This window comes from Lactuca virosa, chromosome 2 (assembly GCF_052849685.1).
Source record: "Lactuca virosa cultivar CGN04683 chromosome 2, Lactuca_virosa_CGN04683_v6, whole genome shotgun sequence".
In the NCBI taxonomy this organism is placed as follows: domain Eukaryota; kingdom Viridiplantae; phylum Streptophyta; class Magnoliopsida; order Asterales; family Asteraceae; genus Lactuca; species Lactuca virosa.
The window spans coordinates 213,646,696-213,718,784 of record NC_136427.1 but is presented as its reverse complement, the minus strand read 5'-3'; the positions used below and the strand labels follow the sequence as shown (position 1 = coordinate 213,718,784).

Below are 72,089 nucleotides of genomic sequence, written 5' to 3'. Positions count from 1 at the left end.
ACTACTCAATAAGTTTTGCATCTCTTTTTTCCTACCTAATATTTCGTGACCCAACGCATTTGCCATAATTTAATAGTGTTTTACTCCATCAAGCAATAAACCACCATTAGTTTCCATCCTAATAAAACTTAAAGCTTGTGTTGTATTATGTTTTTTATTCACAAAAGTACGAGAAAACGATGATGACCCACCCCTAGATTTTAATTTTAGCCAAGAGTGGCCTCTACTCATTCCACCATAAACATCTATAGTCTTTACACTAGATCGAGGAGGTTTGGAGACAGTGACGGAGCTTGAGCAAATGAGTTGGGGGCCGAAAGTAATATATATAAGTTGAAGAACAGGGGGGCCATAGTCAATTTTTTTTTGTTTTGGGTCTAATATGTAAAGTTTTTATGTAACACCCCGAATTCAGAAGACCTAGAAACAAAAGGAAAAAACTCTAATCGGAAGGAAAGTCGTCGAGTAGGTGGGATGATTCGACGAGTAGGAGCATATTTTGAGTCGCGGGTTAAGTGACCTACTCGACGAGTTGGGGGGCCAACTCGGCGAGTTGGTCAGGGTTTGGGAAACCCTAAATTCGGGACTTGGTACCCTATTTAAGCATCTTATTCTCCTCCTCTTGGTTCCATTCCCAGCCCCCATTGTCCAGAACTTAACCCACGAAACCCTAGAGCCTTTTGAGAGTGTGTGAGCCATCTTAGAGTGTTTTATGTGTTCTTGGAGGCTAGAAGAAGAAGAAGGGGTTTGAAGGTTCAAGAAGAAGTTTGTAGATCCATCAACACCATCTCATTTCCATCATTTTCTGGTAATCAAGTCTTCATCTTGGCCTATAGTTTCTTAGATCTCTTTCTGTCCATTTTATAAGAGTTTTGGTCCATGGAGCTTGATCTATGGGACAAGGACGTCCCAAGCAAAGATCCTTTCAGATATGGAATCCCTAAGAGTGGTTAAGGCATAAAGGTGCAAGCTTTATGCCATTAGAAATCCCCATGCAAGATTTCAGGAGTTGTTATGGTCTTTTAAGCCTCAAAAGGCCATGCATAGATGAAAAGGCGGAGACTTTACGTGGTTATTGGGAGACTAGGGCCTAGATCTTGGTTCCCCTGCTTTGAATTGGAGAAATAAGGGTTTTGGGACATATATTTATGTCTTAAGGAGCTAGGGTTTTAGCTAAACCCATTAAGAAGGATTAGGAGTGGGTAAAGTTGGAAACTTTACCCTCATGGGATCATTTCCAGCACTAGCTGAGTACGGGCGAGGTCCTGTATCTCACCACTAGCTGAGTATGGATGGGGTTCCGTATCTCATTATTAGCAGAGCAGGGGCAGGTCCCGGGACAGGAGAGAGGTGAGTGTGGGCAGGGGCCCATATCTCACCATTAGCAGGAGTATGGACGGGGTTCTATGAATCTTCAGTTGCAGGACAGGGGCGGGGCCCAAGATAGGCGAGGCCTTAGAACAGGAATACAGTGGAGTATGTTTTCTTATTGTGCTAGTCTGTTTATGTGATTGTATATGTATAGCGGGCGGGGCCCGGAGACATGCGAGGCCTAAGAGAAGCAGATTTGTATACCGAGCGGGGCCTGATGCAGGGCGGGGCCCGATGCCGGAGCGAGTCTGATGTCGGGCGAGTCCCGATGCAGCGGGAGAGGCCCAGTATGTGGTTATGTGTATGGTATGTGGTAGGTTGGGGAACTCACTAAGCTTCGTGCTTACGACTTTCAGTTTTGGTTTCAGGTACTTCCGGTAGCGGAGGGAAGAGCTCGGGATAACTGCATCGCACACACCATGATGTTTAGCCTGGGATGTTTTACTCTTATTTTTGATATGGAACTCTGATGACAATGTTTCGATGAAATGTTTTGATAACTTATGGTTTTATTAATTAATAAAAATAAAATTTTTGGTCTTAATTTTTGGGATGTTACAAGTTGGTATCGGAGCCTTGGTTTGAGGGATTCGGGCACACTTTTGGGTGTGTCTGAACTCAAACTGAGGACTTGGTATGAAAATTTTCGAAAGGAAATCATTTTATAAAAAGAATCTAGAAAAGAGAAAAGAATTTGAAAAGACAAAGGAACTTTGAAAAAGAAATGGGTGTGGTGCATGCAATCGGCCGAGCTCAAGTAAGTTCTCCCAAATTACCCATACATGTTTGTTTAGATACGATATGCTTATGAGAACTGCATGCTAGATTAACGCTAAGGATCTAGGAGGATGCCTTATGTGCCTGTTATATGTGTATGAGATTAGAATCGCATGCTAGTACAGATTCCTGATATGTGGACAAAATTGCTTGATTATGTTTCTGGTTAGTTTTATGTTGGTATGAATGTTGCTTGCTTTGTGCTTTGTGGGACTTTGAGTGATGGGAGTTAACTACAAGGTGAATACGTTAAGTTACATGTGACCAGGGTTGAATAATCTCATAGTATTGGATTTGACCCTATTGCGTAGCTCTTGTTTGAGTCCAACCATTGTAGGGATGAGTCCTTTACTCGAAGGATTATCCGAGCCTCGTTACATGTGATGGTATTCACATAGTGGTTAATTGGCATTACGAAGAGCCCTTCAACAGCTGAGGACTGGGTTGGGTTATAGATTACCCTAGGGCAAGCCTAGGATGAGATTAGTGTTGGGAGCAATAGTAGTAGTGCAAGGGATTTGGCGGAGTCAAGGCAATCTTTGAGGAAAGTACGGATAGATGTGGAAGGTAGTAGGGGCCCATACTACTGAAAGCAGAGGATCTGTACTCAAATCAAAGAGGGATGAGATAAAATCAGGGAACTTGTAGTGCGTGTGTGATCCCTCAGTAATGATGAGTATTCCGATGGTTATTATGATATGTTGCAGAATGGTGACGCTACGAAGTAGACCAATTGGCGATTCAGGCGCTGGTGAGGGATCAGGCTCGGGCTCAGGAGCCGAGCAGCTCGGGAGCAGATGAGAAAGTTCATTTCAGCAGAGATTACGCGCAGTATTTTAGACCAGACTCCCTTGATTTTCGGTACGGTCAAGGAGGGCATACTAGAGATTTTGGATGAGAAGTTAGGAGCTCTCCGTACTGAGATGATAGCCATGATGGGAGCGCGTACCCTGACTGTAACGACCCAATTTTCACGCCCAAAAATTTCATTTAAAATAAGTGGTTTGCGAAACATTTGTAGTAAAACATCATCTGATCATATCATTTCATAAAAACATATCTCGTGTCTGAAAACCAAATCATAAAAATAATAATAATGTCAGAGTACAATCCCAGAACATCTCATAATGCGGAAAAACCAATGCGTGTGTGTATGATATGCCGCTACCGCGCCATCTCCTTCCCCTTCGCTGAAGAGGTACCTGAAACAAAACTGTAAACTGTAAGCACAAAGCTTAGTGAGTTCCCCCCATCGTCCACATACCATACAATCATATAGCATACATACTGCCAGGCATTTCTGGGGTGCCCGACCTACCCGGTACGGCCATTCTGGGGTGCCGACCTGCCCGTACGGCCATTCTGGGGTGCCGACCTACCCGTGCGGCTATTCTGGGGTGTCGTCCTACCCGTGTCAAGCCATTCTGGGGTGCTGACTACCCTTCGGTCCTACAACCGAACCTCAGGGACTATTTCACCCCCTACTACTACTACTGTCACATATATCATAGCAATATCTACTGTCAAACATATCTGGGGTGCCGACCTACCCTTCGGTCCTAACAACCGAATCTCGGGGACCATCCCCCCCTCTACTACCTCTATCTCGTATAACATATCATGCTAGCAGCTAAACATATCATAACATACTGTTAGGCATATCTGGGGTGCCTAACCTACCCTTCGGTCCTAACAACCGAATCTCTATCACTATCACATATCATATCACGCTAGCATATAACATATCAGGTAGTAGCAACACAGATGAATATCACAAAGACAAACATCTATCATACGATCCCTACTGGTGGGCCGGCATTGTGGCCGTAGACCCACCGCTACTGGAAGGTAACTCACCTCGTAGTAGCTGTTGATCTGTGCGGGAACTCTCTATCTGCTGCTGCTGCTCCGGAAATCCTCCGGCTATAAATCCCACAAAACACACAATCAGAATTTGATATCTACTCTTTGGGTAAAATGACCATTTTACCCTGATCAAGTCAAGTCAAAGTCAAAGTCAACTTCCAGTTGACCTGACTCGCCGAGTTGGCTAGCCAACTCGCCGAGTCCCTAACCTTCCATTTGTCCTTATCCACGACTCTACTCGTCGAGTTGGGCCGTCAACTCGACGAGCTCTTCTCTCATATGAACGTCACATGAAAACTCATCCGAATCGCCGAGTTGATGAACAACTCGTCGAGTCCACCTTCATCTGATGAACAAGATCTGTCCTCGACTCGCCGAGTTGATGAACAACTCGTCGAGTTCTAAGGAGATTGCCTTGGACTCGCCGAGTCCAAGAACGGACTCGCCGAGTCCAGTCTTGACCAATTCCATACAGTTGATTTAAATGGGATCTAGCACACCAAAACCATAGATCTGGCCTCCTAATGTCCACTTTATACGTAAAGTTCCAAACTTGATGCACATGCATGGGGTTTGTAGCTCAAAAATCCACATAAAGTGTCCTACAATGCACATGGGGCTCTCATGGCCCTAAAGTTGGCACCTTTATGCCATGAAACCCCTCTTAAGGCCCAGATCTGAAGTCAAAACCCACTCCACACTTCCAGTACCAAAACATGACTTAGCAATCCAAAGAAATCCCAAGTTAAAGATGAATAACACATAGATGAGTCAAGACAGGGGCATTATACCTTGAAGCTGCTGAAAATGAAGTAAAATCTCTGGATCTACTGTCCCCAACTCAGGTTCCAAGCTCCTTTCTTCCTTCCAAGCTTTACAACCACACAAGAACACCAAAAATGGCCTCAACAATGCACAAACGGCTAGGGTTTCAATGAGAAGTGTTTTGGGAGCATAAGGGACAATATGGCTGTCATATCATTGCTCAAATAGGGTGCAAACCCTCGGATTAGGGTTTTTGGTCTGAACAGCACCTACTCGCCGAGTCCGGAACCCGACTCGCCGAGTTTATCACTTAAGTCCCGCGTCCCTTCTCGCTTCTACTCGGCAAGTTGGTCCTTCAACTCGCCGAGTCCAAGGCTAAAATGCAAAATATTTAAAGAATTAATAAAAAGAATACGTACCAAGAACCAGGTGCTACAAATCTCCCCCACTTATTTTAGACTTCGTCCTCGAAGTCTGCTGCTCGTTCCTGAAACAGCTCGGGGTAATGCTCCATCATCTCGTCCACCGGCTCCCAAGTCCACTCCGACCCCTTCCGGTGCTGCCATTGCACCTTCACGAGTTCCACTCTCTTGTTCCTCAAATCCTTCGACTTCCGGTCGAGAATCGCCACGGGCCGCTCAATGTAGTTCAGGCTGTCATCAACCTGAATATCCTCTAGGGGCACCACTGCTGAGTCGTCCACCAGGCACTTCCGCAGCTGGGAGACGTGGAAAGTGCTGTGGATCTGACTGAGTTCGGCTGGCAGATCCAGCCTGTACGCCACCTTGCCCACTAGGGCTACAACCCTGAACGGTCGAATGTACCTTGGGCCCAACTTGCCTCGCTTCCTGAATCGGATGACGCCTTTCCAAGGCGACACCTTCAGGAGAACCATATCCCCGACCTGGAACTCCAGTCCGAACGACGCTTGTCGGCATAACTTTTATGCCGACTCTGAGTAGTCTGAAGCCTACTCCAGACCTGCTGAATCCTCTCCGTCGTCTTGAGCACCACTTCGGTGCTCCCCATGACTCTCTGGCCAACCTCGCCCCAACATATCAGGGTCCTGCATCTCCTCCCATACAGCATCTCGAAGGGAGGACGGTCGATGCTCGCGTGGTAACTATTGTTGTAGGAGAACTCTGCCAATGGAAGGTAGGTATCCCAACTACCTCCGAAGTCTAAAACACATGCCCGCAGCATATCCTCCAGAGTCTGGATGGTCCGCTCGCTCTAGCCATCCGTCTGCGGGTGAAAGGCGGTGCTGAAATGCAGACGAGTACCCAACTCGTCGTGGAATTTCTTCCAAAACCTGGAAGTGAACCGCACATCTGTAACATCCGGATTTCTAGGTACTGTATTTATCTAATTATTTTTGAGTTTTGGAGAGGGACTCGGCGAGTAGGCGCTTAGACTCGCCGAGTAGAGTCGCGCATTGTTAGATTGGATTAATGACTGGACTCGGCGAGTCCATACGTGGACTCGGTGAGTCCATGCTGTTTAATAAAACCCTAATTTCTTGGGTTTGGGACCTATTTAAAGGCCCTTAGGGCCGTCACTTGCGGCTACCAAACCCCAGAGAGAAACCCTAAAAGAGCTAGAGCGTTTGTGAGAGGAAAGGAGCCATTTCTTGATCTTTGTGATTGATTCTTACAAGAAGGAGGTGATTCCAGCTTGGAGGGGACCAAGGAGGTTGTGCATCTGGGGATTTCGAGCAAAAGACTTCATCTGTGAGGTATTATGTCGCCCCTTTATCTGTTTTGTTGAAGGAATCCATAGATGTAGAGTTTTTATGTCTTTTATTGGAAGGAGTTGTGAGAATATGGCCCCTATTCACTTTGAGACTTCGGATCTGGACCCATAGTGGTCTAAAGAGCTTATTCCAGCTTGCTTTATGTTGAGCTATGGAGGCAATGAGCTCAGGTTGTTGTTTTTGGGGCTAAATCACCAAGTAAAGCCTCCTAGGCGTCACATGAGTGTCAAGATCCAAGCTTTACGTGATTATCAGGCTTGGGAAGGTCAGATCTATGGTTCTAAGGAACAGATCTGACCTCAGGAGGTCAACTGAGTTTGTGCATGACATGAACTCGCCGAGTCCAAGGGCAGACTCGGCGAGTAGGGTTAGGGTTTCCCGTGAATCACACTGTGAGTGACTTGCCGAATTGGGGGAATGACTCAGTGAGTCAGAAGGGGGATAGAGGACTCGAGTTCACGACTGAACTCGCCGAGTCACATTTGTGCACTCGGCGAGTCTGGTCAAGGGTTGACCGTTGACTTTTGTTGACTTTTTGGGTTTGGTCAACAATGGAACTTGTGGACTGTTTGAAGGGTAAAATAGTCGTTTAGCCTTCTTAGAGGACATGTGAGAGTCTAGTCTAGCCTAGAGAGTCGTGGTTGATTGAGATGATTATGTTATGTGTATAGGCAGAGGCTAGATCAGTATATACACGGGCGGGATATTATCCGAGACATCCGAGGTGAGTCTTCTCACTATACATTACCTAGAGTGGTATTTATGTGTAGACCAGAGGGTCTTGTATGCTATGTGTATGTATGAGATTATGTGCATTGTGTTATATGTATGCTATGTTTTGTATAGACCGGACCGGAGGGTCCAACGATATAGATCGAACCGAAGGGTCCAACGATATAGACCGGACCGAAGGGTCCAACGATATAGACCGGACCGAAGGGTCCAACGATACAAACCGGACCGAAGGGTCCAACGATACAGACCAGACCAAAGGGTCCAACGAGCTATGACCGGACCGAAGGGTCCAACGAGCTACGGGACTGGAGGGTCCCGCTGAGACACATCGGACCGGAGGGTCGTATTGTAGCCTCGAGTGGCGTATGTGTTGTATGTGGTATATTGGGGAACTCACTAAGCTTTTATGCTTACAGTTGTTGTGTGATGTGTTTTAGGTACTAGTGAGGATCGCGGGAAGGCGCCGGCATGATTCGTACACACGAGAGAGGATTTATTTATATGAGATCTTGGGACATGTTTTGTGATGATACAGAGATTTATTATGATTTTGTGATTTTTATGTGGTGGAAAGTATGTTTTGAAATGAAAAATTGTTTTGAAAAATTGGGTGTTACAAGTTGGTATCAGAGCCTTGGTTTGAGGGATTCGGGTGCATCTTCGGATGAATCCGAACTCAAACTGAGGAGATGAGAAAGTTTTCATAAAATAAACAATTTTTCTAAAAGAATAAAAGATTTTGAGAGTGGCAGAAGGAAGCAGTGTGTACGATCAGCCAGCGCCCGAACGGTGATTTCCCAAAATACCCTTACCTTATGTGTTATGAGATATTATGAGGTATTATGCATGCTAGAGTAGGCTAGGTGATCATATTAGGACTAGAGAGGCCTGATCTGTGATGCCTTAGCCTAGGAATGATTTTGCTGCTATATGATGCTTGAGAGCGAATAGGTAGCAGTGAGGAGCTGTTGGGAGGCCTACCGAAGGGTAGCCTATGCCAGTAAGATGTAGTGTACTTGTGATCTGGAATCCAAGGAGGAGGACTTAGAGTGAATGCTGATGCGGTGTGGACGGTAGTATAGGGCCCGTACTACTAAAGACACCGGAGCAGTGTGCACCCTAAGTAAGAATCCATTGGGTACTAAGGAGCAAGTAGGGTTGAGTTATCGAGTGCGAGTATACTCGAGTGAGTCTCTGATATCTTCTGTTGTATTTCAGAGAGACATCATGGTTGGGACGCGCCACCGGCCAGGGACTAGCGAGGGGGTTGTGAGCGATGAGGAGCTCCGCCAGATGATTCATGATGAGGTGGCTGATGCCATCCGCGCTGAGATTCCAGAGATGTTCGGGTCTATCAAGACCACGATGATGGAGGCTTTTGATGAGCGGTACGCCGCTCTTACTGATGCAGCTGTTGCTGTGGCCACCGCAGCCGTTGCTGCTGCCAGACCGCAGGGGGGTGACTCGTTGCTGTACAGAGAGTTCAGCAACACGAAGCCACCAGAGTTTGATGGGACGCAGGATCTGATTGCTGCTATGAGATGGATTACCGATGTTGAGGGTTGTTTCTATACCTGCTCGTGTCCAGAGCATCTGAGGGTTCGGTTTGCGCTGAACCAGCTTCGCTTGGGAGCAAAGGACTGGTGGAAGTTTGTGACGGCAGACTTCACTACTGCAGAGCTGACTGCGGTGACCTGGGAGAGGTTCACCACGATGTTTTGAGATGAGTATGTTCCTCCGGTGGAGAGGGAGCGTTTGGCTCAGGAGTTCTTGACCCTCAAACAGGGTACTGATTCGGTTACTGTGGTTACCCGGAAGTTTCATGAGAGGGCGATGTTCTGCCCTGAGTAGGTGTCTACTGAGCAGGCACGTATGAGCCGGTACTTGGGTGTTTTGAGGAGGGATATACGGGAGTTCGTGTCGAACTCGACTTATCGGACATTTGCTAAGCTCCAGGCAAATGCCCGGAAGAGGGAGATTGAGCTGGAGATGCAGGCCAGGGAGGAGGCTGAGTCTTAGAGGGTGGATCGGCGACCGGCACAGTCTCAGCCGGCAGCCAAGCGGGCAAAGCCCGCTGATTCGAGATCTGGGGGTCCGAAGGGCCGCACTTGTGGAAAGTGCGGCAAGAGCCACGAGGGGACATGCAGAGCTGGGGTGTGTTATAAGTGTGGGAAGGAGGGGCATTATGCGAGGGACTGCCCCAAGGGATTCACGGTTTGCTTTCATTGCAACCAGACCGGCCATCGGAAGGCCGAGTGCCCACAGCTACTGCAGAGATCAGCGCAGGGATCTGCGCCTGCTGTTCGAGCTACAGAGAGTCGGCCGGCGAAGGCCGAGGCGCCGAAGGCTCGCGGGAGAGCCTTCCAGTTGACAGCGGAGGAGGTCCGCGCAGCACCCGATGTGGTAGCTGGTATGTATTCTTTCCTCGGTTTATATTGAGTTTGTGATATTATGCTTATTTTGAGGTATGCATAGGTACATTTCTTGTGTGTTCTGTACCTGCTTTGGTGTTGTTTGACTCGGGTGCGAGTCGGTCATTTGTGTCGATAGCGTTTAGTCGACACATCAGTGTTCAGCGAGAGGCGTTGAGTCGACCTCTACGAGTTTCTATAGCCGACAAGCGAGCAGTGTATGCTACTGATGTGATTTGAGGATGTGTACTCGAGATCTTCAGTGTCGAGTTCCCGATAGATCTGGTCCCGATTGCTATGGGGGACGTATGTGTCATAGTAGGCATGGATTGGTTGAGCCGATTTGGGGCTGTGATAGACTGCGAGCGACAGTTGGTGACGATACGAGACCCAAGTGGGGGAGTACTTACGGTGTACGGCGAGGGTACCCGTTCTGGCTCAGCATTTTGTTCGGCCGCTAGAGCGAGGCAGAGTCTACAACAGGGCTGTAGTGGGTTTGTGGCTTATGTGGTGGATACGAGAGTAGATGCAGAGAGACCGAGGTCGGTCGATGAGGTTCCGATAGTGCATGAGTTCCCGGATGTTTTCCCCGAGGAGTTGCCGGGTGTACCTCCCGAGAGGCAGGTAGAGTTCCGTATTGACTTGGTTCCGGGGGCAGCGCCTATCGCCAAGGTGCCCTATCGCCTTGCGCCACCAGAGATGCAGGAGTTATCCTCGCAGCTTCAGGAGCTGCTGGGGAAGGGGTTTATACGGCCGAGTAGCTCGCCGTGGGGAGCGCCGATCCTTTTTGTCAAGAAAAAGGATGGTTCACACCGGATGTGCATTGATTACCGGGAACTGAACAAACTGACGGTCAAAAACCGTTACCCCTTACCGAGGATCGACGATTTATTCGATCAGTTGCAGGGAGCGTCTTGGTTTTCCAAGATCGACTTGAGGTCTAGATATCATCAGATGAGAGTACGAGATGAGGATATCCAGAAGACAGCATTCAGGACTCGTTACGGGCATTACGAGTTCGTGGTGATGCCTTTCGGGCTCACCAATGCACCAGCGGCATTCATGGATCTCATGAACAGAGTATGCAGACCGATGTTGGATCGTTCGGTGATCGTGTTCATCAATGACATATTGGTGTATTCGAGATCCAGAGAGCAGCATGAGGAGCATTTGAGAGAGTTACTTGGAGTTTTGAGATCGGAGAGGCTTTATGCCAAATTCTCCAAGTGTGATTTCTGGTTACGAGAGGTCCGGTTCCTAGGGCACCTCGTTAACCAGAATGGGATTTTGGTCGATCCGGCCAAGATTGAGGCAGTGATGAGTTGGGAGGTGCCGAGATCCCCCACCGAGATCAGGAGTTTCCTCGGGTTGGCCGGCTATTATAGGAGATTTATCAGGGATTTCTCCAAGATCGTCGTGCCACTCACCAGATTGACCCGGAAGGGTGTTGCTTTTTCATGGGGCCCAGAGCAGCAGGCCTCCTTCGAGACACTTCGCCAGAGACTGTGCGAAGCCCCGGTGTTAGCCCTTCCGGAGGGAATGGAGGACTTTGTGGTGTATTGTGACGCATCGATATCGGGGCTGGGAGCGGTGCTAATGCAGAGAGGGCATGTGATAGCATACGCATCGAGACAGCTGAAGCCTCACGAGGCGAGGTATCCCACCCACGATCTGGAGCTGGGGGCAGTAGTGTTCGCCCTCAAGATCTGGCGTCACTACATGTACGGGGTTCGGTGTACCATATACACGGACCATAAGAGCTTGAAGTATTTGATGGATCAGCCCAACCTGAACATGCGTCAGAGGAGATGGTTGGATGTGGTGAAGGACTATGATTGCGAGATCCTGTACCACCCCGGCAAAGCTAATGTTGTAGCTGATGCCCTGAGTCGCAGGGCGGAGAGTGCCCCGATACGAGATGTTTGTATGAGATTGACAGTGATGACTCCGGTGTTGGACACCATTCGAGGGGCGCAGGCTGAGGCCATTAGGCCGGAGAACCGGAAGAGAGAGCGGGTTATCAGACAGGTATCGGAGTTCGTTACCGATGGTCGAGGACTTATGACCTTTCAGGGTCGAATTTGGGTACCGTTCGTGGGTGGAACGCGTACCATCTTGATGGAGGAGGCGCATAGATCGAGGTTCTCGATCCATCCCGGGGCCACTAAGATGTATTTGGACCTGAAGAGAAAGTATTGGTGGCCCTGTATGAAGAGGGATGTTGCATGGTTCGTAGAGAGGTGCTTGACATGTCGCAGAGTTAAGGCCGAGCACCAGAGACCGCATGGTAAATTGCAGCCGTTGGAGGTTCCCGAATGGAAATGGGAACAGATTACCATGGATTTTATCACCAAATTGCCGAGGACTGCTAGGGGCGTCGATGCAATTTGGGTGATTGTGGACAGGTTGACGAAGAGCGCTCACTTCCTTGCTATCAGTGAGAGCTTTTCTGCTGAGAGGTTGGCAGAGTTGTACGTGAGGGAGGTGGTATCACGGCATGGAGTGCCGATCTCGATCGTCTCAGATCGAGATGTGCGTTTCACTTCCAGATTCTGGAAGAAGTTTCATGAGGAGTTGGGTACGAGGCTGCATTTTAGTACCGCATACCACCCACAGACAGACGGGCAGAGTGAGCGGACGATTCAGACGCTCGAGGACATGCTTCGGGCATGTGTATTGGACTTTGGAGGGAGTTGGGACACATATTTACCCTTGGCAGAGTTTTCCTACAACAACAGCCATCATTCGAGCATCGGTATGCCACCCTTTGAGCTGTTGTATGGGAGGAGGTGTCGGACTCCCATTTGCTGGGGTGAGGTCGGGCAACGTGTGATGGGTAGTATGGAGATTGTGCTTCAGACGACCGAGCAGATTCAGCAGGTCAGGCAGAGGTTACTGACGGCCCAGAGCCGTCAGAAGAGTTATGCGGATAGACGACGGTCCGAGCTCGAATTTCAGGTTGGTGACTTCGTCCTCCCGAAGGTATCTCCTTGGAAAGGAGTGATCCGATTCAGGAAGAGAGGCAAGTTGGGGCCTCGGTATATTGGTCCTTTCAGGGTGATCGCCAGGGTGGGCAGAGTAGCGTATCGTTTGGAACTACCTGCGGAGTTGAGTCAGATTCATGATACCTTCCACGTATCTCAGTTGAGGAAGTGTATCGCCGATGAGTCGGCAGTGGTTCCCCTTGAGGACATTCAGGTGGATGCGAGCCTGAACTATGTTGAGAGGCCGATTGCGATTCAGGATAGGAGGATCAAGGTTTTGAGGAACAAGGAGGTGTCATTGGTTCAGGTCCAGTGGCAACATCGGAAGGGGTCCGAGCTGACTTGGGAGCCGGAGTTAGAGATGCGTGAACAGTACCCAGAGTTATTTGCTGAGAGAGACTTCGAGGGCGAAGTCTGATTCTAGTGGGGGAGAATTGTAACATCCAGATTTCTAGGTACTGTATTTATCTAATTATTTTTGAGTTTTGGAGAGGGACTCGGCGAGTAGGCGCTTAGAATCGCCGAGTAGAGCCGCGCATTGTTGGACTGGATTAATGACTGGACTCGGCGAGTCCATACGTGGACTCAGCGAGTCCACGCTGTTTAATGAAACCCTAATTTCTTGGGTTTGGGACCTATTTAAAGGCCCTTAGGGCCGTCACTTGCGGCTACCAAACCCCAGAGAGAAACCCTAAAAGAGCTAGAGCGTTTGTGAGAGGAAAGGAGCCATTTCTTGATCTTTGTGATTGATTCTTACAAGAAGGAGGTGATTCCAGCTTGGAGGGGACCAAGGAGGTTGTGCATCTGGGGATTTCGAGCAAAAGACTTCATCTTTGAGGTATTATGTCGCCCCTTTATCTGTTTTGTTGAAGGAATCCATAGATGTAGAGTTTTTATGTCTTTTATTGGAAGGAGTTGTGAGAATATGGCCCCTATTCACTTTGAGACTTCGGATCTGGACCCATAGTGGTCTAAAGAGCTTATTCCAGCTTGCTTTATGTTGAGCTATGGAGGCAATGAGCTCAGGTTGTTGTTTTTGGGGCTAAATCACCAAGTAAAGCCTCCTAGGCGTCACATGAGTGTCAAGATCCAAGCTTTACGTGATTATCAGGCTTGGGAAGGTCAGATCTATGGTTCTAAGGAATAGATCTGACCTCAGGAGGTCAATTGAGTTTTTGCATGACATGAACTCGCCGAGTCCAAGGGCAGACTCGGCGAGTAGGGTTAGGGTTTCCCGTGAATCACACTGTGAGTGACTTGCCGAATTGGGGGAATGACTCAGTGAGTCAGAAGGGGGATAGAGGACTCGAGTTCACGACTGAACTCGTCGAGTCACATTTGTGCACTCGGCGAGTCTGGTCAAGGGTTGACCGTTGACTTTTGTTGACTTTTTGGGTTTGGTCAACAATGGAACTTGTGGACTGTTTGAAGGGTAAAATAGCCGTTTAGCCTTCTTAGAGGACATGTGAGAGTCTAGTCTAGCCTAGAGAGTCGTGATTGATTGAGATGATTATGTTATGTGTATAGGCAGAGGCTAGATCAGTATATACACGGGCGGGATATTATCCGAGACATCCGAGGTGAGTCTTCTCACTATACATTACCTAGAGTGGTATTTATGTGTAGACCAGAGGGTCTTGTATGCTATGTGTATGTATGAGATTATGTGCATTGTGTTATATGTATGCTATGTTTTGTATAGACCGGACCAGAGGGTCCAACGATATAGATCGAACCGAAGGGTCCAACGATATAGACCGGACCGAAGGGTCCAACGATATAGACCGGACCGAAGGGTCCAACGATACAGACCGGACCGAAGGGTCCAACGAGCTATGACCGGACCAGAGGGTCCAACGAGCTACGGGACTGGAGGGTCCCGCTGAGACACATCGGACCGGAGGGTCGTATTGTAGCCTCGAGTGGCGTATGTGTTGTATGTGGTATATTGGGGAACTCACTAAGCTTTTATGCTTACAGTTGTTGTGTGATGTGTATCTGTACTAGTGAGGATCGCGGGAAGGCGCCGACATGATTCGTACACACGAGAGAGGATTTATTTATATGAGATCTTGGGACATGTTTTGTGATGATACAGAGATTTATTATGATTTTGTGATTTTTATGTGGTGGAAAGTATGTTTTGAAATGAAAAATTGTTTTGAAAAATTGGGTGTTACAACATCCCTATCCGAAATCACCGAAACTGGCACTCCATGCCGCGCCACCACCTCTCTGATATAGATATCGGCCAATTTCTCGGCCGAGATGCTCTCGTGTATTGGGATAAAGTGGGCGCTCTTGGTCAATCGATCGACGATGACCCAAATCGAATCCACTCCCCGCGCGGTCCTGGGAAGCTTGGTGATAAAATCCATCGTAATATCCAACGGCTGCATCTTGACGTGTGGTCTCTGATGCTCGGCCTTGACCTTCCTGCAGGTAAAGCACCGCTCCACATACCATGCCACATCCCGCTTCATGCAGGGCCACCAATAGTCAAGACGAAGATCACTATACATCTTCGTCGCCCCGGGATGAATGGAGAATCGGGATTTGTGCGCCTCCTCCATCAAAACCTGGCGCACGCCTCCGTGGTATGGAACCCACACCATGCGGTGTAGCGTCAATAATCCCCTGCTGTCATAGTCGAAGGAGGAAACCTGACCCACTATACGCTCACTCTTCCGATGTTCCTCCTTCATAGCCTCCTGCTGGGCCTCTCGGATCTGCTCCAATAACGGGGTCACTACTGTCATCCGCATGCAGATATCTCTGATCGGTGCCGCCTTGCGGCTAAGCGCATCGGCCACCACATTGGCCTTCCCCGGATGGTAAAGGATCTCACAATCGTAATCCTTCACCATGTCCAACCACCGACGTTGCCTCATGTTTAGATTCGGCTGATCCATGAGGTACCTCAAGCTCTTGTGGTCCGTGTAAATCGTACAACGAACCCCATAGAGGTAATGACGCCAAATCTTGAGGGCGAACACAACAGCCCCCAGCTCCAAATCATGCGGCGGGTAGTTCGCCTCGTGAGGCTTCAGCTGCCTCGAAGCGTAAGCGATAACATGCCCTCTCTGCATCAATATTGCGCCCAAGCCTGAGATGGACGCATCACAGTACACGACGAGATCCTCCATGCCCTCTGGCAGGGCTATGATTGGCGCCTCGCACAATCTCTGTCTCAGTGTCTCGAATGCAGCCTGCTGCTCAGGCCCCCAACGAAAGACCACAGCCTTCCTCGTTAGCCTGGTCAGGGGTAAGGCTATCTTGGAGAAATCCTGGATGAATCTCCGATAGTAGCCAGCTAATCCTAGGAAACTCCGAATCTCAGATGGAGACTTCGGAACCTCCCATCTCATCACGGCCTCCACCTTGGCCGGATCTACCGAAATCCCGTTCTGGTTGACAAGGTGCTCAAGAAACTGTACCTCGCGCAACCAGAACTCACACTTGGAGAAATTGGCATACAAGTTCTCCCTCCTCAAAGTCTCTAGAACCTCTAGCAGATGCTCCTCCTGCGTCTTGGAGCAAACCAAGATATCATCAATAAACACTATCACAGACCGGTCTAACATCGGTCTACACACGCGGTTCATGAGGTCCATGAACGCGGCAGGAGCATTGGTGAGCCCGAAAGGCATCACCACAAACTCATAGTGGCCATAACGCGTCCGAAACGCCGTATTCTGTACATCCTCCTCTCTGACCCTCATCTGATGATACCCTGAACGCAAATCAATCTTGGAGAACCAAGATGCCCCCTGTAGCTGGTCAAAGAGGTCGTCAATCCTCGGGAGTGGGTAACGGTTCTTCACCGTTACCTTATTCAGCTCCCTATAGTCTATACACATACAATGTGACCCGTCCTTCTTCTTCACAAACAGAATCGGGGCTCCCCAAGGCGAACTACTCGGCCTGATGAATCCCTTGTCTAGCAGCTCCTGCAGCTGCGTAGACAACTCCTGCATCTCGGGAGGAGCCAACGGATATGGTGCCTTGGCTATCGGAGCCGCACCAGGAACTAGGTCGATCCTGAACTCTACCTGTCGCTCCGGAGGTATCCCTGGCAACTCCTCGGGGAATACATCCGCGAACTCTCGTACTACGGGTACATCGCCCACCGTCGCCCTACCTGCCTCCCGGGTATCCATAACATACGCGACATAACCTGCGCAACCCTGCTGAAGGTAACGCCTAGCTCTCGCTGCTGAACACAAAGCTGGTCTTCGCTATGGCCTTTCGCCCTGAATCACTAACTCTCCCCCACTTGGGGTCCTGACTCGCACTAGCTGCTGTGTGCAATCTATCACCGCCCCGTTGGGGCTTAGCCAATCCATACCGATAATCACCTTGTTCCCCCGTAAAGGTATGGGAACCAGATCCACCAGGTAGCGCTCCTCAAATAATCTCAGCACACAATCTCGGAAGACCTCAGATGCTCGCACTGATCGGTCATCCGCAATCTCGACCTCTAGAGGGCAATCCAACATGCCCGAAGACTCAGAAAACTTCTTGCTAAGCGCAAGAGAAACAAACGATCGGGTAGCACCCGAATCAAACAATACCTGAACTGGGATACCGTTCACATGGAACGATCCTAAACAGAGCACATATCAATATCATAAACATCATATAAATAAATCAGAGGGAAAGAATCATACCCGTCACCACATCGGGTGCGGCGCGTGCCTCCTCGGTAGTCAGCTGAAATGCCCGACTCCTCACCACCGGAGCCTCTGCCTTGCCCTGCCGGCCATCTGTAATCCGCAGGGTCGCTGGAGCTGGCGCCTTCACTGGCGCTGCTGCTGCTGTCAACTGGGGGCAGTTGGCCTTCTTGTGGCCCCTCTGGTTGCAGTGGAAACACAGCAACTCAGACGTCTGAATAATAGGTGCAGGGGCGGTACAATCCCTGCTGAAGTGCCCCGTCTTGCCGCACTTATAGCAGCCCGACGACCCCAATCTACATGCCCCCTCATGTGGCCTGCCGCATTTCCTGCAGCGGCCCGGTCCTGACTGGCCTTTCGGCCTACCATCTGATCCCTTGGGCTTCTTTCCCGAAGCCCCTATCGTCTGTCCCTCCTCTGCCTTCCTCTTCCGGATGTGCTCCAGATCTATCTCCCTCTCCCTTGCCCTGGCAATCATAGAATCCAGGGTAGGGCAAGCTGAAACACTGACATGCTCCCGAATGTCGGCTCGCAACATGTCATGGTAGCGGGTCCTCCTCATATCCTCATCACCCGCATACTGGGGCACCAGTAACGCCCTCTCCCGGAACTTGGCGGTGATCTCCGCCATAGTCTCCGTCGTCTGCCTCATATCCAAAAACTCCCTGGCCAGCTGTTGAAGCTCTACAGCTGGCGCAAACTCTGCTCTGAACCGGGTCACAAAGTCCGGCCATGTCATTGCCTCAACAGCCGAGGCTCCCAATGAGTCACCAACAGACTCCCACCAATCTCTAGCTCTGTCTCTCAAACACCTTGTTGCATATCTCACCTTCGACCCCTCGGGGCAGAAGCTGGTCAGCTGCGCAGACTCAATGTATGCAATCCATCGTCTGGCCACAATGGGGTCCTTCGCCCCGTGGAAGTCCGTCGCACCACTGCTCCTGAAGTCCTTAAAGGACAGTGTGCAAGATCCTGACTGGCCAGATGCCATGTCACTCCTGAACGCCCTGAGGCGGTCCTCCATCAGCTCAACTATCCCTTCCTTGATCGACCCGAAAATGATGGGGGTCGACTCAAGGATGCCTCTGGTGATCTCTGACGCGATGAACTCGCGTAGCCTCTCATCCACTGGTTCGGAACCTGAACCTGAACCCGAACCCGATCCCTCTCCCGAACTGCCAACTGCTGGCCTCGAACGTAGTACCACCATTCTGCAATACATAACGACAACTGTCAGTGGTACTGATACATCTTAGAGGGATCACATCTACTGCAAGGTTCCTGGTCTCGCCTCAGCCTTCCTCAATTCAAGTACGGATCCTCTGCTTCCAGTAGTACGGGCTCATACTACCCTCCACATCTATCCGTACTTTCCTCAAGAACTGCCTCGACTCCACCAAGTCCCTTCTACTACTACTGCTGATCTCATGCTACTCTCATCCTAGGCTTGCCCTAGGTAACCACCAACCCACTCTCCGTCATCAGCTGCATAAGAAGTCCCTGCTTTCTTCCCCTAACCAGCTCGCGAATACTATTACATATTACTCAAACTAGATAATTCTTCGAATGAGAGATCCTACCCTACAACGGTTGGACTCAAACAAGAGCTGCGAAATAGGGCTAGACCCAACCTTCTGGAATTATTTAGTCCTTGCAATATGTAACTTAACGTATTCGTTTACTAGTTAGTGAAAGACAGCTAGAACTCCTAAAAGCACAAAGCAAGCAGCATTCAAACAAAGGAAACTACTCAAGCAAATCTATTTTCATAACAAGAAACTGTACTAGCATATAATGCTAAGCTCATACTATCAGGCATAACCTAAACATGCTATCCTACTGCTGTCTACTCAATACTAGCATGCAATTCTCATAAAGCTGAAGCACATAAAGCAGGCACATAAGGCATCATTCCTAGATCCTTAGTCCTATTCTAGCATGCAGTTCTAGTGAAACTGGTAAATCATAACATGAACTTGTATGGGTACTCTGGGGAAAACTTACTTGAGCTCGTCCGGTCGCGCACATCACACACCTTGTTCTTTCTCAAAACTCTTTTACTTAGCCTTTAGAAAATCATTTCTTTATAAATATCTTTTAATCCCTCGATTTGAGTCCAGACACCCCCGAAGGTGTGTCCGAATCCCTCAAACCAGGGCTCTGATACCAACTTGTAACGACCCAATTTTCACGCCCAAAAATTTCATTTAAAATAAGTGGTTTGCGAAACATTTGTAGTAAAACATCATCTGATCATATCATTTCATAAAAACATATCTCGTGTCTGAAAACCAAATCATAAAAATAATAATAATGTTAGAGTACAATCCCAGAACATCTCATAATGCGGAAAAACCAATGCGTGTGTGTATGATATGCCGCTACCGCGCCAACTCCTTCCCCTTCGCTGAAGAGGTACCTGAAACAAAACTGTAAACTGTAAGCACAAAGCTTAGTGAGTTCCTCCCATCGTCCACATACCATACAATCATATAGCATACATACTACCAGGCATTTCTGGGGTGCCCGACCTACCCGGTACGACCATTCTGGGGTGCCGACCTGCCCGTACGGCCATTCTGGGGTGCCGACCTACCCGTGCGGCTATTCTGGGGTGTCGTCCTACCCGTGTCAAGCCATTCTGGGGTGCTGACTACCCTTCGGTCCTACAACCGAACCTCAGGGACTATTTCACCCCCTACTACTACTGTCACATATATCATAGCAATATCTACTGTCAGGCATATCTAGGGTGCCGACCTACCCTTCGGTCCTAACAACCGAATCTCGGGGACCATCCCCCCCTCTACTACCTCTATCTCGTATAACATATCATGCTAGCAGCTAAACATATCATAACATACTGTTAGGCATATCTGGGGTGCCTAACCTACCCTTCAGTCCTAACAACCGAATCTCTATCACTATCACATATCATATCACGCTAGCATATAACATATCAGGTAGTAGCAACACAGATGAATATCACAAAGACAAACATCTATCATACGATCCCTACTGGTGGGCCGGTATTGTGGCCGTAGACCCACCGCTACTGGAAGGTAACTCACCTCGTAGTAGCTGCTGATCTGTGCGGGAACTCTCTATCTGCTGCTGCTGCTCCGGAAATCCTCCGGCTATAAATCCCACAAAACACACAATCAGAGTCTGATATCTACTCTTTGGGTAAAATGACCATTTTACCCTGATCAAGTCAAGTCAAAGTCAAAGTCAACTTCCAGTTGACCTGACTCGCCGAGTTGGCTAGCCAACTCGCCGAGTCCCTAACCTTCCATTTGTCCTTATCCACGACTCTACTCGTCGAGTTGGGCCGTCAACTCGACGAGCTCTTCTCTCATATGAACGTCACATGAAAACTCATCCGACTCGCCGAGTTGATGAACAACTCGTCGAGTCCACCTTCATCTGATGAACAAGATCTGTCCTCGACTCGCCGAGTTGATGAACAACTCGTCGAGTTCTAAGGAGATTGCCTTGGACTCGCCGAGTCCAATAACGGACTCGCCGAGTCCAGTCTTGACCAATTCCATACAGTTGATTTAAATGGGATCTAGCACACCAAAACCATAGATCTGGCCTCATAATGTCCACTTTATACGTAAAGTTCCAAACTTGATGCACATGCATGGGGTTTGTAGCTCAAAAATCCACATAAAGTGTCCTACAATGCACATGGGGCTCTCATGGCCCTAAAGTTGGCACCTTTATGCCATGAAACCCCTCTTAAGGCCCAGATCTGAAGTCAAAACCCACTCCACACTTCCACTACCAAAACATGACTTAGCAATCCAAAGAAATCCCAAGTTAAAGATGAATAACACATAGATGAGTCAAGACAGGGGCATTATACCTTGAAGCTGCTGAAAATGAAGTAAAATCTCTGGATCTACTGTCCCCAACTCAGGTTCCAAGCTCCTTTCTTCCTTCCAAGCTTTACAACCACATAAGAACACCAAAAATGGCCTCAACAATGCACAAACGGCTAGGGTTTCAATGAGAAGTGTTTTGGGAGCATAAGGGACTATATGGCCGTCATATCATTGCTTAAATAGGGTGCAAACCCTCGGATTAGGGTTTTTGGTCCGAACAGCACCTACTCGCCGAGTCCGGGACCCGACTCGCCGAGTTTATCACTTAAGTCCCGCGTCCCTTCTCGCTTCTACTCGACAAGTTGGTCCTTCAACTCGCCGAGTCCAAGGCCAAAATGCAAAATATTTAAAGAATTAATAAAAAGAATACGTACCAAGAACCAGGAGCTACACTAACCTTACAATAGTTCAGAGTTTGTTGAGCTCCAGTTTACCATGGGGCTCGGGACCCCATCGCTAGCAGCAGGGGGTTGGCCGATGTTGCCAACGCTTTCCGTACAAGCCGATGTCCCAAGGGGGACAAGGTCCGACTTGCCTCCTGTCTTCTGAAGGACAAAGTACGGGATTGGTGGGAGGAGGTTGGACATGCCATTGGGGATGATGCCGCATTGGACGCGATGACATGGAGTGATTTCTCGGCCAGGTTCAAGGCCGAGTTTGCACCGGTGATTGAGGTGAAACAGTTAGCGTGGGAGTTTCAGAACCTCCAGCAGACAACTGAGACTGTGGCGGAGATTACCGCCAAGTTCAGGGAGAGGGATCTCCTTGTTCCGCAGTATGTGGCCGACAAGGAGACGAAGAAAGCCCGATATCACGAGATGCTGAGGGATGACATCAGGCAGTTTATGTGCAGGTACCGCTGCAAGATGCTGGAGGATATGATTGCTCGAGCTTGGGAGAGGGAGATTGACCTAGAGCACCTCAGGAAGAGGAAGTCAGATGAGATTCAGGTAGCCACGGGTTCAGGCAAGAGACCCAAGGGGTCTGACTCGAGATCGAGGGACTATCAGAGCCGTAGCTGATGTAGCAAGTGTGGCAGGACGCACGAGGGTGCGTCCAGGAGCGGTAGTGGTGGTGATCTGGCTGCTTCAAGTGCGGTCGTACTGGTCATTTTAGTAGAGATTGTACAGCTATCACCACCCAGGGATCAGACCTGATCTGCTTCCATTGCAGTCAGCGGGGCCACAAGAAGGCCTAATGTCCGAGTTTGGTTACCATGGGACAGGTGATAGAACCTGCCCCTGCGACGTTGAGGATCACCGACGGCCGTCAGGGACGGGCAGAGGCACCCACGGTGAGGAGCAGGGCTTTCCAACTAACCACAGAGGAGACACGAGCAGCTTCCGATGTTGCAGGTGCATATCTTTTGTTTTCCTATCAGATTTTACCTATGATTTTATTGTTATGGTACTGCATCGATATTGAGTTATATACCATTTGCATACCTTGGATTTTAGAATAGTAGTTAGAGGTCGTTTCCCCTTTATGAGAAGGTTATCAGGATGAAGTAGCTGTAACAAGCGTGACTAGAACTCGGGATATGTGACGCTAGTATTTCGAGAGAGCTATTGATTGGTACTGGTCAGTTAAAACACTAGCAGTGTTGAGCGTCGGATTGCGAGCGGATCGATCATTGGACGGTAAGAAGGATGGGGGATCCCTTCCAAGGTTGTGACCTGTAAGGAGTTAGCTGAATTGAAGTGGGGGAGAACCATTCGAGTATTCAGGAGCAGAAGTAAATGCGAGTCGGGATAAGTTCGCATCCTGTTGGGTAGGGAAGCAGTCCGATTGACCATGTGGATAGAGTAGTGTAGGAATTGGAAGTTTGGGAAACTTCGCGATGTAGGGTCTGTGTATGCACGACAACGGATAGCTGGTTTGGGGAAACCAGGTCGGAGAATTTCTGACAGGATGCAGGTTTAGCCAGGATGTAAGACTATGGGATGGCCGTAGCATCCACCAGTAGTCAGACAATGAGAAAAGGGTTGTAAGTCTACGGGATAGCTGTAGCATTCATTAGCAGCCTAGTTAACGGAGTAAGGGAGAGGGCTCATATCTCCTAGTTAGCGGAGTGTGGGCGAGGGCCCGTATCTCCTAGATAGCGGAGTGTGGGTGAGGTCTGTATCTCCTACTCAACATGATAAGAGTCAGGATAGGATAGCAAGCTGAGATTCGAGGAGGGGTGGGCCTGCATAGCCCTAGAAAGGTGAGACCTGTGGGAGAGGCCGCTCCGAGATATAGATTGTGTGGGACCCGTGGGCGAGGCCCGTGTACTTATAGCAGTACAGGTGGGATCTGGTAGAGGCCGTAGGATCAAGGTAGGGGATCGAGGATCCCATGACTTATAGAGCCAGAGTGGCAAGGTAGATATAGCAGGTTTAGAAAGCCGATTTTTCTTCGGAAGTCGCTGGGAGCGACTGAGAGATTGAGCTTGGGTTTAGTAACCGGTGGGAGTCCGGTAACCCAGATGATGGCAGATCAGTTGGGACCAGGGTGGTCCCGGTTCATCCGGAAGGCGGATAAGAGACAACACAATCTTCGGACAGGTAGTGATAAGAAAATTCTGGAGTAGAGCAACTAGTTGACCGAGAGGTGCTAAGTCACTCACAGCGGGGTTAAATAATCTCAGAGGGAAGGATTTGATTCTATTGCGCAACTCTCGTTTAAGTCTAACCGTTGCAGGGACGAGTCTTTTACTCGAAGGATTATCTGATCCATTCGGTGGGTGGGGTGTTCAACACCAGGATATGATAAGGGGAAGCACTCAGTTGTAACAAAGGGTTGTCCTACACATAGATAAGGAAGGATTGTAGCTTATGGAAAGTTGCTTTGGGAAGGCCAGTGTCTGCGCAGAGAAGGGGATGAACCCCTTAGATGTCAAGTGTAAGTGCTCGGGAATACTGGAAGGATTGGACCGAGCAGACAGAGTATGCATCGTATAGGAATACCGTGAGAGGTTGCAAAAATAGTTGACCGAAGCGGACTTCGAGGACCAAAGTCTATTTAAGTGGGGGAGAGTTGTAACACCTCGAATTCGGAAGACCTAGAAAGGAAAGGAAAAACCTCTAATCGGAAGGAAACTCATCGAGTAGGTGGGATGACTCGACGAGTAGGAGCATATTTTGAGTCACGGGTTAAGTGACCTACTCGACGAGTTGGGGGACCAACTCGGCGAGTTGGTCAGGGTTTAGGAAACCCTAAATTCAGGACTTGGTACCCTATTTAAGCATCTTATTCTCCTCCTTTTGGTTCCATTCCCAGCCCCCATTGTCCAGAACTTAACCCACGAAACCCTAGAGCCTTTTGAGAGTGTGTGAGCTATCTTAGAGTGTTTTATGTGTTCTTGGAGGCTAGAAGAAGAAGAAGGGGTTTGAAGGTTCAAGAAGAAGTTTGTAGATCCATCAACACCATCTCATTTCCATCATTTTCTGGAAATCAAGTCTTCCTCTTGGCTTATAGTTTCTTAGATCTCTTTATGTCCATTTTATGAGAGTTTTGGTCCATGGAGCTTGATCTATGGGACAAGGACGTCCCAAGCAAAGATCCTTTCAGATCTGGAATCCCTAAGAGTGGTTAAGGCATAAAGGTGCAAGCTTTATGCCATTAGAAACCCCCATGCAAGCATTAAGGAGTTGTTATGGTCTTTTAAGCCTCAAAAAGCCATGCATGGATGAAAAGGCAGAGACTTTAAGTGGTTATTGGGAGACTAGGGCCTAGATCTTGGTTCCCCTGCTTTGGATTAGAAAGAGAAATAAGGGTTTTGGGACATAGATTTATGTCTTAAGGAGCTAGGGTTTTAGCTAAACCCATTAAGAAGGATTAGGAGTGGGTAAAGTTGGAAATTTTTCCCTCATGGGGTCATTTCTAGCATGTAGACGAAGTTTGGGGTTTGGATCTGAAGTGTAGGGGCTTAATCTGTTAAGATGGTCCAAACAGACTGAGGGACTCGGCGAGTCCAGGGAGGGACTCGATGAGTCGCAGTGAGTTGTACCGTTTCTGTTCATGGCTGATTCGATGAGTTGATTCGATAAACCGCAACCGTGAGTAGCCAGGGAACTCAGCAAGTCAGGGGGTGACTCGACGAGTTGAATAGCGATTTCAGAATTCTGATTTGTGGGACTCGACGAGTTGGTGGAGCAACTCGGCGAGTTGGGTCAACTCGGAGCGTTGAATTTGACCGTTGGCTTTGACTTTGGCCAAGGTTGACCTAGTTTGAATTTGAGGACAATTTGGGGCTAAGTGTCATTTTGTTATTGATAGCTCGGGGAGCCGAAGGAGAAGCAGTTCGGGGAATTGTCAGTTAGTAGCCAGAGGAGTATCAGCAGCTCAACAATGCGAGGTGAGTCTCCTCATTGTGTGCATGGGTCTACGGCCACAATGTCGGCCCATTATGTTTGTGTATAGTAGGAAGACCCGAGGGTTAGCCTAAGCATTTTTATGATATAGGTTCCGGATTACGATCCGATGTCGGGCGAGGCCCGAGGTATGTTAGTATGCTAGAGGTCTTTATGATTCTTGCATGTGTCGATAGTATGATTTCGGACTAGGGTCCAATGTCGGGGTAAGCTCGAGGAATGTTATGTGTTGGATAATAGTTATGCGTGTTGTCTTTGTGATATATGTATGTGCCTGGTAGGGAGGTGAGTGTGGGCGAGGTCCTGTATCTCACCACTAGCTGAGTACGGACGGGGTTCTGTATCTCACCACTAGCTGAGTACGGACGGGGTTCTGTATCTCATTATTAGCAGAGTAGGGGAAGGGCCCGGGACATGAGAGAGGTGAGTGTGGGCGGGGGCCCGTATCTCACCATTAGCAGGAGTATGGACGGGGTTTCATGAATCTTCAGTAGCAGGACAGGGGCGGGGCCCAAGATAGGCGAGGCCTTAGAACAGGAATACATTAGAGTATGTTTGCTTACTGTGCTAGTATGTTTATGTGACTGTATATGTATAGCGGGCGGGGCCCGGAGACAGGCGAGGCCTAAGAGAAGCAGATATGTATACCGAGTGGGGCTCGATGCCAGGCGGGGCCTGATGTCGGGAGGGGCCCGATGCCGGGCAAGTCCCGATGCAGCGGGCGGGGCCCAGTATGTGGTTATGTGTATGATATGTGGTAGGTTAGGGAACTCACTAAGCTTCGTGCTTACGACTTTCAGTTTTGGTTTCAGGTACTTTCGGTAGCGGAAGGAAGAGCTCGGGATGACTGCATCGCACACACCATGATGTTTAGCCTGTGATGTTTTACTCTGATTTTTGATATGGAGTTCTGATGACAATGTTTCGATGAAATGTTTTGATAACTTATGGTTTTATTAATTAATAAAAATGAAATTTTTTGTCTTGATTTTTGGGATGTTACATTTTAATAGTAATGAACTTGTTTAAAAAAAAACAGGGGGGGGGGGGGCATAGCCCCCCCTCGCCCTTATGAAGATCCGTCAATGTTTGGAGAGGGATTCAAATTCAACTGGGGAAAAACCATTATAATTAACATTTTTGTTAACACCTTTATTAATGGTAATGACAAAATAAATTAAAAAAAAGTGTTTGGATTAATTTTTATACTGACAAAAGTCAATAGAGCAATAATTAAATATCGGTTATTTGGGTTTATATTCAGGGTCGGTCCTGATGAATTAAATATCCTCAAAGGTCCATTACAAATCAGAGAAAAATGGACCTTATCGTTATAATTATGGTGTATGTTAATATAATAACCTTTTTAATTCATTTGTAATAAATAAAACATTCAATTAACCCATCACCCTCTTTAGTCTACTCGGTATGGGCAACGCCATAAGGCGTTATGCTGATTTGACAGCTCCCATAACGGCGCCATAACACCGGAACACCGCCCCCCTCTCATGTTATTTGGTGTTATGTTAAGAAATGTTACCATGGTTACGGGAAGTAACGTGAAAATCAACTAATCAAAAGTCATTATCTCACTCTCTCTCTAACTCTCTTTGTATCTCTTAACATGTTATAACATTTGAACACCATTTTCTACATAAATCAAATGGTGTTAAAGATGACATGACATATGAGTTGGCAAATTTTGGGTATGATAACATGTCTTAACATGTTGCCCACACCCACCAGCCTTAGCTCAGTTGGTATCCCCCTCCCCTCCATACCTTTTCCTTACATTTCGTGAACACCCAAGGCGGAGTCCTGCAACACACGTGCCATCTTCTAACTCTTTGCCCTCCTCTTTCTTCGTCCTCAAGAAACCTTCCCGTCTTCTCCCAATAAAAATACAAGCATCACCGGAACTTCCAGAGAAACACCCATCTCCGATTGATTCCATTCAGAGACAAAACTCACCCCAAAAGGCCATTCGCCCATTCCACCACCGCCCCTCCGTCGTCTTCAAGAAAGCCTCCCACACCGGCCAATAGAAAGCACTAGTTCGGAAGCCTTACTCGTCACCGACGGTGAAACCTCAAAAATCCCATGAACCAATTAAATCTTCAACTCTTCTGCTGATCAAATCTTGAAACCCCATGGGCCAGAAAATATTATTTTGAAAGGTGGTTTCGATTTGATACTTACAGAAGGAGCGGTTTCCGCCGACAAGTGTGGGTTGAAGGTCTCCGGCGTGGGTGTATGGAAGGTGAGGGAGAGGGTTACGGGGTGAGGGGAAGACCAACAGGGATAAAGAGGGTGGATTAAATTACTATTTTATTTATTACAAAAGATTACACTCCAAATATAAACAAAGGGAATATAGTCAGTTTTCTTTAAAATCAGTGGATGTATCAAAATTGGGAGTGGAAGTATCAATTCCCTATATTAAACAATCAATATTTACAATTTTTTTGTAATTTTTGTTTTTTTAATAATTTTAATAATAATCAAGATTTAATTGAGACGATTATCCATTTTTTGGGACCGTTATGATTAGTTTAACCATCAAATAGCTAAGGTGATCGATATGGTGTTAAGTCTCATTTTCAAAACATTGTATAAATGTACGGGCTATTTGAAAAATCTTTGTGTTGAAAAAACCTTTTAATTGCTTTATGTAATTTCGGAAGTTTTTTTTTTTTTTTTTTGAAAAAACAGAAAAACTCCAATCATAAATGATCTATGTGATGGATGAAACAATATTTTTTTTTTCTAGTTTTACTCTATCTGTCTATCACCATTGTTAGTAAAAACTAAACATAACCGGATGTATACTCCTATATGGCCCATCATTGATTTTAAAAAGCGCTAAACCAAATGTCAATTTGTAGCCTGTTACTAGATCTCTTTAAGATATAAATTGCATTAATGGTTCTTCTTCGTGTCTTCGTTTTCCTGATTACCTTTATGGTCGTTAACGAAATTCGTCAAATATCATCACTTGACTCATAAATGCTGTTCAAGAAAGGGTGTTGAGAAAATCACAAGGTTTTTTCTCAGCATTTGCATAGAAAATTTAGAAAAATATCTAACCTTTCTAGACTTCTTGTCCATACTATTAGTATTGGCATCATATTCAAATCGACATAAATTGTCTTTATCGTTTGGTTTGGTGTCGATATATGATAAAATATATAATATTTGAGAAAAAATTTATGAGTTTTACATAAAAAGTATCAGTTAAACGGACAACAAGTTGTCCCGCAATCTTTTTGGATAGCAAAATTAATTATTTTAAAGCAACATCCATAAAACTAATAGTCCATATGAGAAGTTTATTTAGATCGTATGTAATATGTATATTTTATTGAGTGAAAAAATAATCAAATGGGGATATATATATATATATATATATATATATATATATATATATATATATATATATATATATATATATATATATATAATGATTTTTTACAAACACAAACCTAAGTGGGAACATGTTGCTCAAGAAAACACTCACAAAAATCATTAATTTTGAAGTTCATTGGCCAACATAAATTGTTATGTTGTGCGCCAGCATAACAATTTATGCAAAATAGAGGACTCCATTTATGTAAGTAGTTATTATTTATGAAGGTGGATGGTTTGAATCGTATAAAAATACACAAGTTATATTAGATTAAGAGGATGTTTGTGATTTTATTTTAAACCTCAAAATTATTTTTAAACAAAATGAGTTATTGACTTATGGTGGTGAGAAAAAAAATTTAAAAATGTTTAGATTAACTTTTTATTGTAAGAAAAATCAATAAGTTGTTTTTAAAAAAATGTTTGTCTTAGCTTATACATGTTTTAAGGAGTATTTGTTTCTTACAACCCAAAAGTATAAAGATTTTTGAAAAATTAGAAATCCTAACTTTTTTTTTTTGAATTGCAGAAGATTTTATTAAAAAAACTAGCAAAGAGCTAGAAACAACCTATTACAACAAAATAGCAGCTAAAGCAGGGTTATGGAGCCAATTGGTCCAAACAAGCTTAGCTTTGCTACATCAATTGGAAATCCAAAAAAAACACCCTATCTATGATATCATCAAAAAGAATATATTTCCTAGGGATAACCGTTCCAAACACAATGAACTTTTGAAAATTCCACACACACCAAAAAGTCGTCAAGACAACCGTATCAACGACCTTGCATTGACCTCCCTGCAACACAATGTAATCGGACCAAGAAAAATCAAAGGAATAGAAAGTGGGTCGAGCAATTGAACATTCCACCAAATAGCTACACGGCTGTAAAAATGCGATTAATCGTCTCCACGACATTATGACAAACAGGACAAATGATGGACTCCACTTCAATACCCCGATAAAAAAGCCTTTCCCTAGTAGGAATATTATAGAGCCTGATTCTACATATAAGAATATTAATCTTAATGGAACCCAGTTATTCCACCTGGTCTCCACGCGAGTCACATCCAACATACCACTGCCAATACAAGCACGAGCCGACGAGACATAGAATGTGTCAGAAACATCACCAAGCTAACCCAATCTATCAGGTGTAGACTGTAACTGAAGATTTTGCAAAAGAGACATAAGGTCTTCCCATTGATTCTGCTCAATACCACCCCTCAGGATTCACCGAAGGTTGTCCGAACCCCATCCTAATGGAACCCGATCTCTAACAGAATCCAGTCTATTATTGTCCAACGTAAAGATCCTATGGAAAGAAATTGAAAGAGGCAAATCATTAAACCATTTATCCTGCCAAAAGGATGTATGGGCCCCGTCCCCCACTCTTATTGGACACATAGCCATAATATCAATCCCACGATCACAAAGGTTGGCAAGCATACACATAATACTATTTCAAGGACCTGTGCTAGAAGTATTGGGAATCAAAGAAGAACATCTACCATCCGAACCATAAATGGCTTTGATAACCCGCACCCAAAACAAAATCTGGATAATGAGAGAAACATCATCTCCATCTAAAAGTCATTGCCTTATTAAAGGCAAACAGGCTCCCGACTCCCAGACCACCAACCCCTTTCAAAGCCATAACTTTGTCCCATTTAATACAATGCATATGTCTCCCATCCAAGTCAGTAGCCCAAAAGAATCTAGTCCTCATCGATTCCAAAGATCTAAGAACCGTAACCGGAGTAGGGAAGACAAACATCAAATAGTTGCCCAGGGATCCCAGAACAGATTTAATAAAAGTAAATCGACCACCAATAGAAAGAAATTTCTAGCATGCAAGCCTGGTACAGAATCTATCTACAATAGAGGACCAAGCATTCACCATGGCCATTTTTTGACCGACCGACACCCAAGATGAATAAAAGGGAGGGAATCCAACGCATTGCCCATGCAACCAACCATATTCAAATTTTGAGAAGTAACCCAACTCCAATGAATTCACTTTTTTGCAAATTTATTTTGAGACCCGAAGCCATAAAGAAGCACCGCAAAATATGAACAATATGGTTAGCATTATCCAAAACTCCAAGGTGAAAGAAAAACAACATCATCAACATAAAGAAGATACGAGATCTCTATACCAGTAATAGAAATCCCCCTAAGAACAATGGCCATCTGATCCCTCTACAAAGCTACATGTAAGCCCTTCATCATCAATATGAAAAGGAAAGGGGAAAGAGGATCTTCATGTCTCAAACCTCTTTGAGTCTGGAATTCCTAAGTATGAGATCTATTGATAAGCACTGAAGCTCTCGCAGAACTCAACAACTCCAAAATCCACCCACACCACTTAGGACCAAAACCCATAATATGCATAATTTCTATAAGGTAATCCCACGAAAGAGAGTTGTATGCCTTTTTAAAATCCACTTTAAACACCAAAAGAGGTTTTTTTTTCTGAAGCCTTGCACCAAGAGACCACCTCATTGAGAAGAAATGTTCATTCAAAATCTGTCTGCCTTTAATAAAAGTAGACTACTCCAAGCTCACCACAGAACCAATAACCTCATCTAACCTATTAGCTAAAATTTTACCAATATATTATATTGGCACCAAATTGTAACATCCATAAAATCACGGTAAATTTAAAATTTTCAAAAAAAACTTCCCAATAACCATAAAGGTTTACAAAACCATTGTTTCAAAAGTGTTATTCAATAATCAGAGTGTTCCAAAATCCAAATAATATAAATCCAGAGGATGTGCACAATCACCCTTTCGCCTTGCCACGATCATCTGAAGTACCTGAAATAATAAACTGAAACAGTAAGCCAAAACTTCGTGATTTCCCCCAAACTACCACTACAGAAACATATAACCACTCAGATATCAGGTCCACAACCTTTCAGTTGGATTACCCTCGGCCCACAACGTTTCGGTTGGAATGCTCTGGCCCACAACCTTTCGGTTGGAAGACCCCGACCCACAACCTTTCAGTTGGATTGTCATTTATTATTTTCATACTCTAACTATTATTTCCTAAATGAGTGCACATTGTTCTATTCAATGCAAGTTTTTCTTTGAAAATAAGTTGTTTCGGTTACAGTTACACAATCAACATTTAACAACATAAATTTCACTGCTAAAACATTAATTTGCAAAATAAATTTGGCAGGAAACTAATCATATATTGTGATTTTAGGTTTATTTGTTCTTTTTCTATTAAAACTTTAAATTTTAACTTTTCATTTATGTATAAAAGGTTGAATTTATAATAAAAATTCTAATGTGAGTGCATATTTTAAAGAAGTTGTTTAGCTGTGTAGTTTTGGTAAGCTTTAAAGTAACATGTAATACAATAAATAGAAATGAACGATCAATTTATGGAGAAAAATAATTTATGCGAAAGTACAATGCCACTTTTGACATTTGTTTGTGCTACTCTTTTTTTTTCTTCACGTCCGATCCAAAAGTAAATTTGAGCGGATTGTATAAGGAATCCTTGCAAACAGGTTTGAATTATTTCTCTGTTTTTCTTTTCATTAATATGCATTATTTCTATGTTTTCATATAAAATCTTAAATTTAATAAATTAGGTTTTTTAGAGTAATGATAGACAATACCATGGATTAATTTTATTTTGGACATGATTTCAAAAGACAATTATTAAGTTTTCACATAAAATAGAATTTTTGTAAAAATATCCTTCTTAACCAAAAATCCAAACAGCACCAGATTGCATCAAACTTTTTTGCGTACAAAATCGGTCTGAATTCTGTCATCGTACTTACTTAGTGTTGTTAAATTCAAAACTCAATTTCCTCATATTGTTGTTGAAATGTCGTCAATTGGTTTGCCTTACTAAATGATGCATCTATTACTCTTATAAAGAATGTGAACCATATTTGCTAGCCATCATTCAATTTACTTTCTGGTCTTGGCAATAAATAGTAATATACATTATAGTCTAACCAATAAATGGCAATGCACTTTTATATCATTAGTTGTTTTGCATTATTGGATCTATTTGTTCTAAATCTTAGCATCATGTGTTTAGTTTTGAAATTTACATGGGTGTTTTTTATAGCTTCCTACTTAAAATATATACTATTTAAAACATTTTACTTTTATCATATTTTGTGCAACAAGACACCTAAGAAGATGATATGCCAAAATTAATCAAGTAGAAGAAGACATGCAATAAGTTATATCGGATAATGTTATTTTTTAATCATCTACTTGATTTGTATGGCTTTATTAGACTATTACGAGTCCATCGGTTTGAAGTCATCCCAAATCCCATTAAATTTTACGTCTTTAGCTTCTCATGTGTATAAAAATATGAAAATTTCATATTAATGTTTTCTAAAGCTATTTGTTGAGTCTATAGTACAAGCTCAAAATTCGTTCTCTACATTCCTCTCTGCAGTAACAATCACCAGTTCACAAGCATTTGACAGGAAAGGCAGGTGAGTGCGGTTGTAACAGCCCAAAAACAGTGATAAAAATTTTCATTTAGACCAAAATTTTCATTCATTACATGTTTCAAAAACCATCACCAAGTGTAATATCAAAACATCATAGTACAATTATTCAATACACGGAAAATCATGAGGGGAGGATGATGTTTCATCACGTCGGGCCCTTCCCTTTTGAACCGGAAGTACCTGAAACCATAAACATAAACTGTAAGCACAAAGCTTAATGAGTTCCTCAAACACGCGCCTTACCAATTGATCTAAGCTGGCCCGAAAACCCTCGTTAGGGAAGTTCCCTTTCCAAAAAAAGCTTAATGAGTTCGCCAAAGTACCACATACCAATCATACAACTGGGCTTAACCCTGGGGTATATTCCAACCCAATATACATATGAGGGCCCAGCCTTGGGGCCCCGTCCTGGGTTGTATTTCAATCCGATCAGCACATATGGGCCCCTCCCTGGGGCCTTACCCTGAGATATCTTTCAACCCAATCATACAGTAGTGGGCTCGCCCTAGGGTCTATTTCAACCCGAACATACGATAGTAGGCCCCATCCTGGGGTCTATTTCAACCCATCATACAAACACATATAAGCCACATAACAACTATCATCATAAATAACACAATAATAGGTTGGCATTGGTGCCTTCGACCCATGGATAAAGTGAGAAGACTCACCTTACAGATGGATAAAAGTTGAACAATGCGCTGCACCGAAAACCAACTCTACCGGTCACGTTTACAAATAACAGTGACCAAAACACAGACTACAACTCAAAATACCCAAAATATCCCTAGGTTAAACTTGGTCAAAATCCAGGTTAAAGTCAAAGTCAACCGAGTCAATCGGGTCAACTCGATGAGTACGTTGCACGTACTCAACATATACGCGGGGAGTAGTACGTATTTGACCAGAATTGAGGGGCTGACCACGTACGCGCATCGTACACTTTGGTACGCCCAATGTACGCGGCTGCCACCCATTCTTCCCATTAAGAGCTTAATCCTTAAGCTCTTTCGTCCAAAATCTAGATCTAGCCCATAAATGATGTTCTTGACCATAAAGTTTCCAACTTTATGGTCTTGCATGGCTATTAAGACCTCAAAATCAAAAACCCTAGCCTCTTGACCCATTAAGACAACCTATATCATGCATGGAAAGAAACTAATGCTCAAGATCACATTTTTATGACTTATCACACCCTAAAACCTCTGAAAGGACAACTCAAAAGTGTTGGAGTATTCCATACTCACAAAGATCAAGATTTGTGACAAAAATGTGCAAACTTTAAGCTAGAACTAGATCTTAATAAAATATTCATCAAGGTTGGAGCTTTATACCTCCAGAAGATGCACAAGGGAGAGTACTTGATGGATCCAAAGTCTTGAGTGAAGCACCACAAATTCAAGGTTCTTCCTACACCACCATGAGCACCAAAATGACTCTCCAGGCTTCAAAATATACTCACACACTTTAGGGTTTCAAAATGAGAGCAAATATGGATGGAGTCTGGAGTTAAGAGAGAGTATGTGGCTATAATGATGTTTAAATAGGGTCAAAACCCTAAAAATTAGGGTTTGCACCCTGTCCACGTACACCCAACGTACTTAACATACGCCCAACGTACGCATGCATGTCCCAATATTACAAAATACCATTAGGGACTAAATTTGCAAACAAATCACAAACCAAGGGTCAAAATGGAATACCTGGAAATCAAGATGTTACAACGGTCAGAATGAAGAGTTCAAGTTAGAGGATATTGAGGCAAAGATTGTTAGGCAATGAAGAGTTGAAGTTAGAGGAGTGAAGGGAAAGAGGTAGATGGTGGTGTTGGTAAAGCTTCAATAAAGAACTAAAAATATACAGAGAGACGATAGATGTGAGGTATAAGGGCAATGGTGTCACAAATTATAAAACCTAGAATCTATTTTGAATTTATTTTAAAATTCTTGTGGTACGTGAAGGTTTCTAACATGATCCTGCATAGCGATTTGATAAAATTCATGATTTTAAAATCTTTTTCTTTTTAAACCAAACAAGGAAAGATTATGTATGAGTTTAAATTTCAATCCTTATAAATCCAATATATTACTTTAATCCAAACACATTATTAATCGTTTTACAGATCGTTAATTGTTGAAGATTTTTTGGCCCTGTTTGCCAAAAAAAAAAAACAATGGGTTGGTCTAATCTCAGAACAAAGGCTATAAAACAATCATAAAAAGTTTATTATAGGTTATTTATATTTATTAGCAATAACATGTATTTAGGGTCGGTCCAAGATGATTTGAGGCCCGGGCAAAGTAAAAAATGAGGCCCTTTTATAATTATAATAAATAATATAATTGTAAGCTAATATAGAAACATAGCTAACAATTTTTTTTTAAAGATACATGCTTTTTTGAATGCAAGGCTATCGATTATAGTATAAGTTAAATAATATCAACAAATATTTCTCAATGCATAACAAAATAGATATAAATGATCAAATAATATGATATTCACACTCATGTAAAGACTAAGAGAGTACCTGTTGTTTGTGTAAATACCCACTAATCAGAAAAAAAAACAATACAACATTATAAAAAAACTGAAGTTCAAAATAACAAAAGAAAACAAAATTAAATAGATTATCTTTAAAGAAAACGAAATCGAATTTCAGTGTAATCATCAAAAGCCCAATACATCAAATTAACAAAAAAATGTCAGAATGATAGAGAAGTCAAAATTGGGCAGAACATCTTTAAAGAAATTGGCATTCATAAATTTGATTTCGTCTCTAACTTAAACATATTAACTTTCAGAAATTCAATTAATCTCTCATATACAAAGATTCAGAAAATCCGAATTTCACATATGAAATAATAAGATATTTCAAGAATCAAGAAGGCTAGAACTTACAATTCTTGATTCCAGATTTCTAGTGAGTGAGGCACAATACAGAGGCAACGATTGTGGAGAAGAAATCGATTACAGTCTCTAAAAGGTCTCACTGAAAAATTAGAAATAAATCAACTAACTTCAAATAATCCAATTCAATGTCACTCAGTATAGTCATGTTTAATGTTATTTCAGAAAAGGAAATCAGAAATAAGAAGGAATTAAGGGAAAGCACAAAGTTTCAATTTTCTGAAATCGTTGTAGACTTGTGGTACCTTGTTGAGTTGTAAACAATTTTATAAAATCAGAAAAGAAGGAGAATAAATCGAAGAACAAGGAGTCAATGAGAACTAAACGGTTGGGCGATGGATTCAGGAGAAGTGGACGACTAGACGTCGTTTGGATATTCATTAGAAATCATTCATGAAGTTGCTTTCGAAGTCGGAACGCACGCTAGTCGCTAGGCATTACCGTATATGTCTTTTTGCTTCTGCTCCGTCTTTTGGAATAGAGTGTTGGGCCAAAATTAGTCCAATAAGCTAAGAATTAATGGGTTGACACTTTGTACCCCCAATATAACAAGTATAAAATGGGGGCCCTTTGGGATTTGGGGACCCGAGATGGTCGCCCACCTTGCCCAGGCCCATGGGCCGGCCCTGCATGTAATGTAATTTCCAAATAATCAGTCAAATAACAACAAGATTTTTAGGTTGTTTATATTTATTAAGTAGCAATAACATGTATTATAATTTCCAAATAACGATGCATTATTTCACTATTATTATGATAATTCAGTTTATATATTGTATTTTTTACTAATCTTAACGTCTTATATTTTTTAATAACTTTAACAACTTTTATTAATTTTACTTTTTATAAATTTCTTAATATCTTATACTAACCACATGTTATCAATAATAAGTGTACATACTAAACTTATATTACTTTACTTTATAATTTGTCAGCTATTTTCAAGATTGATTGTCTTTACAGTCTATTTAATTTTATATTTTATTGTATAACATCATATTTTATCATATAAATAATGTTATATTTTATCATATTTTACAGTCTATTTAAGATTGATTGTCTTTACAGTCTATTTAATTTTATATTTTATTGTATAACATCATATAAATAATGTTGTTTATATCTTCAAATCGCTTTACATATTAATTTGTATTAACCATTATAAAGTTAAAGACAAAACATCTAATTTTGTAAAAAAATAATAATTGTTTGGAGAATGACGGCAAACTTAACAATAAGACATATAATATTGGATTTAAAAGCCTTTGAAAATTTGTGATTTCAGAACAATTATTTAAAATATTTCAATTGGTTTTTTTATTAGTATAGGTTAAATTATTTATTTATTCATCATTTCGTTTTTATTTATTTCGAAATTTTATTTTAAAAATGCTTAATGTTTATATTTTGACTTTTTTAATAGACTGTGTAATACACGGGTTTGAAACCTAGTTCTTTAATATGATAATGTACATTTTTAATATATAATAAAGAATAAAAATTTCTCACTTTTGACAAAGTAAATATCATATTATTTTAAGATTAATATATCAATCAGAATAAGACTTGCAAGATAAATTAGATCCTTATTCCATAACAAAAGGAAAAGGGTGCTCTTATGAACGATTCAAATCAAAAACCATACTAGCAATGGTTACACCACTTAAATATATTTTAATTAATCTTGTTCATTAACTTTAACAGCAATGGTTACACCAATTAAATATTTTAATCAATCTTGTTCATTAACTTTTTTTAATATATTCAAATCAATTCCAATGATCTAATGAGTTGTTGACTTTATCTTTAAACTTTCTTAATTCATATTATCTCAAGACTTGTTCTCACGGTGTTGCAATTAGTTTGTACCTGTTCAAAGCTTGCCGGTAATTATTTATTCTCAACCGAGCAAATCCCCCGCCTATGAAACCTTCAATCTTCCACGCATTCCACCATCTCCAACCTCACAATCCACCACAATGTCTCTTTTCTCTCTGCAATTTCGAGCCATGTTTAGAGCAATGAACAAGAGAAAAGGTCGCCGGGGATACGATCAGTTGATCAGCGAATCCACCATCGTCGACAATCTACCGCCGGAGCCTAAGATGATCAGATCCACATCGTTGCCTGCAAATTCCTCCAGCGATTTTCCGGTGAAAGTAGATCTCACAGACAAGCAAATGAGAAAGGTGAGGAAAGTGCATCCGCTCTACAGCTTATTAGAGAAGAGGAGGAAGAAGAAGGCGACTGCTAAACCGGAGTTTTCAAGGTACTTGGAGTATCTCAAGGAAGGAGGTATTTGGGACGCTAATTCAGCCAAGCCTGTCATCTACTGATTTAGTGATTATTTCAATCAACCATAAAACTTGTAGGAGTTCTTACATTAATCGAGTGTTTGTATGCATTGATTGTAGATACCATTGCGTGCTCTTCAAGTATTTTATGTTCTTATATATCAAATAATCAAAAATACCTTATATATACATTTGATTTTTTGTGTACCAGATTACATTGAATTTACCCTATAATTTCTTCTTTCATAAATCAAATTAGTTGTGAGATCCATGTATTACATGGGTTAATTTAAAAAAAAATTAATATAAATGTTAAAATATTTGAGAACTTTGAATTTATAAGAAAATAAGAAAAATAATGAATTATTATAATGAAAATCTTTTTTATCTTTTAAATTTAAACAAATAATTTTAATACCAAAAGAAACTAATAAGCTTTAATTTTAGGAATTTTGAAATTAAAAGGTAAGTTTATTAATAAAATTGATATTTATTTATTACTATATTTATTGCAACTGTTACATTAAAATATTATGTAGAATGTAATAAAATAGAAAAACTTATAAAATGACATGTGAAAAAAAAATTAATTCAAAATAACCATAAAATGACATTTGGCAAATTGAATGAGAGTGTGGCAAATGACAAAAAAAACATTCATTTATTAGAGAGGATTAGAATTCCGAAAAATCCAATCGTTTTGATTCTTCCATTCTAGTCAACATTAAATATTTTATGTGATCAATTAGATTTTTTTTTGAACCAGCGACATATTTCCATAAGCGTACCGGACTCTAGTAATGTGGATCCAGTAACAGGCAAGCCCACACACCTCGGTCTTTCCCCTTATTCGCCACTCCAAGGAAAATCCTCCAAATGTGAAACTTGGTGGTTTTTTTATTGGTCTTGTCTCTTAACCGGATATTAACGGACTTGGCATCCAAACTTGGGCATGTGGAAAATCCTAATGGATCACTACCAAATGAAGTATCATCATTCATCTTAATCAATCGTTTGATTCAAGACTTTTTGTATAAATTGATAAAAATATATAATGTTATTATTACATGCATAAATATCTGACATTTACAGTTCTATATGGCATGATATTAACATGTATTTATGTAATTTCAAGACTTCGAGGGTATGCAACTATGCATGGTTTAAGTTACAAAAACTAGTTATCATAAGACTTCGTGGGTATGCAACTATGCATGGTTTATGTTCTCGTTATCATATATTTGTATAACCATCAACTGTCGAAACTAAGAAATCCAAAACCAATGAACTTTCAAAATAGAGTAAATTACAAATTTTGTCTATATGATTATGATATACAAAAATATTTGAGTAAATTACAAATTTTGTCTATATGATTATGATATACAAAAATATTCGAGTAAATTACAAATTTTGTCTATATGATTAGGATATACCAAAATATTTGAGTAAATTACACGAATGGTCCCTATGGTTTGGGGTAATTTGCATGTTTGATCTCTAACTTTTTTTTAACTCGGAGCATCCCTATTGTTTGCTTTCGTTGCGCGTTTAGTCCCTGATTGTCCTGTACTTACTATATTACCCTTATTAATTTATTTTGTATTTTTTAATATTTATTTTTTATTTACAATTTACAAAAATGAAAAAAAACCCATCCATCTCTGTCCGGCTACCCAATCAAACCCCAACATACATTTTCTTCTGATACACCGTCCTTCTTTCTCTACCCAACAAAGGTGCAAGAACTTAGCCCATCCAAGAACTGCATCCCCATCGTCGTCGTCGATGCCCTAGATGCTTCCGACGAATGGAAATCAAAAATCAAGAACACTCCCCTCTCCTTTTCTCAACTTCGGTGAACAAACCCTAACCCTTGAAGTTGGAACATCGTCACTGCCGCTAGCATCTTCGCCATATCCGTCAACATCTTCGATTTACTCCGTCGGAAACACAACCCACACCATCTCCAACATCTTCGACTTACTTTATCACAATTTTTTGGTTTGATTTGGTGTTTTCTGGTTCTGGATTTGGTGTTTCTTCTGATTTTGGTTTAGAGTTTAGCCGACGACTTCTTCGTGGAAGAGTGGCGGCGTCGGCGACGACCTTACCCACCACTGGTTCTCGAGCATCCTTCCGACAAACCAGATTTCTTGCCTCTTGCCTTTCAATTGTTGGCCCTATCGTTCTTGGTGATGGTAGGTTTAGGTTACAGGGGAGGAAAGCTGGTTGTTTGGTGATTATGATTTATGAGTTTTATCTGGTTTTTAAGCAAAGAGTCAGAAACGGATTTTGTTTATTTCCTTTACAAGAGTTTCTCTTGAGGTTTGGATTTCAAATAGATTAGGTAAGTAGTGGTTCAATATTGAGTTTTGAATTGAACCGATGCTAGAGATGATAGGAAGAGGTGGCGGTATGGGGTTGGTAGGGTTGACAAGAGGCGGCGACAGTATGGGAGAAGGAAGGCTCCCAGAGAAGCGTGGTCGGAGAAGGTGACCCCACGGTAGGTCAGACGGGGCAACGAGAATTAAGGTATGGGATATAATGATGAACTAGGAAAAGGTCCATGCGTTGCACGAGTCATTCTTTTTAGAAAAAAATGGTAGAATAACATGATAGACGAAATTTTAAAAAAAAATAAAGAAAATTGATTGAATTTAGCAACTTTTTAGAAAACATGTGACGAAAGTCTGAATGTTAAAAAGTTTGGGTTGATAATAGAAGGAAAAAAAGTATCAAAATAGAATAATCTTGAAAAATGACAGACAAAACTGTAAATGGATTAAAGAAACAGAGCACTTTTGAGAAAAATATAAAAAAATGTGAGAAAAGTCACAACTGAATCCTTTTAGAAAAAAAAATAAAGGATAAAAGAATACGTTAGACGAAAATGATAAATAATAAAGAAAATGGGTTGTAAAGAAGTAAAAGTGAAAGTTTAGTGGCAAAAATATAAATAAGTAAAAATAATGTGGCAAAACTATAAAAAGAAAAAGTTTTTTGAAACTTTAGTGATAAAATTATAAAAAAATAAAAATATGTGGTAAAATTATAAAGGAGAGAAGTTTCCTGTTGAAACTTATCAAGTAAAAATATGTGATAAAATCATAAAGGAGAGAAATTTCCTCTTGAAACTTCTCATGTCCTTTAATATATATATATATATATATATATATATATATATATATATATATATATATATAATGGTGGACCCGCAAATATTATTTATTAACCCTTTTTCTAATAAGACAATATTAATAAGAATTTAAAATCAATAATAGAAAAATAAAAAAACAAATAAAAAAATAAAAAATGATATATCAATCATTTCAGGTGTGGTAGAGACTAAACGCGCAACAAAAGCAAACAATATGGATGCTACGATCGAAAAAAAGTTAGGGACCAAACGTGTAAATTACCCCAAACCACATGAACCATTCATATAATTTACTGAAAACATTTTCTTGATTTGGGCCATGTAAGAGGTTTTGTATTGGTTTTGGTCATGCAGTCATTAAATGTATCTATTGTCATTAAATCTATCTATTTAAACTGTTCTATAATGATAATTTTGGCCTTCAACCAAACCCAAAAAAACTAACATATTGTAAGGACCAAAATTTTAGTTTACTCCTACTAAAAAGATAAAAAAGGGTATATCAATCATTTCAGGTGTGATAGAGACTAAACGCGTAACGAAAGCAAACAATAGGGATGCTACGAGTTTAAAAAAAAAGTTAGAGACCAAATATGTAAATTACCCCAAACCACATGATCCATTCATATAATTTACTCAAAATATTTTCTTGATTTTGGCCATGTGAGAGGTTTTGTATCGGTTTTAGTCATGTAATCATTAAATCTATCTTTTTAAACTGTTCTATAATGATAATTTTGGCCTTCAACCAAACCCAAAAAACTAAGGCCCTGATACTCGTCTGACTGAGTCAAGTCAGACATTTTGGCTGACTCGGTCAGCTGTAGCTGTTTGATAACCCTTCTGACTGAGAAATTGAGGTCTGACCCGACAAGAGAGAAGGAACCGACTGAATAAGAAAGGAAGACGTCTAATTCCACTTGTGCCCTTGCGTGTGTATCCCTGTACGTGTAGGAAGAATCGATCCAACACCCCTTTTGCATCTCGTTCGTAATAGGCTCACAGAATCGATCATCCAACACCTCCTTTGCTTTCTTAAAATCAATCACAGAATCGATGGACTGCCTCTTTCCACTTCGGTTCGAATTTAATTGCAGGTATGTTTCCCCTTCTCTTTTGCGTTTATATCTCCAGCAGTAGTAAGAAATTAACCATCTGAAATCACTTCCATTCATATTCTCGCAATCAATCAACCATCTGAAATCATATCAGAATCCATATGCTCCTATGTTCTTATTTTTCTTTTGTATCTGCTGGTTGAGTGAGGAAGAAAGAAAAAAAGACATTGATTTTCTCTTGGGGGTAATTTCCTCTCTCTATGTTGCTTCTCTCCTAATCTCTCTAATATTGCTGCAGGAGTGGTGCTATGTACATTTAAAACATTCGATGGATACACTTGGATTTTTTTAACTACAATAGAAAGTTGTGCTATACTCAAGTCTAGATGCTCCCTCTGTTACTATTAAGCCCCTGAGATATATCATTATTTGTAAATGGCAAGGATGTGTTGTTGGTAGTTTAAAGTGGCTACAATTGATGTTTCTTTCACAAGGTTGCTGGTAATTCTCTTGCTTTGGACAATTTTGCCCTTACACAAGTTTTATCCAGAAAGGCCTTTTGCTCCCCTGTTTAGTATAGAGTTTGGTTATAATAGTTTGATGTGGTCATGATGTTGAATCTGGTTTTTATTTGTCTGTTTGTTTTTTTGTACTCCTTTGAGTGATTGCTCAATGAAACCAATCCACCAAATAGAATATGTATGTGTTTTGATGTGGTCACAGAATGAATCATATGATAAAATTTTGTTTATTTCAGCTATTTTTTTAGTTTACATATCAGTTACAGTTAAAATTTTTGAATGATGGTGTTTGTTCCTTAATTGTAAGCTAAACACTCAAAACCAACAAGCTTAAATTTCACATTTCTTGGTTAATTGGAGGTCAACTGATAATGCTTCATTTTTCACTTCCAAGGATGGCATCAGAGCTTTGGAATAAGCCATTCCATCTTTTGGTGATTCCGTTTGTAAGGGTATAATTTCTTGATTCTTATCAACATGGTTTCAAGGGCATTTCAGCTATGAGGATTAGGAGGACATTTACGTCTTTTTCATAGACGAGAGATCGAGAGATCAAAAATTGCAATTTTGTTCCAGCCCCAGTCCCAGGCAGTACACCTGGTTCTATCATGTTCTGTCTTGCATAACAAACAAGACCTTAAAGCATTAGTAGACAAAAAGATTTGTTAGTGAGTTCATAATCTTTCTTTAAATGAATAGATCGATTAGATATTTTTTATTATGCTGGAAGTTTTATTATTATTATTATTATTATTATTATTATTATTATTATTATTATAAAGAGTACAAGGGTAAAATGGTCATTTTGCATCAGTCAGCACATTCAGTCAGATGTACAATCAAACAACATGATTTCTTACTCAGTCAGAATTTATTACTCAGACAGATCTTTCCCGCTCAACACTTTCTCAGTCAGCAACTATCAAACGGCCCCTAACATATGGTAAGGACCAAAAATTTAGTTTACTCCTATTAATTATTAAACATTTGGTGTCAAATCGAGTAATTATGTCGTGCTTTTATGTGATACGACACGACATCATATATTTTTATATAATACGAACATGATACAATATATACTTTTTTTTTACTAACCCAAACATAATCTAGTTAAAAACACGACAAACACGTTAAAGATAACATAAAATAATCATTGGTTTATTTTAATTAATACTTTATTAATCAACACACACAAAAACATGACAAATACAAGGTGATATCTTGTCATTTTTATGTTAATTTTTGAACATGAACACGACACCATGATTTATACTAAACAAAAACAAGACACAAACACAAATTCAAATTAAATTGTATCCCAATTTGGTTTTGTGTTGTGTCATTGATAACATCACTATCAAAAAGTATAAGTTTTTTTTTTAATTATGTGCATCTAAAATGACTAATTTATCTTTGGTCCACCTAACACTTTTTTCCATTTTCTTGAAATATTGTAAATAACTAATATCTTTGAATATTAAAATACAGCTATATTTTAAAAACAGTATTCTATTTTAAAAGATGCTTACTAATATAAGAGGTTTAGTCGTTTGAGTTATAATTTGTGAAATTCTAATCTTTTTAAATATAAAATATATTGTTTTGATCAGAGGTAATTGAAAAATGGCAAGAGGGAACAACTCATGTCATTGGCATGTTGTAATGAGCAATATTTGTTCATATAATTTGAATTATGCCATAAGCAGTTTGCTAATTGCTTGGACAAATATGTTTTTTCGTTGATTATTTTTGTTAATTGCTCGATATAATGATCTATTCATCTATTGATTGATTTGGTACATGATAAAATTGTCACTTATCATATTGAGATTTTAGACCATAAAACGTCGAATGATACTTTATATATTATTCTTTCAACGATGAAAATAATTAAATATTACATTTATATTAATAAAAGATGTATATAGTCAATTGAAAGTTTATAATATATATATATATATATATATATATATATATATATATATATATATATTTGGAGTTTAGGTTTGACAAATATTATAGGCTGTTTAAACTTGTTTAAAACTGTTAACAATAAGAATTTAAGCAAATCTTGTATTTCAAAATTTATGAATGATTACCTAATATTTAAAAGTTAGTGTGCAATAAATGTAAATTTTGATACTAAAAACACTATAAAATTCCCTTTTAAACAAATATCTTCCTATATAATAATAATAATTAGCGTCACTTTTTTATTTTTTATAATTTACTTTTTCTTTTCAAATGTTCTATAAAAATGACACTTGCTATTTCTTTTTATTATTTTTTATTTTTTAAAAATATTGATGTTGACATTAAGTTAGACATTTATTTATTTGATTCCTGATTTTTAGAAAAAATTTAAATTCGTCTTGAATAAGTTTCGGTTATGATTGCCGATAATTAATTGCATTTTATATTGAAAATCTTACAAAATCATGTTTTATTAATAGTTTAATTGAAAATAATTAATTAATAATTATGAGTTTATTATAAAAATTTAATTATTTTTGACTGTAGTTTCAACGGGTTATAATCTAATTACAAATAATAACTAATATATTAACTTTCAATTTTAATTTGGGTTATTCGAGTGGGTTGCTACTCCAATTAATCCGAAATGCACAAAATCAAAACCAAACTATTTCAATTTCACGACAAAATGAAACAAACCCAAATCCAAACCATGGTTGGGTCCGCCCCTCCGTTGCTATCAACGTCCATGAGATACCGAGCGGAATCTGAATCTTATCACAACCATGCCTCGGGAGGCGGGCATCACTTATTTTATTTATCGATGAAGTTACACTTACATCTTTGTTTCGGTCTAATCCATTGTAGGTCCTCCAACTTCTATAAGGTGAACTATATGTCCTTATAAATGCAAAGAACAAAATCTTTCACACATTTTGCAAACAAGGGATGCATATGATTGTCTACCAACACATCAACTGTCATATAAAGTGTCCCTGGATCTTGAGTCATTTGTTTTGGAGAAATGAACTTTTTTCTAGAAGAAATGAAGAAAGGTTAAAAAAAAAATCCCCATTATGATACAACTTGTATGATTATTATAATAAAAATGATAAAATTTCAATGTTCTTTTTATAACATATTTTAGTAAATATTTTTTTTTTCTTTTGTTACAAAAGTATTGGTGAATTAATCATTAAAGATATGCTAAATTAAATTGAATTAGATAAATGTAATATACCAACGTTTTAGGCTCTTTTAATTCTTTTATTTTATTGTTACCATTTTGTAACTCTTTTAATGGAAAATTTGGCATTATTGTGTTCAACAACGAACATTTTGACATTAACAACCTTATAAATAATTGCAGATTTACAGGGAGGTAATGAGGTACTAGTATATCCTATATATATATTTTACTATGTTAAATTTTAAGTTGTACCTTCTTTTTTACTGTCTTGTATATCTTGATGACCATCTTTTACAATCATTGGAGTTTTATACTTTATACCATTAGGTATGTCGTATGTCTCTTATTTTTTAGAAGATCCTATTTGGATATATCATGTGATTATTTTGGGTCTCATTTTATCAAACATGTATAATAGACTTTTATTAGGATAGACATGTGAATATGCTTTTATTAGGATGTATTTTTTTTTATTACCAACTCAATAGAACTAAAAAATATCAAATTATTCATTTCCCTCTTTTTCTTGATAGTCAAGAACACAAAAACACATAACTCAAAACTATCGAATTTATAAGCAAACACTTTCATCTTAAATTTGAATAGATAGACGATGAGAGCAAGGGGCATAAAAAACTCCAAACCTAGGTGACGATCAAGTGCAAAATATGCAAGTTCAGGGACATGAAATATCTCTAAGCCAAAATATAAGGGAGCGAATTGTAAATATCTAGTAAAAACCGGTATACTTTAGCGTGATACGTGGCGCGTACGATAGCCAGCAACCAATAAAGAAACTGAACGATTCTTCTCGACTTCCTCCACAAGCCAGGGAGGCGAATGGAATCTTGTAAGCCGATCGTCGACTTCGTCTTCTTCGTTTCTTGTTGCACCTTCCGTTCCCTCCGCTTTAATTCCATCGTTAAGGTACGACTCTTTCATGCTTACTGATTTATACATATTATTTATATACAGATACATGCCTGTAAGTTTGCATATATCAATTAGCAAATCATTTATGCTCACTTCTGGCACGAATCAAGTGTTTATGTTTATATTTTATGTTTGACTCTTGATTCCGATATGTAAGAACGTTGAAGATTTGAATTTCTGGTAAATACTGTTATAGAAGCTGAAAACGTATGGCTTTGTGTTTGAATTATGCAGTTTGGGAATTTACTAGGGGTTCAACTATAGTATCTGCGAATGAATTTCTCGATTGTATACTTTCATTGCTTGATTACGCGTACATATTATCTGTATAGATTCGATGCACGTTTTACATAATAATCAGGTAGTTCTGCACGTGTTACTCAACGGAGTGCAAAATTATCAATAAAATGTTGAAATTCAAAGCGCTGAGAATGAAATTAGAGTAAAGTTGTTGATAGGCGATGAAATTTTAATTATAAATTGTGTTTGGTGGCCAGATACTGAGGAAATTATCAGATTTAGGTCTATTTTGTGTTCGTAACTGCTATTGATTCATTTAAATTGCTACTAATATTGAATTCGTTTGTTTGATGGTTGATTGAATAGATAAGCTTGAAGCTATAGGGATCTTTTGATGTTGCGATGCCTACGTTCACAACAATAGCTTTACATAGCTTAATAGAACCAAAAGCTTCAAAATCCATGGCAGCCGGGAAAAATGGAAGTGATTCAAAACAGGGGAACCAAATCAATGACACTGATAAACAACCAGATTCAAACAACAGCACAGAAACCAAAGAAAGAAAGCATCACTGGACACAGATTTCACCTGCTCTGTATGCTACCCCTGACCCAACTCCACTCCCCGAGATCCCAGATTCCCCATCATCGTTCACTCAATCACCATATATAGTTAACCACAAGGGACGTGGGCCCCGTCTTCTCAAAACATTCTCCGAGAAAGATGAAGCTCAACTTGATGAAAAGATCATGGAGATAGTGGATGAGAAGATCAATGGCACAGATGATAATGATATCAGTAATGATGCAGCAGTTGAACAGGATAATTCAATTTCAAACCCTAACTTGGAACAAGACAACGAGACAGATGATTTCTTTGACCCTCAAGATTCATTGAGTGTTAGAAGCAGCACAGATGGAGTCAACACTTCAGCTTCCGAGTTTTATGATGCTTGGGAAGGTAACTTTCCTTACATTTACACTATAAATTTTGTTGATAAGAAACATGAATCTCATTTTTTTTTTCTTTCAGAATTGTCATCTGAGATTGGATCACAGTCTTCTCGAAGCGACTTTGAGACCGAGTTACGTGAAATGAAACTGAGTTTGCTAGTGGAAATGGAGAAAAGGAAACAAGCAGAAGAAAAAATAAATGACATGAAAAACCAATGGGGGAGAATACGCGAACAATTATCTCTTGTTGGATTGAATCTCACCAATTTGGAAGAAGACCAATCAGCAGATGATTTATCCAATCAGGTTCATGTAATCCGATTTGTTTCCGATTCCATCGGTAGGGGAATCGGTAAAGCCGAAGTTGAAGCTGAAATGGAATTACTTTTAGATTCCAAGAACTTTGAGATTGCTAGGTTGTTGGACAGATTAAAGTACTATGAAGCTGTTAATCGTGAAATGTCTCAAAGGAATCAAGAAACTATGGGTAAGTATTTTTAATTTTGTTTATCTTTTTATGAAAATGATTTTAAGATTTGTGTTATGTTGTGTAGAAACAATGCGGTGTGTTAGGCAAAGAAGGAAGAGAAGACAAAAGTGGATTTGGGGTTCGATTGTTGCTGCGGTTACAGTTGGAAGTGCTGCTTTGGCGTGGTCTAATGTTTCGATTGAAAAAGGTTCGATTTCTACAGACTCTGATTCTTCTCATAAGTGATGAGAATAGTATAGGCTATAGAAGCTATGAAATTTGAAGAAATCATCGATGTGAATAACGATGTGAATACATATAGTTTTGTTTTAGAATAAGTACAGGGTTTACTTTACGGTTTATGGTTTACATATGAGTTTGTGGCCTTGGGCTTCTACATATATCCTGCTCTATATAAACATGCAATACTTGATTCAGTTATGTGGAGTTTTTAAGTTTAATCAGTTTGACGATCAGTTGTGGGTTGCGTATTGCAAATTAACAACCAAATTATCATGTTGTCACGATGGAAGCCTAGAAAAAACATTTTGTGTAAATTTTTTTCGTTAAACTAAATGAATGGTTTCTACTTAAACCACTAATCATAATAAACATACCCTCTCAAAAGGAAATGCTTAGAAACCATGTTAAGCGGTTGTCATGCAAAACATACAAAACATATAATTTAGAAGAAAATTTGGCTATGCTATATCGTGTAATTCCTTGTCAACATGAATGTCTTGACAATATTGACATTTGGCAAAAATAAATGTGCAAGGGCGTGCTTCCCCAACATGCGTTATAATAGATCGACCTCTAATGTTGCTGATGCCTTTTGCACCTTATCGCGGAACAAACGAAATGTATCGATAACGATGCTCATTAAGGTTTTTTCTTGACATAATACAACGTTGGTATGCTAAACCTCGTAATGACAAATGTAATCGTAATATATTTTACAATGAGATTTTATGATAAAATCACATGTTATACATAGATGGTGCTTTGAATGAGGATGCTCAAATGTGGATCTTGGAAGTAATACCCCCATGGAGAACATCATATTTGAAGTACATTATTATATGAAGGACATTGTCAATCTACAAAATACGATTTGAAATGATCTAGTATACCTTATGCTTGTGATATAACGATAGTGATCACTAAGATCTACACATTGTCACCATTTCGTTAATTTTTCATGTCGATGGTGTATCTATACGAAATGGAAATGGTACATTCTCTTCCAACTTTGAATACGAAACACTCAATCAAATGATATTCATTAAATCTCAAGTACTAACGCCAGAAAATGCGTTGCATTTTATGTTTTTGTAATCAAATTGTAATTTAGATTTCATAGTCTCAAGACTATCATATTGTTTACTTTTTATGTAATCGAGTTTTAAGTATTATGCCTTACGTTTAAAGAAAGCATAAACAACACAAACAAATATTAAAAACTAAGATGCTTTTATTTATATATAACAAAATATAATGCACTTAAAAACACAAATTCCAATTTCTCACAAAATACAATATATTGTAAAACATAAACCGTAAACCCTATTATTATCCGATAGTTCAAAATTTTGTTATAAACCATTATTGGGGCACATTTTACATTAAACCCTAGTGTAGTGGTATGGACCTATCGGACGGAAATGTGCAGTTAGTGCCTTTATTAGGGCACGTTTAACCCTAAGCCCTAGCATTTCCCTTACGTTTCTTAGTAGGCACACTAGGTCTAAGATACACGGGAATTAAAAAAACACAATTGAACTAACGACATTTCTAGATTCTTTCTTAGTTAGAATCAAATTTTTTAGATTTCTTCTTTGACTATTGTTGGCATGTATCAACACAATAAAAGAATACAAGAGTTAAAATGTAGGACTTCAAACTATGGAATCTTAAATACAAAGAACTTTTCCGAAATGGATGAACAAAATGCTACAATTCAACAACACACGACAAAATAATGACTTTTTTTTTTTGTATAAATACCATGAAATATAACAAGTAGATAAACATATATGATGTTATTTTGTAACACCCTTAAAAATACAACCCGGAAATTTCATTTTTAAGTTGATCAATCATAAAATAAACCATATTGTTTTTCCTAAAACTATGTAAACATAAAATAGTTTAGTTGTGCAACAATACATATAAAATCATCATCAGAGTCATAATCCCAAAATCACTAATACGGAAAATCATGGTGTGATGCGATGCAATCAAGCCGGCCCTTTCCCCTTCGAGTTGGAAGTACCTGAACCAAAACTGAAAATCGTAAGCACGAAACTTAGTGAGTTTCCCCCACCATACCACATACAAATCATAAACATACTGTCAGACATATATGGGTGCCCGACCTACCCTGTTGAGCATACATGGGTGCTCAACCTACCCATGTCAGACATACCGGGGTGTCCGACCTACCCCTGTTAGGCATACCTGGGTGCCCGACCTACCCATCGGTTTTATTCCAACCGATTACGGGGTCTATTTCACCCCTACCACTACCACATAAATCATGTATATCACACATAAGCATCAAACAATACATACCACCTTAATAATTATCACAAAGACAATTACTAAGTCATATCAATACTAGTGGGCCGGTATTGGTGTCTTCGACCCACGGTTTCTACGAAGGGAGACTCACCTCACTGTGTATGCCGAAATCGTACTCCTCGGTTGGCTCGTAACCGCTCTCCTTAAAGCATAATAAATTCCCTAGTCAGTCATTGGGTCCAAATAGAACTCCCTTATGGTCCAAACTTCTAATTCATGTCCTAAGGCAAGGTTTCCTAATCCTTGGCCTATTGGGCCTCTTTCTCCCAAGGCCCAACTCCTAATTAAATTAAGGCCCAAGTCCATCCATTTAAGTTTCAAGGCCTAATAAGACCCATTAAGGCCCAATACCATATATCCTAGGTCTAGGCCCAGAAGCCTTACTCCACAGTGGGTCATGAGGCCCAACTATTTTCAGGCCCAACATCTTAAGGCCAGGGACGGACGCAGGAATTGACAGTAGGTGTTGCCGAATTTTTTTTTTCCGGTCAAACATAATATAAAACCAAAAACTAATTCATTACGTCTAATACAAATAAGCATTCCATCACATAAAAGTTAAAAACATAACAACAATCTATCATCTATTACAATTTAAATTTGTCCTCTTCGTGCGGACATCTTTTGAAACCGTTCCATTACCTTTTCATTCTCAACTTTCACAAGCGCTTCGGTCTCAACATAGCAAAGCAACGCATCGTTCAAAAACTCATCGCCAATCTTGTTGTGCAAGTCGGTCTTCAAGAGCTTCATCTTCGAAAAACATCTTTCTACACTAGCGGTTGCTACGGGTAATATCAAAGCCAACTTTAAAAGCTTATAAACCAAAGGATAAGACCGATGTTTCCCCGTACTAACCATCAAACGAGAAAGCTCGGAAATTCCTTTCAAAGTGGTGAAACGCTCATCTTTGATGGAAGAGTGATAAAATATCTCAAGTTGTCCTTCAAGATCTATCAAATCCGAATCATCAAAGTCATACTTGTACAACTTAGCCAACTTCAACAACTTTGATTTGTCAAATTGTGAAAATGAATCACAAGGGCTCAAAGCACCCATGTATTCTAGTAACTGGGTGCTTGTTTCATTAAATCGATCCCGGTATTCTGTCAGTTGCATATCCACCACCGTGTTGAAGATTTCAACCTCAAAGTGAATTGTATTGGTCTTTGTGGTCGTACGGTTTCTTGCACCAATATAAAAATCTTGCATTTCCAGAGTAGCAATATTGTGGGTTTGACAAAAAGAGGATACCTTTGGCAAAATGCTAGCAAACCCCGTGTCTCTTAAAGATTGCAATGCGTCCATTGTCCCTCTAACCATCGAAGCCGCTTCTAAAATGTCTAGATCTTTTTTTTGAAGTTGCTTTGATAATGTACCCGTGAGGTGTAAAATGTCATACATCATATATAAGTAAAACACAAACTCATAAGATTTAAAATATGCTAAGATTCTGGACGCTTGTTGGCGGTTCGCCAATGACCCTCCATCCACTTTCACAAATTCTAAAACCACAAGAACATCCGCAAACAACTTCATCAGACTTGTGAGTGTGTTGAAATGTGAACCTCATCTTGTATCTCCCACCCGAACAAGTGTAGTCTCTTGATTTAACCCTCTTCCCGTTTCAAGTTCACCACTACACAAGCCTTTTTTCACCCTTTGTCTTGCGTGTTCCCGTAGCAAGTCTTTTCTTTTACACGAGGCACAAACAACATTAACCACCAACGAAATTTGCTCAAAAAAGTCACTAACACCATCATGCTTCTTTGCTACAGCTACAACCACTAATTGAAGTTGGTGTGCAAAGCAATGTACATAAAAAACTGTGTCATTATGTTGTAATATCAAAGCTTTCAAACCATTGAATTCCCCTCGCATATTTCTAGCCCCATCATAACCTTGTCCTCTTATCTATTAAAAAAATTGAAATATATATAAATAATATAACACAAAGCTAATTAAATTAAATTGAAGTAACAAAAAAGTAAAGAATAAATTACCTTACTAAAACTCAACTTATTACTTGTAAGTACTTCATTTAAGGCGTTTTTGAGTGTCAAAGAGGATATATCCTTCACGTGCACAACTCCAATGAATCTTTCCTTCACAAAGCCAAGACTATCAACATATCGCAAAACAATATCCATTTGTTCCTTTTTTGAGACATCACTAGATTCATCAACCAATAAAGCGAATACATCTTGACCAATCTCTTGACGAATACTCAAAAGTACTTCTTGTGCAAAACATTGCACAAGTTCTTTTTGAATTTTAGGGCAAATAAGTTGATTGTTTTTAGGAGCATTTTCTAATATATTGTTGAAAATATCTTCACTAGTCTCTCGAATGGCTTTTAACACTTCAATGTAAAGCCCTCTATTTTCCGAGTTAACCGACTCGTCATTACCACGAAACGGTAAACCGGTTTTCAATAAAAGTCTAACAACAATAATAGAAACACGTAACCGCACTTTATATTTATGGTCCTCCGCTTCGGTTTGCCTCCTCAAGACTACATTAATAGCTTGTTTTTCTCTCAATAAAGAGTCACACTTTTCTCTTGCTTTGTTGTGAAAACTATCAACATTACCCACATGAGTCCGAAATTCATTTTTTTTATTCCAAGTATCAAAACCTTGGGAAACAAATGCATCTCTCCCTCCTTTTTGTCCCATGAGGTCTCCACATACATAACAATATAAACAATATGCTTTTTTATTTTTTACACTATATTCCAACCAATCAAAATCGGCAAACCATGAAGGAATGAAGCTTCTTAATTTATTACCTATTTTCTTTTTTGGAAACTTGTGTAGCCTTATTTGACAAGGTCCTTGAAGCAAATATGCCCTTCTTACATCATCTCCTATATTTGAGGCATAACTTGTAATCGTTGGCCTATCTGTCGGGTCCTTTGGAAGATCTTTCAAATCAACACCATCATTAGTTTCATTAGAGCATGGTGTTTGTGGAATTGCATTAGAGACCGAAGGAATTGATTGGTTGGTGATTGGTGTTTGGGAAGATCCTTCACCACTTTCATTAAGATTAGGTCTTGGTCTTTTGGTAAGAAAACCACCAAGGGTAACCTACAATTCAACATTAAGCTAAATAACTAATAATTTCACCAAATCATCCAATAGCTTCAATAAAAACATAAAAATTACACCAAATCAAAATTGAACTTCAATAAAGACAATAAGACATAACAATTTTATTTCACCAAATCAATCAATAAGTCAATAACATCAATGAAAACATAGCAATTTCACCAATTCAAGATAAAAACATAACAATTTCAACCTAAACAAATTGGTAAAATTTCAATTTTCAAACACTTACTTGTTTCATTCTTAGCTAGGGCTTGGAGTCGAATTCAACAATTGGGAATCGATTTTTGCTACTCAATCAACAAGATACTCAAGAAATTAGAAGGAATTAGCAATGGAAGCATCAAGCACCAAGCAAAAGTCGTCTTCGTGAGTGAAGGCGTGAGCCATCGTGCGTCAGTCGAAGTCTCGAAGTCGAAGATAGATCCAGTAAGTGTTTGAACACAGTGAGAATGGCAAAAGTCGTCTTCCTTAGAACTCCTTTTGTGACTTAATTCATTACGTCCTAACGTCCAAAACATAGATCCAGGTCCTTTAAGACGTCTTAAACCATAAAGTTACAAACTTTATGTCTTTGCATGCATGGATGGGCGTTAAGACATGATTTAAGTCCTTAAACACACTTTGTGACCATCTAACACTTGCATGGTTGTGGCATAGCCATCAAGGCCCGATTTTTATGACTCTAAATGCTTCCAAGATCTCAAAAGGACAACTCTTATGGGCTGGAACTACCAGAACACAAGAAATCTCAACTATGGAGTCAAAATGTCACATAAAACACCCCAAAACTACAACTAAGCATGCAATGGTCAAGGTTGGAACTTGATACCTCAAATAAGTCAGAAAATATGCCAAACTTCTGGATCTACAAGCTCTCTTCAATTCCTTACTCCTTCTTCAAACTCCTTGCTCTTCAAAACCACTAAAACAACACCAAAATGCTCAAAGTAAGCTCAAGATATATGCAATGGAGTTAAGGTTCGAGTTGGGCACTGTGAGAACAAGGGAGGCTGAGAGGATAAGGGTTTGTAGGGTTATAAGTTATTTAAATAGGGGGCAAACCCTAAAATTTAAGGTTTGCATCTGAGTATCCTACGCCTAGCGTACGCATGGGGCCTCCCCATTCCACGCCTCATATATGTGCGCCGTGCGTACACCCTGTACGCCCAGCGTACGCTCCACCCCAAAATCCCAACATTTCATAATTATAACTTGAATAAAAAGCAACATAATACCTGACAAATCCCGGACGTTACAAATATCCCCTACTTGAATTAGACTTCATCCTCGAAGTCTGCTGTTGCTGTTGGGAATAGCTCGGGGTAATGCTCCCTCATCTCGTCCTCTGGCTCCCACGCCCATTCCGAGCCCTTACGGTGCTGCCACTGCACCTTCACTAGTCCTACTTCCTTGTTTCTCAGAGCCTTCGTCTTCCTGTCGAGAATAGCTACAGGCCTCTCGATGTAGTTTAGGCGGTCATCCACCTGTATGTCCTCCAAAGGAACCACCGCGGAATCATCGGCTATGCACTTTTGCAGCTGCGAAACATGAAAAGTGTTGTGGATCTGTTTAAGCTCTTCTGGAAGGTCCAACCGATATGCTACCTTGCCCACCCGGGCCACCACCCTGAAAGGTCTGATATACCTGGGGCCCAGCTTGCCCCATTTTCTGAAGCGGATGACACCTTTCCAAGGTGACACCTTCGGAAGGACCATATCCCCAACCTGAAACTCCAAGTCCGATCGGCGTCTGTCGGCGTAGCTCTTCTGCCGACTCTGGGTCGTCTGGAGTCTACTCCGGACCTGCTGGATCTTCTCCGTCTTCTTGAGTACCACCTCGGTACTCCCCATGACCCTCTGACCAACCTCACCCCAACATATTGGGGTCCTGCACTTCCTCCCGTAAAGCATCTCGAAAGGAGGCTGGTCGATACTGGCGTGGTAGCTATTATTATAGGAAAACTCTGCCAATGGAAGGTAGGTATCGTAGCTACCATCGAAGTCTAGAACGCACACTCGCATCATATCCTCCAAGGTCTGGATGGTCCGATCGTTCTGACCATCCGTCTGTGGGTGGAAAGTCGTGCTGAAGTGCGCCGTCCGAGGCAACTTCGTAATGAAGTCCATGGTAATATCCTCCCATTTCCACACAGGGATATCCAACGGTTGCGTCTTGCCGTGAGGTCTCAGGTGTTCGGCCTTGACCTTCCTGCAGGTCAAGCACCTCTCGACGTACCAAACTAATTCCCGCTTCATGCAGGGCCACCAGTAATCAGGGCGAAGCTCTCTATACATCCTCGTCGCCCCGGGATGGATGGAAAATCTGGATTTGTGCGCCTCCTCCATCAGGATTTGGCACACACCGCCCGTGTACAAAACCCACACTCTACGATGGAGTGTTAATAGCCCACAACTATCATAGTCGAAGGAGGAAATCTGACCCCACGATACGCTCACTCTTCCGGTGTTCCTCCTTCATAGCCTCCTGTTGAGCCTCCCGAATCCGCTCCAAAAGCGGAGTCACTACTGTCATCCTCAGGCAGATGTCTCTGATCGGGGCCGCAAATGCCTTGCGGCTAAGTGCATCGGCCACAACATTGACCTTCCCCGGGTGGTAGAGGATCTCACAATCATAATCCTTCACCACGTCCAACCACCGTCGTTGTCTCATGTTTAGATTTGGCTGGTCCATCAAGTACCTCAAGCTCTTGTGATCTGTGTAAATGGTATAACGGACCCCATAGAGGTAGTGTCGCCAAATCTTGAGGGCAAAAACAACTGGCCACAACTCCAGGTCGTGCGTCGGGTGATTCGCCTCGTGAGGCTTCAACTACCTTGAGGCGTAAGCGATGACGTGCCCTCTCTGCATCAACGTTGCGCCCAAACCCGAGATAGACGCGTCACAATACACTATGAAATCCTCAACGTCCTATGGTAGGGCTAAGATCGCGCGCCTCGCACAACTTCTGCCTCAAAGTCTCGAACGCTGCCGCAGCTCAGGCCCCCAGCGAAAGATTGCAACCTTCTTCGTCAGCCGGGTCAAGGGTACCGCCATCTTGGAGAAATCCTGAATGAATCTCCGATAATAGCCTACTAAACCGAGGAAGCTCCGAATCTCGGATGGAGACCTCAGAACCTCCCATCTCATCACGATCTCCACCTTGGCCGGATCGACCATAATACCGTTCTGGTTGACAAGGTGCCCCAGAAACTGCACCTCGTGCAACCAGAACTCGCACTTGGAGAACTTTGCATACAAGCTCTCCCTCCTCAGGGTATCCAACAGCTCTCGCAAGTGCCCGTCATGCTGCTCCTGGGTCTTGGAGAAGACCAGGATATCATCGATAACACTATCACCGACCGGTCTAACATCGGCCTGCACACGCGGTTCATGAGGTCCATGAATGCGGTCGGGGCATTGGTGAGCCCAAAAGGCATCACCACAAACTCATAGTGCCCATATCAAGTTCGGAAGGCCGTCTTCTGCACATCCTCCTCCCTGACCTTTGTGTGTTAATTGCTCCCTTAAGTGCATACGTATTACTCCTGACGCTTATATGTGTGCATACACTGGTGAATATTCTCCTCTTTCTCTGAAAATCACACACATATTCAAGTGGTTTAAAAAAAATGTATATACATATATATTCCTTAGAGCTCATAGGAAATTCAAAGTCATCCACTCTAGTTGGGTAGGATCATAGTAATGGACGCGTAGTAACTGGAAGGGGGAGGTGCCGGTAGGCCGAAAGTCCTGACTAGGCAAGCATTCGTATACATCCCAATCAACTGAGGGACCAGTTTGCTTACCTGGGGACAAAAGGCGAGAGTTCCCAAACCTATAGGCCAAAGCGCGTCATTCACATTACTTTTGAGCCATCAAAATACCCGACCTTATCAAACGTATCCAAAAGGATACACTCCAAAATGGCCAACTCATTGGACTATTAAGTTCCCTAATGGGCCTAGAAGTGGGAAAGACATGTGAAAACTTAGTTTTGTGGGGGCCCACGCAAGTGATACATGTTTCACATTTAGTAACCATGGAAAGCCCAAAAGGTGCCCAACACTCCTAACCATGGCCCAACAAGTGCTTTACAATTATTTTACCCAACAATGTCTAAAAACTTTATTTCCACAATCAATTTACAAATAACTCACAAGTCCATATGCGTGTTTCTCGTAGATAGCATTACGACCCCCATACGCTGCTCGCAACAACCGAAGGCTAGCTGCCCTTATCGCCAAGGAGGTAGCAAACGTCATCCCAACAATTGCAACCCAACTTCATTCTCTTCAGCCACAAGCTCCAGCAACCACTCCTCGTTGCTCGTTCAAGCACTTTCGTAACTGCAATCCGCCTTACTTCAAAGGCATCGAGGGTGCCACCGCACTCCTCACATGGATTGAAGAAATGGAGAGTACTTTCATCCATAGCGAGTGTCTTGAGGACCTGATGGTCCGTCATGCTACAGGGTGCCTCCAAGGTCATGCTCTCACATGGTGGAACCTAGAAAAACGGGCAAAGGGAGAGGCTGTATGCCTTGGTATATGTGAATCAAGTCTGGGAAGGATATAGCCTGATCAACTATATCTGTCCGAGGAGTGACTTGCATATACTGGGGGATAGTCATAATGGGCAACAAATCTAACAACCTAACTACATCCTACAGGGAATACTTTAAGAATCGAATCTAAACACCTAAAAATATTATAGGAGTATTTGGTGATACTATAACCAACTTATGTGAAAACTAAAGACCTCTATTAGTAGGCCTATGATAACTGAGTGCATACGCCAAGGTTATACATAATTAAAGATATTATAGACTCAGAATCTATGACTATTGCTCTACTTCTTGTTCCTTGTTTGGTTGTGGACTTAGGGTAGACTCATTAGGATCACCAGTCTAATAAAATTTTAATTACACATAACTAGGGGCATGTCGAGTGAATCTTAGGAGTGGATCAGACATGGAACAAATCACAAGATTATAATCAAATTATTCCTACTAAATTCATAAGTCTATTTATAAAGACCTCTGGTATAGAGTCGTCGACGTAGTCGTGTCGGCAATCTAGAATATAGTTAAATACATAATACAAACTATAATACCCAAATTATACAAAATTTTCTGCATTAAAAATCAATAGATAAACACAATGAAACTGAAAAGGGTATCAAACTATCAAGAGAAAAACACATACAATATAGATTAAAATCCACTAATTATAACAAAATGGCTAAAAGAAAAGGTAAGGACTAAGGATTGTTAAGTCCTCTCTTCTTATAAATAGCTTTGAAGCAAGTTTGCCTAAGCTTCTTTGTTCCTTCTGTCAATTCCATATCTGGCAATTTCTCCATCATCTTCTTGTGCCCTTCTAACGTCTCTATCTCCTCCTTTAATCCCAACTCCTAGTTTTTTTAAAGGTAGATGTAATATATTTTTTCGTGTGAGTTCAAAAAAAAAATTTACAATGAGTTAAGTTTATATAAATATAAATCAGGAAATCGTAGTAAATCAATTGATTTGATGTGGCATATGCCTAGGGCCTATGTTTATGTTATAAAGAAACTAATAATTAAAATTTTAGAAAATACCAAAACTACTTTGGTTACCAAGTGCATGCATACATGCATGAGTAATGTATAGAAGGTTATTATCGTAGTTTACCTTGGCATTTTGAATGAGGGATTGAAGGCTCTTAAGTTTTCTATGAGGCCATCTGTTTATGTTTAGCTCTTTGCATATTTTCTTCAACACTGTTAACCCTATCCCTAGTTCCTTTGCTGCCATGATTATCGGCATCTCAAAGTACTTCTCTATCTCTTCAAACTCCAATGGTCTCAATCTCTTTGCCATCTTCCGGCCACCGTGATCAGTGGTGGCAGCACTAGAACTACATGTAGCCTCACCACCAGATTTACAGTCTTCACTGAAACTAACCAATGGTAAATTACCATCCTCCCAACAATCCCATAAGCTTATGTCTTCAAGGGGATCAAAATCGTGAAACTCATTTCTAGAAATGATGTTTTGATCTTTGTTAAGTACTGTGGAAACGTTTTGATCGAGCACTTCATGCAATTTTTCCGACAACTCGTAATCTTGATGGTCGAGCATGTCACCACTGCAAAAATCCAAAAAAAAAAAACTCAAGATAATCAAATCCAACACGATGAAAGACTCTTTTTGATCCCTACAAATCCAAACCATGTTTTGATCAATGTCGACAAAATCACTTTTCTGTGCGATAGATGGTGTAATGAGTGACGTTTAAATATACCTGAAAAGATCTTGATGATCAAAGTACTGAAACCAATCGAGGTCATCTATGGGGTTTTGACGATCTGCAGGTGGATCCATTTGTGAGGGAGAAGTTAAAAGTCACGGTAAGAATGTGATGATTTATATAAGTGAAGTGGGAGAAGTAATTAATAGCAAATTGTTGGGAATGCAACAAAACAAGTTAAGCACTTCTGAAAAATTGATAAATGATTTCGGTAACACTCGCGGAATATAAACTAGTGAAAATTACAAACGAAATTGAATATATATAGTCTATGATGTTATGGTTATTGTGTATCTAACAAATGAAGAGAAAATGAATATATATATTCTTTGAGCCGTAACCTTCTTCTTCAATTCACACACATATACGTATCTGTTGCTGCAAATTATGACTTGTGTGCCTCATGCATTTAATGCATCACATGCCTACTGCATATTCTTGACTTTGAAGCTACGTATCAGTTTCCAATTTCCCCAGTAACACACTTTTCATTAGAAAATACTCCAAGTCTTCACACATGAACCAATTAGAAAGTACTCCAAGTCTTCACACATGCAAATTATGACTTGTGTGTCGCTATAGGTATGTCGTTGGCTCTTGTTAAAAACCTATAGCGACAACAAGTCATCGTAATAGATTAAACATGTGGTGACGACGAATGCCCTTGCAATCTTAATGATATACGACTAGTTTACGCCAAGCGACTATAAAAGAACTGGTAGGACTTATAATGCAAATTTCGTCAAAATTTGTTGAAACATTCGTAATGATGGAACTCGCTAACTATAAAATATTCATAGTGGTAATACCAAGGATAAAACAGGGAGTATAAAAGCACACATAGAATACTCTATCATCCTAAAACAATAAACTCCTTTTAAATTGACTCAGCTCAAGTTACAATAAGAAATTTCCAAGGTCGTCATGTGACATCAGGCGGGTTGTTCCTCACCATAATCAATTTCTTGTACTACGAGAAGTTTTCCACATCTTTTTCCAAACTCTTGAAGTCCCAGTCAAAATGCAAATTTCGGGACGAAATTCCCTCTAACGGGGGGATGATGTGACAACCGTCAAATTTCGGTCAAGTCAAAGTCAAACAAAGTCAACAAGTCAAACCGGTCAACTCCATTAACCCTTGTATGTTAGGGTTTACATTATACAATTCGCTATTTCAATGAGAAAACATCATTTGAAAAATTCATGTGTTTGATTTTCCTTAGCCTTAACAGTGCTAAACAACGAACCAAAGCGATAAAACACTATTGCACAATCATCGGGATTGTGTAACACACTAAATCATGGCTTAACGGGGTTTATGGACCTTTCGTTGCGAAGCCGGACACTCAAAAAGATCACAAACGAAACCTCTCACAATCTCTTTCACTCAACCTCTCTCTATTAAAATCTCTCACAAATCTCTCTCAAAAGTTCCTTTAAATTTTTGTAATCATTCGGGCCATCCCGACCCTTAACTGGGTCAAAAACCACTTGAAACAGGGTAAAAACGGGTAAAATAGGCTTAAGGACCCAAAACTGAAGCTTCAGGACCGAAGTCCCTGTCATAAAGGAAGACGACACACATTTGTCTGTCGTAACCTTACCACGCGCGTGTTGATGACACGCAATGAGTATCAAGGAAGCCCCTGTCATAAAAGAAGACGACATGCATTTTTGCGTGTCATAATTTTTCCGGTTTTTCGACTACGACTTCGTTTTAGGCCCGTTTTTCATCATTTTAACGCTGGATTTTCACCAAAAACTTTATTTTTACAGTTAGAACTCTATATTTCAGTAATCCCCACGTTTTTAGGGCCATTCATACCAATAATTAGTGGGGGAGGTGTTTGAGGTGGAAAGATGACTTTACTTTACTTTATGTCACATGCTACCACTCACACCCACTACATGGCCAACTCTTTCCCACTACATGACCAGCTCTTACCCACTACATGACCAACTCATACCCACTACATGACCAGCCCCACTCCTTGTCTAAGTATAAAAACCCATCCCCTCTCTTCATACTTCTTTCATTCTCTCATTTTCCTCCAAGGATCACACTCCAAATTCTCTCACCATTCTCTCTCAATTCCAAGACTTCCAAGGCTGATTATCAAGCTTTCTTCCACTCTTGGTAAGTATAATTCATTCTTCTTATGATTATTACACATCCTTCTACTCAAAATCATAAGAATCTTACACAAACATCGTCACCTTCATGTTAGGTTCTCGATTCGTCAAGGCATCTTCTAAGTGTTCTTGGGTTGAACACTTCTCTTCTCCAACATCCATCCTCTAATAACACATAAGGTGAGTTCATACCCCTATATTTTCATGTTTTTATTAAGTTTTAAGGGGGGGAATACAAGTTAAAACACCAAAAACACAACTAAACTCATTTAACAGTCTTCAACAGAAACGTTTAACTCCATTCACGGACTGTTTTGGTCAACTTAAGCATTTTAGTTTTCAAAACTGTTTCAGAAGCATATAGTTCAGGTTCATACCTTTAAAATGACTACTTGCACATCACCATATGATTTTTCTACGATTTATGGTGATTTTTACAAAACTGTCAATCATTTCAGAAACAAAACCGGACCAGTCTGTGAATATGAATATTTTCACACAAGTTGGAGATCACTAAAAATCATGAGAAAATTTATGAACAAACTAGACACACTTTATAAACTCTCAGAATTTGCGGTTTTTGATTTAGACCTTTGATGATTTTTCTATAAATTTTCTAAGAACAGTAACAGAAACGTTATTACTAGAAAAATACCATCAATTTCATTTACGCCTTGTAACTCGTTGAGCAAGGTGTATATCATTATGTAATCATATATTATTACATTATATGCCATTTTGTCTTGGTAATTAGACATACATCAGAAAACAAATGGATTTTTACCTTCACGAGTATGGTAAATAATTAATTTTTATAAACAAAGTTTACATCCGTTATACACAAACATTTGGTAAACTATGACAATTATAGTTTATGAACACTACTACTACCCTTGTTGTGATAAACTATAATAGGTATAGTTTATGATACATTTACATAACAAACTATAATTTGTATTAATACTCTATTCTCGTTTAGCAGTTCCTAAATCAAAACTATTAATTATATTAGGTTCTACGCCATTTTGACCCGAACCGTCTATCGTACGACACACGCATTTCGTTTTGGGACTAAGGTGAGTAATCTACCCCATATTTTATAATTTTCAATACTTTTGGGGTGTATCATGTGGTTCTAATATGTTCCAACTTCATTTTATTGTTTTATCACAATTGAGACATTGTTGGGACATTTATACGTGAGTCATTAATTGTATAACTATTGTTTGTTTACGCTACATGTACTTGTAGTGCATTACCATTTTTAGTCTAATCTCCATGACTATGCCCGTATTCTTGAGGTACGTTATGGACAATAATAGCGCTATTGGGTTGACCACCCCGCCTTGGGACGCTAAGGTGATTGATCGCACGTGGTTGAGTGTGTTTGATGATTAGATGCTCCATCCTATATATATTTATATATATATATATATATATATATATATATATATACATATGTATATATAGGGTGAGGACTTATTGTTGTTGTTATCATTTGTTAATCAATTTTGGATTTATAAACCGTTATCTCAAATACAATTGTTTGCCGACTTCAAAAGAAAACAAATTTCAAATTATAAATGTTTCAACTTCACAAATTTTCTCTACTAAAATTAGATTACTCACCAACTCTCGTAGTTGACCTGTTTTTACCCATGATGCAGATTTGAAGAATGAAGTTGATGAAAAATAGGTTGTGCCTTAGAAATCCACAAGACTATTTAAATTTGATGTAATAAATGTTGTTCGTATTTGGATTTGTATTTTTATGTTGTGGATCTTGTTTGCATACTTAGTACTTAATTGAATCTAATCATATTATAACATAGTTGTCATGAGACTTTGAACAATATATCACGCCTCGATCGATTCCGACAAGGATCGGGGTGTGACACTGCTTTCAGTAATACGGGCCCATACTACCTTCCATATCTATCCATACTTTCCCATTGGTTCGCATTGGGTCACCACAGTCGCTCCCTATCCAAACATGCAACTCGCAATCAAATCACTCATGTTACTAATCTCATCCTAGGCTTACCCTAGGGTAATCTCCGACCCACTCTCTGCCATCAGCTGCGTAAGATGCCCCTGCTACCTCTCCCTAACTAGCTCGCGAATACCATTACATATTACTGAGACCAGATAATTCTTCGAATGGGAGGTCTCTCCCTACAACGGCTGGACTCAAACAAGAGCTGCGCAATAGGGCTAAACCTAACCTTCTGAAATTATTTAGTCCCCGCAATATGTAACTTAGCGTATTTGGTTACTAGTTAGTTAGAGATAACTAGAACTCTTAATAGCACAAATCAAGCAGCATTCGAGCATTGAGTAACCAAAACCAAGCATATCCTAATCATGCCATCGTATCACTGACTAATCAGTACTAGCATGCAGTTCAAGAGACACATACAACAGACATACAAGGCATCCTTCCTAGATCCTTAGCCCTAATCTAGCATGCAGTTCTTATACACATACAACAGGCATATAAGGAATCCTTCCTAGATCATTAGCCCTAATCTATCATGTAATTCTCATAATCATAACATATATCATAACGAACATGTATGGTATCTTAGGGAAAACTTACATAAGCTCGGCCGATTGCACGCATCACACTCCTTGTTCTTTATCTAAACCCTTACTTTAAATTTTAGAAAATTATTTTTTTCTTGTAAAAATCTCTCAAATCCTCGATTTGAGTCCAGACACCCCCGAAGGTGTGTCCGAATCCCTCAAACTAAGGCTCTGATACCAACCTGTAACACCCTTAAAAATACAACCCGAAAATTTCATTTTTAAGTTGATCAATCATAAAATAAACCATATTGATTTTCCCAAAACTATGTAAACATAAAATAGTTTAGTTGTGCAATCCAACAATACATATAAAATCATCATTAGAGTCATAATCCCAAAATCACTAATGCGGAAAATCATGGTGTGATGCGATACGATCAAGTCGGCCCTTTCCCTTTTGAGCTGGAAGTACCTGAAACCAAAACTGAAAATCGTAAGCACAAAGCTTAGTGAGTTCCCCCCACCATATCACATACAAATCATAAACATACCATCAGGCATATCTAGGTGCCCGACCTACCCTGCTGAGCATACCTGGGTGCTCAACCTACCCATGTCAGACATACCGGGGTGTCTGACCTACCCCTGTCAGGCATACCTGGGTGCCCGACCTACCCTTCGGTTTTATTCCAACCGATTACGAGGTCTATTTCACCCTTACCACTATCACATAAATCATGTATATCACACATAACCATCAAACAATACATACCATATTAATAATTATCACAAAGACAATTACTAAGTCATATCAATACTAGTGGGCCGACATTGGTGCCTTCGACCCACAGTTTCTACGAAGGGAGACTCACCTCACTGTGTATGCCGAAATCGTACTCCTTAGCTGGCTCATAACTGCTCTCCCTAAAGCATAATAAATTCCCTAGTCAGTCATTGGGTCCAAATAGAACTCCCTTATGGCCCAAACTTCTAATTCATGTCCCAAGGCAAGGTTTCCTAATCCTTGGTCTATTGGGCCTCTTTCTCCCAAGGCCCAACTCCTAATTAAATTAAGGCCCAAGTCCATCCATTTAAGTTTCAAGGCCCATTAATGCCCAATACCATATATACTAGGTCTAGGCCCAGAAGCCTTACTCCACAGTGGGTCATGAGGCCCAACTATTTTCAGGTCCAAATATCCATTTGACCACTCTGCATGCGTACGTGCGGTGTACCTGGCACGTACGCCCAATGTACGCTGGTCTTAACCACTTCGGGGAGATTGACCCAGTACGCGCAGCATACCAGGGGTACGCCTAGCGTATTGGCCAGTTTCCTTAGAACTCCTTTTGTGACTTAATCCATTAAGTCCTAATGTCCAAAACATAGATCCAGGTCCTTTAAGACGTCTTAAACCATAAAGTTACAAACTTTATGTCTTTGCATGCATGGATGGGGGTTAAGACATGATTTAAGTCCTTAAACACACTTTGTGACCATCATATCTAACACTTGCATGGTTGTGGCTTAACCATCAAGGCCTAAATTTTATGACTCTAATTGCTTCCAAAAGCTCAAAAGGACAGCTCTTATGGGCTGGAACTACTAGAACACAAGAAATCTCAAATATGGAGTCAAAATGTCACATAAAACACCCCAAAACTACAACTAAGCATGCAATGGTCAAGGTTGGAACTTGATACCTCAAATAAGTCAGAAAAGATGCCAAACTTCTGGATCTAGAAACTCTCTTCAAGTCCTTGCTCCTTCTTTAAACTCTTTGCTCTTCAAAACCACCAAAACAACACCAAAATGCTCAAAGTAAGCTCAAGATACATGCAATGGAGTCAGGGTTCGAGTTGGGCACTGTGAGAACAAGGGAGGATGAGAGGATAAAGGTTTGGATGGTTATAGGTTGTTTAAATAGGGGGAAAACCCTGTAATTTAGGGTTTGCATCTGATCATCCTACGCCCAGCGTATGCATGGCGGCTCCCCGTTCCGCGCTTCATATATGTACGCCGTGCGTACACCCTGTACGCCCAGCGTACGCTCCGCCCCAAAATCCCAACATTTCATAATTATAACTTGAATAAAAAGCAACATAATACCTGACAAATCCCGGACGTTACATATTTTTTAGTATAAATCTTAGAAAGTAAGAATTCGGACTCCAAAGAGCATTTTCGAAATGCAACACTAACATTACAATAAATCAAAACTTACCAAATTTGAAGTACATTGTCATATATTCTCATATAAGGGCATAAAAAGTTGTCATTTCATTGAAAAACTTTTGATACTAAACATTTATGAGGCACCGTTGAAATATTTTTTTTTTTTCAAGTGCAAGATGTAGATGAAAGTGGCTTGCACTTTATATATATGTTCGAAATCTGAAATGGACTCATCTGAAATATTAATTGAACTTTATGAAACATTATATTAAGACTTTTATAATCTATTTTCAAATAACTCATGCGATAGATGTTTAACATTTTGTTAAAGCCCCATTAAAACACTTTACATATGCCCCTTTTCCACTTACCAATAGAATACAAGAATCGCATATTCGATCGTTATTCCCTATAATCCCTAAACCTTTCTCCCTCAACATATTTCAAAATCTTTTCGAATGAATGATATCACATTTCGAAACACAAAATTTCCAGCATAAAGAAAACACAAAAGGAGTATCCACTTTGCACATACACATACGACTCAAGTAAAAATTCGAAATAAAGGCGAAAAAGAAAACCAAGAAACACAAGATCGAGGCCCAAGCATTATAAATGTGGATACATAAAGTGACAAAGAGACCGTTTAAATCTCGATAGTTCTCTGCAACCTATTTCGTTGACAATAATTGTATAAAGTGTAACCTATTTCGCTGATGATGATTGTATAAAGGGCTCGTTCGGGCTATGATTTCCTGAACTCATCATGTGGTAGAACGACCAATGATATCAACTTTTCTAGGTTGATTGCGTTGGTTGTTTTGTATATTTCGGAAGAAATGGTTAGTATTATCATTTCCGAACTCCGGAATGCGACATTCTATATATGTTGGTTATTTTATATATTCCGGAAAAAATGGTTAGTATTATTAATTCTCTTATTTATATGGGTTAATTTAGTTAATTTTCTGAAATAAAATAATACAAAAAAAAGGTTGAAAGTCGTCGTTTAATTGAAAGAATTATAAGGAATCAACAGAAGGGAAAGAAGAAGATAAGCAGTGGGAGAGACCGCTCTGGAACGAGGAAACAATGGGGATAATGATTCCTTCCCACAGTTCATAAACCCATACAAAATCCCCACTAATGGAGCTTGCCCTTCAAACCATATCCCCAGCTCTTCCCAACACCCACTTCCTCCTATCTCTCCACCTATCTCCTCTATCCGCCTTCCCCTACAATCTCCGCCGTCAATTTCAATTCCACGCTTTCTCCTCTTCCAGCGTTGCTTCTCCGTCGAAGCAATTGCTGTTTTCTCACGGTGGAAACAGGTTCGAACAGGAACAAGTGGAAACAGACGAAGAGGAGGAGGATGGTTACGGAACGCCTGCGATTCTGTCGTTGAGCTCGAAGCCAGATAGGAACATGGCGATGCTAGACGATTATGAGATGGAGGAGCTTGGTTATCTTGCTGACCCTAACCATCGCAGTGGTCAGTATCCTTAAAATGTTTTTCATAATTGTATTGCTTCAATTTAGAAATTGATGATGATGATGGTATGTAATCATCGGTGATTGTTTACCAACCGAGCTTAGTTTTTTCCTCAATAAAGCTCACAATTTCCCAAATACTGTACAAAAACAAACGATTCACACATTTTTGTATAATTCACAGGATATGTAGCTGTTGTAGGCAAGCCCAATGTTGGAAAAAGTACACTTTCAAACCAGATGATTGGGCAAAAACTCTCCATTGTTACAGATAAGCCTCAAACAACAAGACATCGAATCCTTGGTATATGTTCTGCCCCAGAGTATCAGGTTTGATTCTATTCTATTTCTACTTCAATTGTTCATCAAGTTGTTTCTCTCATCATCTCATGCTTTAACGGATTTCATCTCAGATGATATTATATGATACACCTGGTGTTATCGAGAAGAAGATGCACAAATTAGACACAATGATGATGAAGAATGTCCGTAGTGCTGCCATTAATGCAGACTGTGTATTGGTAGTTGTTGATGCATGCAAGACACCCCAAAATGTAAATTCAAATTCCTAAAAGAAAGATTTCAAATGTCAAACTTTTATATCCTTTCATTAACATTTGTGTTTGTTGCTTTTGCATTTAGATCAATGAAGTGTTGCAAGAAGGAGTAGGAGAGCTTAAAGAAAATGTCCCTGTGTTACTGGTTTTAAACAAGAGAGATCTCATTAAACCTGGTGAAATGGCAAAGAAACTTGAGGTAAGAAATGTAATTTTAATTTTTCAAATCATATGTTTTTTAATACTTATAATAATTATATTTTCAGTGGTATGAGAAATCTACTGATGTAGATGAAGTGATACCAGTGAGTGCCAAATATGGTCATGGAATTGATGATGTAAAGGATTGGATACTATCCAAACTTCCACTGGGACCCGCATATTATCCCAAGGCATGTTACTAATAATAATTATTATCTATTTATCTTTCACACTTTTAATTATTATTGTATTTGAAGAATTAATCTTTGTGTTTAAGCAGGATATAACTAGTGAGCATCCAGAAAGATTCTTCATAGGTGAAATTGTTAGAGAAAAGATCTTTATGCAATTCAGAAATGAAGTTCCTTATGCATGTCAAGTAAATTTACACCACTTTAAACTAAGAATTATGTAATTACAAGATTTTTTTTATATATAATATGAGATTATGTCTATTTGTTTGGCAGGTGAATGTAATAAATTACCAAACTAGACCTAATGCAAAAGACTTCATTCAAGTTGAAATAGTTGTTGAGAAAAACACCCAAAAAATCATCCTCATTGGGAAGGCATGTGACCTTTTTTTATGTTTTTTTTTTTTGCTAAATATTCCCTCTATTTGTATTAATCTTTTTTTTTTTAACATGATGTTTTTTTTTAATGATTTAACCAGGATGGAAAGGCTCTAAAGCTTCTTGCAACAGCTTCTAGACTCGACATTGAAGATTTCTTGCAAAAAAAAGTTTTTTTGGAGGTATTATTTAAATAAATTTTTAAATTTGATTGGTTTGTTGTATAATGTCAATAGATAATATGGTTGTGATGAAAACAGGTGGAAGTGAAGGTGAAAGAGAATTGGAGACAAGATGAAGGGCTTTTGAGGTATTATGGGTATGGGGGAAAAATTCAAGCTTTGTGATTGTAAACATGACATGACACTATTGTTGTAATGAAGATAGAAAATTTTGATTATCAAGATGTAGGAAAATGTTAGTATGGGCAAATATGTCTTTTTGATTTCCTTCTTCCTGTTCTTGTAACTTGTAAGTGTAACTCATTATTGCAAAATTTGTTAGGATGGTAAAATCACTCGCAGTATTGTTTTCTAAGTGTAATGTTCTCATAAGAAAAAATTGAATGTATGATTTCAACAAGGGAAAATGACTTATCAAGATAATTAACTTTTCGGTATGTTTACATCTGGGTAACTATCTTTTTTTTTTTTGTACACATCTAGGTAACAAACTTGTTGAAAGTGTTCACATATGACCATTATGACCTGCTGTAGCAGGTTACATCCTAGATGTGAACACTTTTAACAAGTTCGTTACCTAGATGTGTACAAAAAAAATAGTTACCCAAATATGAACAAAACGAAAAGTAAAAGTAAATTACACGAATGGTACCTGTGGTTTGGAGGAATTTGTGTTTTTGGTCCCTAACTTATTTTTTTAACTCGGATGGTCTCTACTATTTATTTTTGTTGCGCGTTTGGTCTCTGTCTTACCTAAAAAGACTATTGTGTCATTATTAATTTATTTTTTAATTAATTTTTTTATTTATGTATTTATTTTTTATATATTTAAAAAAATTAATAGACCTCACATATCTGTATCTCCCCGGATGATCCCTACTGTTTATTTTTCTAATTAATTTATTTTTTTAACTCGGATGATCCATACTATTTATTTTTGTTATGCGCTAGGTTTCTGTCTTACCTAAAAAGACTATTGTGCCCTTATTTGTATCTCGTCACCATCACATCTCTCATCCTCCTCAACTTCTAAAGATGGAAAAGAGATAGAAGTTGAGGAGGATGAGA

At 40.3% G+C, this 72,089-nt stretch overlaps 5 protein-coding genes and 2 long non-coding RNA genes across 9 annotated transcripts; 5 read left to right on the top strand and 2 right to left on the bottom strand.

Moving 5' to 3' along the window:
- The first annotated feature begins 38,376 nt into the window (after positions 1–38,376).
- On the top strand, positions 38,377–38,733 carry LOC145158207 (uncharacterized). The gene has a single exon (XM_079077135.1). It carries the CDS (start codon positions 38,377–38,379, stop codon positions 38,731–38,733), a length of 357 nt encoding a protein of 118 aa, XP_078933261.1.
- Positions 38,734–40,338: 1,605 nt separating this feature from the next.
- On the top strand, positions 40,339–43,660 carry LOC145160164 (uncharacterized). The gene is made up of 3 exons (XR_013738041.1): positions 40,339–41,226; positions 42,028–42,948; positions 43,208–43,660. It is a non-coding gene; the product is annotated as an uncharacterized LOC145160164 (long non-coding RNA).
- A 3,700-nt stretch (positions 43,661–47,360) lies between these two features.
- On the top strand, positions 47,361–49,665 carry LOC145160163 (uncharacterized). Of its 3 annotated transcripts, none has more exons than XM_079079273.1 (4): positions 47,361–47,520; positions 48,133–48,727; positions 48,800–49,207; positions 49,275–49,665. In XM_079079273.1, exons 2-4 carry the CDS (start codon positions 48,169–48,171, stop codon positions 49,433–49,435), a joined length of 1,128 nt encoding a protein of 375 aa, XP_078935399.1. In that variant the 5' UTR covers positions 47,361–47,520; positions 48,133–48,168; the 3' UTR covers positions 49,436–49,665. The 3 variants fall into 3 exon arrangements, with proteins under 3 accessions (XP_078935399.1, XP_078935401.1, XP_078935400.1); XM_079079275.1 differs by lacking the exon at positions 47,361–47,520 and adding an exon at positions 47,585–47,706; XM_079079274.1 differs by lacking the exon at positions 47,361–47,520 and adding an exon at positions 47,958–48,048.
- Positions 49,666–52,366: 2,701 nt separating this feature from the next.
- On the bottom strand, positions 52,367–53,311 carry LOC145158206 (uncharacterized). Its single transcript, XM_079077134.1, has one exon. The coding sequence runs from the start codon at positions 53,309–53,311 to the stop codon at positions 52,367–52,369; it is 945 nt and encodes a 314-aa protein (XP_078933260.1).
- A 30-nt stretch (positions 53,312–53,341) lies between these two features.
- LOC145158205 (uncharacterized) lies at positions 53,342–56,553 on the bottom strand. Its single transcript, XM_079077133.1, has 4 exons — positions 56,533–56,553; positions 56,340–56,426; positions 53,776–54,864; positions 53,342–53,686 (listed from the first exon to the last, which is right to left on the bottom strand). Exons 1-4 carry the CDS (start codon positions 56,551–56,553, stop codon positions 53,342–53,344), a joined length of 1,542 nt encoding a protein of 513 aa, XP_078933259.1.
- Positions 56,554–63,231: 6,678 nt separating this feature from the next.
- Positions 63,232–65,101, top strand: LOC145156777 (uncharacterized). The gene is made up of 4 exons (XR_013736910.1): positions 63,232–63,318; positions 63,410–63,494; positions 64,327–64,390; positions 64,982–65,101. It is a non-coding gene; the product is annotated as an uncharacterized LOC145156777 (long non-coding RNA).
- Positions 65,102–69,045: 3,944 nt separating this feature from the next.
- On the top strand, positions 69,046–71,376 carry LOC145160161 (GTP-binding protein Era-like protein). Its single transcript, XM_079079272.1, has 9 exons — positions 69,046–69,510; positions 69,694–69,839; positions 69,923–70,063; positions 70,152–70,265; positions 70,333–70,458; positions 70,548–70,646; positions 70,735–70,836; positions 70,941–71,021; positions 71,100–71,376. Exons 1-9 carry the CDS (start codon positions 69,165–69,167, stop codon positions 71,184–71,186), a joined length of 1,242 nt encoding a protein of 413 aa, XP_078935398.1. The 5' UTR covers positions 69,046–69,164; the 3' UTR covers positions 71,187–71,376.
- The last annotated feature ends 713 nt before the right edge of the window (positions 71,377–72,089 follow it).

Bases quoted from the DNA above. Each gene is read 5' to 3' on its own strand.
- LOC145160161 (XM_079079272.1), top strand. From the start codon at position 69,165: ATGGAGCTTGCCCTTCAAACCATATCCCCAGCTCTTCCCAACACCCAC. The intron at 70,064-70,151 runs GTAAATTCAAAT...TTTTGCATTTAG, and splicing joins CATGCAAGACACCCCAAAAT to ATCAATGAAGTGTTGCAAGA. The intron at 70,459-70,547 runs GCATGTTACTAA...GTGTTTAAGCAG, and splicing joins GACCCGCATATTATCCCAAG to GATATAACTAGTGAGCATCC.
- LOC145158207 (XM_079077135.1), top strand. From the start codon at position 38,377: ATGTCTCTTTTCTCTCTGCAATTTCGAGCCATGTTTAGAGCAATGAAC.
- LOC145158206 (XM_079077134.1), bottom strand. From the start codon at position 53,311: ATGAAGTTGTTTGCGGATGTTCTTGTGGTTTTAGAATTTGTGAAAGTG.
- LOC145158205 (XM_079077133.1), bottom strand. From the start codon at position 56,553: ATGGGGCAAGCTGGGCCCCAG. The intron at 56,427-56,532 runs GTATATCAGACC...CATGTTTCGCAG, and splicing joins TGGGGCAAGCTGGGCCCCAG to CTGCAAAAGTGCATAGCCGA. The intron at 54,865-56,339 runs GTAGCTATTCTC...GTTGAATTGTAG, and splicing joins TAAACTACATCGAGAGGCCT to GTTACCCTTGGTGGTTTTCT.
- LOC145160163 (XM_079079273.1), top strand. From the start codon at position 48,169: ATGCCTACGTTCACAACAATAGCTTTACATAGCTTAATAGAACCAAAA. The intron at 48,728-48,799 runs GTAACTTTCCTT...TTTTTCTTTCAG, and splicing joins GTTTTATGATGCTTGGGAAG to AATTGTCATCTGAGATTGGA. The intron at 49,208-49,274 runs GTAAGTATTTTT...TATGTTGTGTAG, and splicing joins AAGGAATCAAGAAACTATGG to AAACAATGCGGTGTGTTAGG.